This window comes from Lolium rigidum, chromosome 5 (genome assembly GCF_022539505.1).
Source record: "Lolium rigidum isolate FL_2022 chromosome 5, APGP_CSIRO_Lrig_0.1, whole genome shotgun sequence".
Lineage (NCBI taxonomy): Eukaryota > Viridiplantae > Streptophyta > Magnoliopsida > Poales > Poaceae > Lolium > Lolium rigidum.
Genome location: NC_061512.1, coordinates 149,328,309 through 149,400,397, shown reverse-complemented (window position 1 = coordinate 149,400,397; position 72,089 = coordinate 149,328,309). Strand labels below are relative to the sequence as shown.

At 41.5% G+C, this 72,089-nt stretch overlaps 1 protein-coding gene and 1 non-coding gene across 3 annotated transcripts; one reads left to right on the top strand and one right to left on the bottom strand.

Annotated features, from left to right (window-relative positions):
- Nucleotides 1–45,711: 45,711 nt before the first annotated feature.
- LOC124652806 (probable NOT transcription complex subunit VIP2) lies at nucleotides 45,712–53,221 on the bottom strand. Of its 2 annotated transcripts, XM_047191848.1 has the most exons (14): nucleotides 53,147–53,221; nucleotides 52,756–52,860; nucleotides 52,366–52,471; nucleotides 52,103–52,266; nucleotides 51,548–51,935; nucleotides 50,346–50,552; nucleotides 50,166–50,267; nucleotides 47,719–47,804; nucleotides 47,566–47,643; nucleotides 46,972–47,400; nucleotides 46,777–46,829; nucleotides 46,566–46,607; nucleotides 45,882–46,026; nucleotides 45,712–45,794 (listed from the first exon to the last, which is right to left on the bottom strand). In XM_047191848.1, the coding sequence occupies exons 2-14, from the start codon at nucleotides 52,771–52,773 to the stop codon at nucleotides 45,720–45,722; spliced, it is 1,893 nt and encodes a 630-aa protein (XP_047047804.1). In that variant the 5' UTR covers nucleotides 52,774–52,860; nucleotides 53,147–53,221; the 3' UTR covers nucleotides 45,712–45,719. The 2 variants fall into 2 exon arrangements, with proteins under 2 accessions (XP_047047804.1, XP_047047803.1); XM_047191847.1 differs by lacking the exons at nucleotides 52,103–52,266; nucleotides 52,366–52,471; nucleotides 52,756–52,860; nucleotides 53,147–53,221 and having other exon boundaries at nucleotides 47,743–47,804; nucleotides 51,548–51,900.
- LOC124658585 lies at nucleotides 52,366–52,443 on the top strand. Its single transcript, XR_006989300.1, has one exon. It is a non-coding gene; the product is annotated as a small nucleolar RNA snoR35 (small nucleolar RNA).
- Nucleotides 53,222–72,089: the final 18,868 nt, after the last annotated feature.

Sequence of the window (72,089 nt, the reverse complement as noted above, 5' to 3'; positions counted from 1 at the left end):
AGAGTCCTACCTTTCAGGGTGAAAATCCAAGGTCTGACCTTAACTGGCTATGCCTGACAATGATCTTGTTGGAGGCATTGTTTTCAGAGCGGGGACTATCTTCAGGGTGAAAACCTAAGATTTTTAATCAGGCGACGACGGTGTTAGAGCACTGTTCCCTTCTTGGAGGCGTCGTTTTTTGAGAGTCTGTAATTCAGGTGTTGTCTTGGCGGTGGATGTATTGCTGTTGTTAGGCCCGAGATACTGTAGCGGGACTTTTGTTTCTTAGTTTTCTTTTCTTTTTTTTGGCTGGGTGCATCCGTAGTGCCATTAGAGTGGTGCGTTGTTGCAGAGACTGGATGCAATTGGTATCTTTTAATATTAATATATTCCCTTAATCGAAAAAATGTAAGCGTCCTATAATACCCCGCGTTGGTGTTGCCTTGTTGGTCCACAAGTTCTTCGTCGGCAGGCCTCCAATTCCAATCTCATCCCGTCTCGATCGACCTCAAGTGCCAAGGCGCATCTTGTATCTCCCAATCTGTCCCAGTCACCGTTGTGGTTAGCTCGCATGCGCGGCATCGTGCTTACTACTCATTTTCTTGGCCTAAAGTTGTGCTGGATCCGAACGATGATCACTACATATTTCACTAGACCTTGTTTTTCCTGATCCGATTGAAAGATGATGAGTAGCTGCTCCAGATCTTGATTTTTTCTTCTGCCATATTATAATCTTGCTTGTGTTCTCTGTTCTTAAAATTACAATAGGTAAGTGACTCACATAAATTTCATGCTTCAGATGTTTGATCTGAATCAGACTCGAAATCTGTTCCATATTCATTTTGTTTGCTTGTTCTTGAGCTACGAATTGAAGTACGGAGGTTCCATGTGATTTTTCACGGACAATAAAATTGTTCGAGGATCCATTTTCATGGACATTCGTATTTTTCAATGATAGCCATTTCTACTTCATGGACCTTTGCAGCCTGGTCATGCTGAGGTGCTTTTGGAGATGGACCAGAGTACCAGGCTCAGGTGTTTCTAAGAGCATCTGCACTTGCGTCCCTAAAATATTCCCAAAGGTATTTGAAACGTATTGGACATTTTTTCGTTTCCAACCGCGCGCCCCAAAGGCTCTTTCTGTTCCGCGGCGCCCAATGGGTGCCCGACGCCCCAAGCCCATTCTCGGTCCACAGAAAACGTTCCGGGCACGCTAGACAGAACGAAAAGCGAGGCGAGAAGTGGCGGGCTTGACGCGTCAGCGACACACGAACGAAGCGTCGTAGCTTTGCCTTAATGGCGACGGAGGGGCAGGCGCCATCTCGTCGGCGCTGCGCAACCTTCACGCGTCATTCGCACGCCGCCACGCGCTCCCGCTCTTTCTTCCCGCCGCTTCTAGCCTCTTCCCGCGCTTTCTTCCCGCCTCTTCTCGCGATGCAGACGTCTATAAAAGGCATGCCCCGCTCAATGGTAGCCACCACAGCCACCGGCACCCTTTTCTCTACCGCAAGCACATCCCTCGTTGCATACACACCACCTACGCAATGATGAACCGCGCCGGTCAGTTCCCTCCACCACCGTCTTCATGATATGGATATCCAGGCCTAGTACACTAGGACAGCCATTGATACGAGGATTAAGTCTAAGGTTGTACCATTATTGTATCGTAGTATTATTATTAGGGAATAATGTAGCCAGGTCATGTGGTGGGCCATCTAGGGTTTTTAAGTTGTGTCTGTTTGACTTGGGCCTGTCCAAGTCAAACTAGGTTAGGCCCAATAGGGGCCGGCCGGCCACCTCTCTCTCATATAAGGAGATGGCACGGCTAGGGTTTAGGGTAGTCTAGTTTTGATTCAGATCATGTAGAACCTCGAGTTCAAGATATCTCCGACCCTATGGGATCGGCGTGCGTGACGGCGTCTCGGACGTTCGTCCAGTTATCCAATAAAGATGTGAGAGTTCTTGAGTCTGTCAAGAGTAATCATATGTGCTTGAGTATCCTTGAATCTGTCAAGGGTGTTCAAGATCTATCGGTCCTATGGATCATCAAGGTGCATCGTGAAAGATCGGGGAAACCAGTCCTCATCATGTGGTATCAGATTGCTAGGTTGATCATGGTGCAGATTGGTTTGTTGCTCAGTTGGTTCTGCTCGATTGCTGTGGCTACCATTGGGTACGTTGCCGCCATGCTGTTGGTGAAGATCAAGAAGGAGGAAGTGGTCGGCAGAGTCAAGTTCAAGAGGCCTTCGTTCATGCGGAGGTGGTGGCGGCAAGAGAGAGGAAGGAATAGTGCTGCTGAAGCTCTGCCACGACAGGTTTTTGTCGGAATTCTGTGTCGCGGCAGGAAAAATCGCGAGGAACAGGTTGTTTCCGTCCGGCGGCCGGCACCAGAACCGGTTGACCGGCTCTACAGCCGAACCGGTCCGGCCACACGGCCGGCAGACCGGCCCCTAGACCGGCGGTTCCGGCGCTCTGTCCGGTTGGACCGGCTACCAGGCCGGGCTGGCGGGCACAAACCGGGTCCAACACCGGTGCCCATCGGGGCAGGTCCAGGGAGCAGCGGAGGCTCACCCGGCCAACATGCCGGTAGACCGGGTCCCCGACCGATTGGACCGGCACCCAGGCCGGTCAGACCAGGCACCAGGCCGGTTGGACCGAGCCCCATGCCGACCGTTCCAGGCATGTAGTCCGACAGTATCGGCGTCCAGACCTGCAGCGCCACTTGTGCTACTGCTGTTTGTTCATCGTGTAGTGGAAGAAATTTTTCTCTTCAAGGAGGTAGACATTGGTTTGTCGAAAGGATGCATACTAAGGTGTTGTCAACTTATTTGGATCCAAGGCGGACAGGAATTTGTTCTGTTTTGTTTTGGGTGGTATGTATGGTGCACTTCAGTTGCATTTGGAAGGATACTTGTGTTCTCAATTAGGTTGATGGCGTCGAAGACCAAATGGCGCCAAGGACAAGTCATGCTAGTCGAAAGGGAGGATGTGATGTGGAAGACTGGCGAGGCTTGAGGATGAAGATCGGTGATGTTCTTATCTGACGCCACCCTTTTCTAGAAGACCCAACGCATTGGGAACAACGCTTCTTGAAGAAGGGGAGGATGATATGGATATCCAGGCCTGGTACACTAGGACAACCATTGATACGAGGATTAAGTCTAAGGTTGTACCATTATTGTATCGTAGTATTATTATTAGGGAATAATATAGCTAGGTCATGTGGTGGGCCATCTAGGGTTTTTAAGTTGTGTCTATTTGACTTGGGCCTGTCCAAGTCAAACTAGTTTAGGCCCAATAGGGGGCCGGCCGGCCACCTCTCCCTCATATAAGGAGATGGCACGGCTAAGGTTTAGGGTAGTCTAGTTTTGATTTAGATCATGTAGAATCTCGAGTTCAAGATATCTCCGACCCTATGGGATCGGCGTGCGTGACGGCGTCTCGGACGTTCGTCCGGTTATCCAATAAAGGTGTGAGAGTTCTTGAGTCTGTCAAGAGTAATCATATGTGCTTGAGTATCCTTAAATCTGTCAAGGGTGTTCAAGATCTATCCGTCATATGGATCATCAAGGTGCATCGTGAAAGATCGGGGAAACCGGTCCTCATCACTTCACCACCACCTCTACTACCGCAGGAGTTCGACGTCGACCCAGAAGCTGCAGAGAATGGAGCGTGGGAGGAGGCGGCGCTGGCGGACACCATAGCGGTGTTTGACGCCGCCACGGCGGAAGAAGCGCGGCGGCACCGGGCGGAGGAGATGGGCGAGCGGTGGCATGCAGAGCGGGAGCGCCTGCGCATGGAGCGGGGGCTCTATCACCGTGAGCAGCGGGAGGCAATGAAGCAGCTGCGGCGGGAGGCGCTGGAGCAGCTGCTGCGGGAGGAGGCGGCGGCAGCGGAGGCGGATGCGTGGCGGCGGCTGTGGCGGCCCAAATGGAGGAGGAGGAAGAGGAGGAGGATGAGGCGGAGGAGGAGGAGGAGGTGGAGGAGGAGGACGAAGACGACTTCGACAGGTCCAACGACGATGGCCGGACCCGGAGGAGGCGGCAGCGCAGCAACGAGCGCTCGTCGAGTCGTTCGAGTCGCAGAAGAAGCTGCAGGATGACGCCCGTGCCCGTGAAGACGAGCAGATTCATCGCGCCGTCGAACTCTCCCTCCAGGCGGCGCATGAGGAGAGGGTAGGCGACGACGCGCTGATCGAGCACCGGCGTCTTCTCGTCACACTCCGTAGGGAGAGGCGGCGCGCGATGCAGGAGCTACGGCGGAGGGGAGGCGACGATGGGGCGGGGCCGTCGAACGCATCGTCGGGCGGCCAGCCAGTAGGCTAGGGTTAGATAATCTAGCCGTTTTCATTCAAACTTGTAAAATATAATCAAATTTAAATGAAAACCTTTATTTTTGTGCACTTTTATCTATTTGGAGGGGGCGTTTGGGGGACACAGCTGGAGAGCGACGTCCCCAATCGCGACACGAAGAAAACGTATCCCTCAAATGCTCGATCCGGCGGTCGTTTGGGGGTCACTTTGGAAGACGCGACTGGAGATAATCGAAGGTTTTTTGGCTACCCGGCTAATCCCTTTTACCGCGAGTCCTGTATTCTGGGTAACTGGCGTTAAGGAAGAAAATTTTATTCAAATGCCAGATGAGGGAAAGTAGATGATATGGTTTTGACTCGGCATTCAGCCAGACCAAGTTCAAAAAAGTGTGTCGGTAAAACTGATTACCGGGCGGTAACCGTGGTAACCGGGCCGCTAACCAAAACCTTGGGTGCTCCACCTACTAAAGTCGCCAGACGCTCAGAAGGCCAAGGTCACTGAAGCGATGTAGGTTCTCCGCAGCGCTCAACGTAACACCAACCAGTCCCATGAGCAGCAGCTGGCTTCTTTCTCGCTGAATGATGGCCTCACCTCCTTTTTTGTGGGAAAAGGACGATGATATTAAAACCCCGTTCTTACAAGAAGGTCCAGATGAAAAACACCTTCTCCTTAGCTGGGTGGCGATTTTGTTTTTGCACCATGTTTATGTTTATCAAGACTTAAAAACGACTTTGTTTATCTGAGTCAGTAGTTGAACTAGTTGTTTTAGGCTTTTCATAGATTGTCTATCTTATTTGCAAGGATTTAAGTTGTTTTGGCTAAGTTGTCAGCAGTCTGTTGCTGAAGCTATCTACTTTTCGTATTCTCAATGATGATGTATGGTTTGTTCTTTGTTGACCATCGCAAGATGTAGGAGTCATTGTAGCAAAATCTGATGTGCCTGCAGGATGAAACATTATAGGCCCTGCGTAAGGATGAAACACCATGGGTCGTGCGTAATCACGGTCTTTCATATGCCATTTCTTTCCATCTTGCATCTAGGTGCAGAATGCAGGAAATCTCGACATTGGATTCAACGAGATAGCGACTATGCAGATCATACTCGTGATTTATGAGCTATGAGCCTGTGACTGCTTGTTCTGTTTTCAGTTCAATGCCATTGCCTGGATGGAGTGTGAAAGGGTTGGCAGCACAACTGCATCCTACGTGATCGGTTGATTGCAGGAGTTATCGTGCCTCACCAACTCATTTTTTTGTGTTCACTTCGACGGGTGCAACCGTCGAAGTGTGCAACAGCCTCCTCGCCATTCTGATATCTTGGGTTGCATTAACTGTAGTGTAGGTTTTTATATATGACGCCCTAGCTAGTGATTGACCCATAGGCCAAGAGGAGGTCAATGTAGAACTGTGTTGAGCCGGGCTAAGTTCTTGACAGTAAGTAAGAGCAGTGCAAAGTACTGCATATATAGAGAGAGATGGGCTTGGGAGGTGCCGGTAAAATGTTGGCCACAATGGATACTGGATGGCCCTCACCTGGCAGCGAAGCTGATGCAAGCTGAACTGAATGGAACATCTTGCACGATGTAGCGGATCCATCCCCGACGTGCGCAAAACGCTTCTTTGGTTATGTTCGCGCGGCATCCTTCGGGACCTTAATTGGGGACTGATCCCCCAAATGTTAAAGATCGGTGGATGACCGTCGTGAACCAGAATAGTGCTCATCGCCGTGGCCTAAGCTCTCAAATTATGTTTAACCTCTTGAGAGTTTGGAACGGAGTAAAACAGGAGCATTTTCTACCAAACCAAAACACTACCCATATTAATATTGACATGATCAAAAAGGAAGCGAGAAATTGGAGGCTTGTGGGAAGAGCAGACTTTTTTTTGTTTACTATTTTGGTTTATTCGGCCGGGTTCTGTGCAACAGGCGTCGCTGTATAAAAGACCTTTGGCCGCATTTCGAAAAAATTGAGACCACTTGCAATAGTTTTTTGGAGTCTACATAGACTAATTTAGACTAGCTAATCCAACATGAAAACTAGGACATTTCCCTACATCCAGCTAGACGTGATTGAAAAAAAAAGATAACTAGACGTGGTGATTCAGTTGGGAAGATGTGATAGTACAATATAAAATATAAACTAATTGTTTAGGGATAGGTGTTAAGCTTCATGCACTAGCCACTTGAACCAAAAGTCCGAACTGATGGAAAGGAGTAGGCAATCTACTTATACACGTCAACACCCCCTCTCACGTGTGACGGGAAGACGAGAAGACAAGTCAATACGTGTAGAGAGGCAAAGAGGCAGCGGAAGGCCGGATACACACGGCAGGAAAGAGGCAGCGGGAGGCCGGATACACACGGCAGAAGGCTGCGGGGATTTTTTAGAATAAATTGTGAAAGCCAGGATTTGAACTCGAGACCTGGGGCTCTGATACCATGTTAAGCTTCATGCACTAGCCACTTGAACCAAAAGTCCGAACTGATGAAAAGGGGTAGGCAATCTACTTATTCACGTCAACAATAGGGTTTAAAGAGAGATTGGAGAGTCCAAGAGATATACTTTAACTCTATTTAACGGAAGAGTCCGTACCAAATTAATTAACTAAAATTGTATGTAATCTTTCTCCTCAAATTTATATACAATATAACATTGGAATCATGTTTAATGGAGTGTGGGATCATGAAATTTGTGATGAACACGACTATAAAAGCAACTCATGTACTTGATCGATAGAGTATTTAGTTGATTTTTTTCCCTACTGGTGTCTCAAGACGTATATATGGCATTGGCTAACTACCCACATTACTAACTAGGACATGGATAGAAAAAATATGCCAAGCTATATGCTGCTCCATATGCATATGTACATGACCAAGTATACAAGATAATGAAAAGACAACAGATATGCAAATTCGTACAAAAAATAACAAGCTGTGAAGTAAAATAAATTATAAACTTACAATGATTAAATATCTAGACAAACCTATGCTACTACATGACCGTCATCTAAGTGCACATGTATTTTTTCATGAAAAAATATAAGCTTTGTGATATGTATAAAATATAAATCCCATGCTCCAATACTGTTCATCTCAGGCGGTCAGGAGCATAGGCTCCGATGCCAAAGCCCCCCCCCCCCCCAACGTAAACAATATTGCCAACAAACATAAAACTAGATGCACCTGCATTGGAATAAATTAAATAGTAAAACATTTCACGCCTAAATCTTAAGAGAGAAAATGCTTTCAATTTCAACATAAATGTGTAAGAGAAGTAAATCAATACCGATTTGGTGTTTATCAAAGGAAAGTATTCAAGGTTGTCTGTTAACTTACTTCTCTTGGATTAATCATTGAAAGGACACCGGGTAATCAAATCATCTCCCAAAAGTATAATTTTGGAGTGAAAAAATTATGTTAGAAGTGTCCAAAAATCAAAGAAAGTGATGCGTGTATATGTCATTGTCCTTAGTTTATGTAAATTTTCATGCAAACACATAACCTGTGTGGTATGTGCAAAAAGCGAACTTGATCCTCCAAAAAAGTGTTTTTTCAATGAAAGACAAGCATATGTATGCTGTGAAGAAAATAGTGGTTTTTAGATTTTACCGCGAAATAAATTTTTTAGTAAAACATTTTTTCAAGTTTGAATGTATTAGTTATTACAGAGAAAAGGTTTGAAGTTTCCACACAAATGTGTGCGTTAAGTAATTCAAGAAAAAATGTGTGTTGACCAAAGAAACATATTAATGTTTGTGTGTTTGCACATTTATATTGGATTAATTACTTGTCTATATGTTCATGTACTTAAAGATTTTTTACAAAGAATAGCTAAAATTTGCAATCATGGAGTTCTTAACCGGTTTTTTTTATACTAGATATTAAATGCACAATGCGGCCAAAATAATTTGATGGCCCATGCTTTTATTAAATACCGTGACCAATAAGTCATGTAGGTATTACACATCCAATAGTGTAAAATAATATCATCACATTTGTGTTCAATTATATTTGGTGTCTTATTTTCTTATGAAGCATGGTGATGTTTTTATAAAGGTCAAAGTTGCATCGTAAAGACCATGTCCATGTATAATACGTTACATAGTTAGAACTGGAGCGAGGACATGAGAGAAAGAAGGGTCTAGAGTCTAGAGATAGTTATTCAAATGAAATTATCGCAGTCTATCTAACAGTTGACAAGTAAAACAATTCATTTCACTTAATAAGCTAATATATTTTGACAGTCTCTTTAAAACATGACCTAAATGTGATCCCATCATTGCTATCTGGACACCCATCATTATTTGCATATACTATACGGAATAACGAGATAAATGTACACCTAAAAGCGACAAACAAAAAAACTCACGTGTTCACATAATATAAAATAGGTAGTGTGTGCTAGTTCACAATATGACATAAATATAACATGTATTATCATTAATGTAACATTTAGGAAAATTCACAATAACAATTCAATCATAAATTTAGCATGATAAATATGTTGCCACAAATGTGATATTTTATATGACATGTTTCATATAAAATCAAAAGTTCGTAATGTGAAAATGTATGAAGTAGTTAATTTGTTAGACAAAGGATGAAGGACCAAAGGTGATGCCCTCGCATTTGCGAGGGCCACTCTGGTAGTTTAAAGGAAGATGCAAAGCCGGTTTCTCGTCATCAATGTTGTGCTAATTCTAAAATGGAAGAAATGACATAAAAAAGAGGTAGTAAATGTTGGAGATATGCCCAAGAAGCAATAATAAAGTGGTTATTAATATATCTTTGTGTTTATGATAAATGTTTGCATCCCATGCTATAATTGTATTAACCGGAAACATTAATACTTGTGTGTTATGTAAACATATAAGAGTCCCTAGTAAGCCTCTTGTTAAGCTAGTTTGTTGATTAATAGATGATCATGGTTTCCTGATCATGAACATTGGATGTTGTTAATAACAAGGTTATGGTATTGGGAGAATGATATAATGGACACACACACATAGTAAGCGTAGCATAAGATCAAGTCATTAAGTTCGTCTTGCTATAAGCTTTCGATACATAGTAACCTGATCCTTCGACCATGAGATCACGTAAATCACTTACACCGGATGAGTACTTTGATTACATCAAATGCCACTTCGTAAATGGGTGGTTATAAAGATGAGATTAAGTATTCGGAAAGTATGAGTTGAAGCACATGGATCAAGAGTGGGATTTGTCCATCCTGATCGACGGATAGATATGCTCTGGGCCCTCACGGTGGAATGTCATCTAATTAGCTTGCAAGCATGTGACTAGCTCACAAGGGATGACATACCACGGTACGAGTAAAGAGTACTTATCAGTAACGAGGTTGAACTAGGTATAGAGATACCGATGATCGAACCTCGAATAAGTAAAGTATCGCGCGACAAAGGGAATCGGTATCGTATGTTAATGGTTCATTCAATCATGAAGTCATCGTTGAATATGTGGGAGCCATTATGGATCTCCAGGTCCCGCTATTGGTTATTGATCGGAGAGGGGTCTCGATCATGTATGCATAGTTCACGAACCGTAGGGTGACACACTTAAGGTTCGATGTTGTTTAGTAGATAAGGAATATGAGATGGAGACCGAATATTGTTCGGAGTCTCTCGGATGGGATCCAGGACATCACGAGGAGGTTCGGAATGGTCCGGAGGCAAGTTATGTTTCGGAATTGTTCTGGAAGAATTATGTTATTTTCTATTTCAGAAAAGTTGTTTTGGAAATATTCTCGGAATTGGACAAAACAAAAACATAAATTCTTATTTTTCTGTCACGCAGACGGAGTCAAAAGGGGAGACGGAGAAAGGCGGGGAGTGGGCTAGACCACCCCTAGGTGCGGACCCACCCCAGGCCACGCCTAGGCATGGTCTGGGCCCACCAGGCGCCGGCCCTAGATGGGTTTTTGGAAACCCTAACCCTAAACCCCGACTATATAAAGAGGGGTGAGTTGGCCGGCCATAGCTGCTCTGCACGCAACCCTAATCTGCCACCTCTCCTCCCTCCCAGTTTCTCCTGCTCCGGCTTAGGCGAAGCCCTGCAGGAATTCTCCTCCACCACCATCACCACGCCGTCGTGTTGTTGGGATTCCGAGGGGATCTACTCCTCCGCTGCCCGCTAGAACGGGGAGAGGAAGGATATCATCGACACTATGTGTGACCGAGTACGGAAGTGCTGTCGGATTGCAGCACCGAACGATCATCGTCTACATCAACCACGAGATCTGATCTCGTTAAGGCTTTGGATCTTCGAGGGTTAGTCTCTCTTCTATCTCGTTGCTCCGATCTCATAGATTAGATCTTGGCTTTTCCATAGATTGGATCTTGGATTTATTCATCTTTTCGGTAGAATTTTTTTGTTTTCCATGCAACGAACCCTACAGTGGTATCAGAGCCGTTTCTATGCATAGATCTATTGCACGAGTAGAACACAATGGTTTTGTGGGTGTTGATGCTCTTGTTGTCGCTTGCTTTTCGTATACTTTGCATCTTGCGGGATGGTGGGATGAAGCGGCCCGGGATAACCTTACATGACCGCATTCATGATACTTGCTCCACGCTTGATATGCAACTTGTATTGCATAAGTGGCTTTGCGGGTGTCTGTTTCTCTCACCATAGTTAAGATCCAATTTACAATCTGCATTTGACAACACTTGTATCAGCGTTGTGGTTCTCGTTCGTAGGTAGATCGGATCTTACTCGAAAGCCCCAGACCACGTAAAACATGCAAACACTTTTTAGAGGCGTCTAACTTGTTTTTGCAGGGGCATGTGATGTGATATGGCTATGTGATTATGATTATATTTGATGTATGAGATGATCATTATTGTATTATGGCAACCGGCAGGAGCCTAATGGTTGTCTTTAAATTTGTTAAGACCGGCGTGTCTATTCATCATGTAAATAGCTTTATTTCAAGTAGTTTTTATAGTTTCTATTAGTGATGGCCAACCATGAAGCGGCACCACTGACCTTGACGCCATGCTGGTGATGATGGAGATCGTGTCCATGCTTTGGAGATGGAGATCAAAAGCACAAGAAGAAAAACCATATCATATCACATATTATAAATTGCTTGTGATGTTAATCCTTTATGCATCTTATTTTGTTTAGATTGCGACGGTAGCATTATAAGATGATCCCTCTCACTAAATATCAAGATAATAAAGTGTTCGTCCTTAGTATGCACCGTTGCTAAGACTTGTCATTTCAAAGCATCACGTGATGATCAGGTGTTATAGATTCTACGTGTGCATACAATGGGTGCAAGCCAGATTTGCACATGCAAATACAAATGTTAAACTTGACGAGCCTAGCATGTACAGACATGGTCTCGAAACACGGGATACCGAAAGGTAGAGCATGAGTCATATGAATGATATGATGAACATGTTGAATGTTCGCCTTTGAAACTACATCTTCTCTCATGAAGATCGGACTTGGCGTAGTGGATTTGGTTCGTCTAATCACTAATACAATGTGAGGGACGTTGTTTTAAGTGGGAGTTCACCTAGTTAATTTAAAAATTAAAATTGAACTCTATTTATCATAAACTTAGTCTAAACTCTTTGTAAATATGTTGTAGATCATGGCGGCCCCCACCATCAATTCTAATCAGTTCCTAGAGAAAGAAAATCTTAAGAACAATGGAAGCAACTTTACAGACTGGTTCCATAATTTGAGGATTGTTCTCACTGCTGGACAACTGCAATATGTGGTCGATGCACCGCTAGGTGCCCCACCTGCAGAAACTGCTCCCGATGAGGTCAAAAATGTTTACCTCACTCAGAAAAATCACTACTCCACAGTTCAGTGCGCCATCTTGTACGGCCTAGAGGCAGAGCTTCAGAAGCGTTTTGAAAACCACGACCCTTGTGAGATAGTCCGTGAGCTCAAATCAATATTTGAAACTCATGCGGTCGTGGAAAGCTATGAAGGCTCAGAACAGTTCTTTGGCTGTAAGATGGAAGAGGGTAGCTCCGTTAGCGAGCACGTGCTCAAGATGTCTGGGCAGACGAAGAAACTCAGTGATCTAGGAATAGTGATTTCTAACCACTTGGGTATCCATCGTGTCCTCCAATCACTACCACCTAGTTATAAGAACTTCGTGATGAACTACAACATGCAGTGCATGAACAAGGAGTTGCCTGAACACTTCTCCATGCTAAAAACTGCTGAAGGGGAGATAAAGAAAGAGCATCAAGTGTTGATGGTCAACAAGACCACCAGTTTCAAGAAGCAGGGCAAGCCTAAGAAAAAGGGCAACTTCAAGAAGGGCGGCAAGAAAGCTGTTGCGCCTCCTAAGAAACCTAAGGCTGGCCCTAAGCCTAATACTGTGTGCTATTACTGCAGGGGTGATGGGCACTAGAAGCGCAATTGCCCCAAGTACCTGGCTGATCTGAAGAGCGTCCAAGTCAAGAAGAAAGGTATATTTGATATACATGTTATTGATGTCTATCTTTCTAGTAATCGTAGTAGTGCATGGGTATTTGATACTGGTTCGGTTGCTCATATTTGTAACTCGAAACAGGAGCTGTGGAATAAACAGAGACTAGCTAGGGACGAGGTGACGATACGCGTTGGAAATGGATCCAAGGTCGATGTGATCGTCGTCTGCTCGCTATCTCTACATCTACCTTCGGGATTAGTTTTAAATCAGAATAATTATTATTTGGTGCCTACGTTAAGCATGAACATTATAGCTGGATCTTGTTTATTGAGAATAATGATTGTTCTATTTATATGAATAATATATTTTATGGTCATGCACCTGAGATTAATGGTTTATTCTTATTAAATCTCGATAGTAGTGATACACCTGTTCATAACATTGATGCTAAACAAATTAAATTAAATGATAATTCTACATATATGTGGCACTGTCATCTTGGTCACATTGGAGTGAAGCGCATGAAGAAACTCCATTCCGATGGACTTCTTGAATCACTTGATAGATGCAAAGCATGTCTGATGGAAAAAATGACTAAAACTTCATTCTCTCGTATAATGGAGCGAGCTACAGACTTATTGGAAATAATACATACAAATGTGTGCGGTCCAATGAGTGTAGCATCGCATGGTGGTTATCATTATGTTCTAACCTTCACGGATGATCTGAGTAGATATGGGTATATTTAGTTTATGAAACATAAGTCCGAAACTTTCGAGAAGTTTAAGGAATTCCAAAGTGAAGTAGAAAATCAGCGTAACAAGAAGATTAAGTTTCTGCGTTCTGATCGTGGAGGTGAATATCTGAGTTACGAGTTTGGCATGCATTTAAAAAAATGCGGAATACTTTCGCAGTTGACACCGCCGGGAACACCAGATCGCAATGGTGTGTCTGAACGTCGTAATCGAACTCTCTTAGATATGGTTCGGTCTATGATGTCTCTTACAGATTTGTCGTTATCGTTTTGGGGTTATGCATTAGAGACAGCTGCATTCACTTTAAATAGGGAACCATCTAAATCCGTTGAAACGACATCGTATAAATTGTGGTTTGGTAAGAAACCTAAGTTGTCGTTCTTTAAAGTTTGGAACTGCGAAGCTTATGTAAAGAAGTTACAACCTGACAAGCTTGAACCAAAAGCGGAGAAATGCGTCATCATATGATACCCTAAAGAAACAATTGGGTAAACCTTCTATTACAGATCTGAAGGCAAAGTTTTTGTTGCTAAGAACGGATCCTTTCTTGAGAAGGAGTTTCTCTCGAAAGAAGTGAATGGAAGGAAAGTAGAACTCGATGAGGTTATTGAACCTTCTCTCGGACTTGAGAGTAGCGCAGCACCGGAAGATGTTTGTGTTGCCTGCATCGATAAGAGAGGAAGCCAATGATAATGATCATGAAACTTCGAATGAAGTTACTACTGAACCCCGCAGGTCGATGATGGTTCGTACCACTCCTGATTGGTATGACCCCGCCCTAAATGTCATGATTGTGGACAACAATGATGATGACCCTGCGACGTATGAGGAATAAATGATGAGCCCAGATTCCAACAAATGGCAAGAGGCCATGAAATCCGAAATGGGATCCATGTATGATAACCAAGTATGGACTTTGGTAGACTTACCTGATAGCCGCAAGGCTGTCGAGAATAAATGGATCTACAAAAGAAAAATAAATGTTGATGGTAATAATACTGTCTATAAAGCTCGACTTGTCGCTAAAGGGTTCCGAAAAATTCAAGGAGTTGACTACGATGAGACTTTCTCACCTGTAGCGAAGCTAAAGTCTGTGAGGATATTGTTAACAATCGCTGCATTTTTCGATTATGAAATTTGGCGGATGGATGTCAAAACGGCGTTCCTTAATGGTGACATTGAGGAAGAGTTGTATATGGTCAGCCCAAGGGTTTTGTCGATCCTAAAAATGCTGACAAGGTATGCAAACTCAGCGTTCCATTTATGGACTGAAGCAAGCATCCCGGAGTTGGAACCGACGCTTTGATAATGTGATCAAAGACTTTGGATTTATACAAACTTTTGGAGAAGCTTGTATTTACAAGAAAGTGAGTGGGAGCTCTGTAGCATTTCTGATATTATATGTAGATGACATATTGTTGATTGGAAATGATATAGAACTTATAAGTAGTGTCAAAGGCTATTTGAATAAGTGTTTTTCAATGAAGGATCTTGGGGAAGCAGCATACATTTTAGGCATTAATATTTATAGAGATGAATCAAGACGCCTAATAGGACTTTCACAGAGTAATACCTGGATAAGATTCTAAAGAAGTTTAGAATGGATGAAAGCAAGAAATGGTTCTTGCCCATGTTGCCAGGTAAGATTTTGAGTAAAACTCAAAGTCCGGCTACGGCAAAATAAAGAGAAATGATGAACAGGATCCCCTATGCCTCGGCAGTAGGCTCTATCATGTATGCCATGTTGTGTACGAGACCGGATATCGCAAATGATGTTAGTTTGACCAGCAGATATCAAAGTGATCCTGGAATGGAACACTGGACAACGGTCAAGAATATCCTGAGGTACTTGAAAAGGACTAAGGATTTTCTTTGTTATGGAGCTGACCAAGAGCTCGCTGTAACCAGTTACACTAATGCTAGTTGGAACACTGATCCAGATGACTCTAAGTCTCAATCTGGGTACGTGTTTATTTTGAATGGTGCATCAGTGAGCTGGATGAGTGCCAAGCAAAGCATGGTGGCGAAATCTTCAACTGCATCTGAATACATAGCTGCTTCGAAGGCTTCATCAGAAGCGATATGGATGAAGAGGTTCATTACTGAGCTTGGTGTGGCTCCTAGTGCGTTGGACCCGATGACCATCCATTGTGACAACATGGGTGCCATAACCAATGCACATGAGCCAAGGTCACACAAGAAGCTGAAGCATATCAAGCTGCGTTTTCATGTGATTCAAAAGTATGTCGAAGATGGTGAAATAAAGATTTGCAAAGTACACACAGATCTGAATGTGGCAGATCCGTTAACTAAATCTCTCCCTAGAGCAAAACATGACCTACACCAGAACACCATGGGTGTTAGGTACATTACCATGTAATCCAGATTATTGACTCTAGTGCAAGTGGGAGACTGTTGGAGATATGCCCAAGAGGCAATAATAAAGTGGTTATTAATATATCTTTGTGCTTATGATAAATGTTTGCATCCCATGATATAATTGTATTAACCGGAAGCATTAATACTTGTGTGTTATGTAAACATATAAGAGTCCCTAGTAAGCCTCTTGTTAAGCTAGCTTGTTGGTTAATAGATGATCATGGTTTCCTGATCATGAACATTGGATGTTGTTAATAACAAGGTTATATCATTGGGAGAATGATATAATGGACATACACCCATAATAAGCGTAGCATAAGATCAAGTCATTAAGTTCGTCTTGCTATAAGATTTTGATACATAGTAACCTAATCTTTCGACCATGAGATCATGTAAATCACTTACACCGGATGAGTACTTTGATTACATCAAAAGCCACATCGTAAATGGGTGGTTCTAAAGATGGAATTAAGTATTCGAAAAGTATGAGTTGAAGCGCATGGATGAAGAGTGAGATTTGTCCATCCTGATGACGAATAGATATGCTCTGGGCCCTCTCGGTGGAATGTCATCTAATTAGCTTGCAAGCATGTGACTAGGTCACAAGGGATGGCATACCACGGTACGAGCAAAGAGTACTTATCGGTAATGAGGTTCAACTAGGTATAGAGATACCGATGATCTAACCTCGGATAAGTAAAGTATAGCGCGACAAAGGGAATCGGTATTGTATGTTAATGGTTCATTCGATCACGAAGTCATCGTTAAATATGTGGGAGCCATTATGGATCTCCAGGTCCCGCTATTGGTTATTGATCGGAGAGGGGTCTCCATCATGTTTTCATAGTTCACGAACCGTAGGGTGACACGCTTAAGGTTCGATGTTGTTTAGTAGATAAGAAATATGAGATGGAGACCGAATATTGTTCGGACTCTCAGATGGGTTCCAGGACATCACGAGGAGGTCCAGAATGGTCCGGAGGCAAGTTATGTTTCGGATGAAGTCCTTCCTCTCCCCGTTCTAGCGGCCAGCGGAGGAGTAGATCCCCTCGGAATCCCAGGAGCACGACGACGTGGTGATGGTGGTGGAGGAGAATTCCTGCAGGGCTTCGCCTAAGCCGGAGCAGGAGAAATTGGGAGGGAGGAGAGGTGGCAAATTAGGGTTGCGTGCGGAGCAGCTATGGCCGGCCAACCCACCCCTCTTTATATAGTCGGGGTTTAGGGTTAGGGTTTCCAAAAACCCATCTAGGGCCGGCGACTGGTGGGCCAAGACCATGCCTAGGCGTGGCTTGGGGTGGGCCCGCGCCTAGGGGTGGTCTGGCCCACTCCTGGCCTTTCTCCGTCTCCCCTTTTGACTCCGTCTGCGTGACAGAAAACTAAGAACTTCTGTTTTTATTTTGTCCAATTCTGAGAATATTTTCAGAAAAACTTCTCTGAAATACAAAACAACAGAATTCTTCCAGGGTTAGTTTCTCTTCTATCTCGTTGCTCCGATCTCATAGATTAGATTTTTGCTTTTCCATAGATTGTATCTTGGATTTGTTCATCTTTGCGGTAGAATTTTTTTTGTTTTCCATGCAATGTACCCTACAGTAAATTACTTAAAACCTCTATTATTTATTCCGATGAGGACATCACTACTCAAGTAGCGGAAATATAAGGACCCTTAACTAGAGCTCGCACTTGGCAACTCAACTACTAAGTACGTTTATCTCTACGAACTGTTCCTAATATAAATGTGAATATGATGTTGTTAAATCAGATATCATGTAGATGGCAACAAGCATGCGAGGGTTGAAGATGGTGCATCACAACTTCGAAGCCACCATGATGAGGCATGAACACATTCAAATCATTCATTATTACAATTCATATTTTGGTCCTTGATCATTAGGTGTTGTGCAACCTCTATCTTTGGGTCAGTCCCACACAATATTGGACCACAACAATTGGTTTGGGGAGGATCCATTGTAGTTTCGATTCATCCACCCCCACCAAATTAAGTTTGTCGAAACCCCATCAACACCTCATTAAATACACACCTAGGGGATCATTTAGACTTGAGTCTTATATATTTAGTAAAAAATAGTCATGAGAGAAACTTTGTGTTCTTCCGGTTGTTTCCAATGGCCAGGCAAAGACAGCTACCAGAACCCCAAAATTTCAATCAATACTTCATACTTTATTGCAGTATTCAGATTTAAATGTTAGTTCTTGCTTGCTCTCAATTTGAAGGGATTACAACTTCGTGGTCAGGCTGTTCGCATACCGTGTGTTGTTTAGTGTAGTCGGGTCTACAAGGTTATTTCTACCCAAATCGACGGTGTTTATCATAAAAAGATCGGGACACCAAAGGTGTTATCATATTCTATCTTTGAGAGTAAGTGGACTAGTCTTTCCTAGCGTGTTCCTAAGAAAGGGTGAATTATTGTGTCTCCTAACAGCGACAATGAATTAATTTGCCGAGAAACTATTATACACTAAAAATGTGCTTTTTTGTAGGAAGTAAACAAAGCTACTAAGAAGTACCACTACCATTTATTAGTTATTGATCGAATGTTAAAAATTATTACGTAAGAATGTATTTGGGTTATATTATGGTTACTATGTATATTTTAAAATACATGTTCATAAGATGATTAGGAGAAGATTACCTTTTACTTGTCCCTTTAGCACTTTTTCTTATAGAAGAATATCTTTTGGGTTATCTAATGAACCTTCTACTTTAAAAAATCGATGACTGCTATATTCTCAAATTCTTGTGAAAATACTATATTTGAATTTATGGATGGTTTTTTTATATTTACGGAATTACATTTGACAATTGTTTGTACAATCTTAAGAAAGTGTTGCAGATATGTGAATGCCATTACCTTGTATTCAATTGGGAGCAATACTAGTATGGTGTAATGAATTAAAGAGATAATACTAGAGTGACATATTTTTTCTCATATCTTCGATTTATGGCTTAAAGGATAAATGTTGACGTGGACGCTAGAGCATCAATTTTTTACTTAGGATTTGTCTTAATTATTTCCAAAAGAGAGTTTGTTGGGCTCTTAGGAATTTAATTGTGTGCACTATAATTGTCATGGATATTGCGGTTAGCTTCACCCACATAAGAAAAAACAAGCTACTTATTCGAAATCATCTAGTATGAAATTTATGAACTAAGAACTATCATGTCGTCCTCAAGAACCCCCTAGCTTTATAGATTGTGATTAACAACTTAACCTTGATCTAATCTTGTGGACTTCCCATCTCTGAGCATTATTTAATTTGTTGCTATTTAGTTTCTACACAATGTTGCACCAAATATGACTCAATAATATTTTGTAGTAGTGTATCCATACTATTTTCATACACCAGTACATTTTTTTTGTTCCTCATTGGGTTTGACATTCTTACTTATTGAAAATTACTATAATAAATACCTATACTTGTGCATGTCACTAATATTGTCGGTTATCATTGGAATTGACACAATCACGAGTGTTTTCTGAACCTTTTGGGTTTGTCCTCTTATAGGATAAACAATGGAAACAGCCCCAGGACCATATATGAACAAAATAGATCACAACAAGGGAAGCCAACATCTACTCGACCCTAGCATCTTTCCACCATGAGTAAATAGCCAATTAGCAGCTAGCTGCATTACTTGGACAATCTCAACATTAGATTTAACACAGTATGCGTTGTGTGACTATCCGGGTCACACTGAATCAGATGTGTTTGCTACCAGTGACTTACAAGTTATGACTCCTAGTTCTATTACTTCAATTCAAATGAAACTTCCTTATGTGAAAGAGTTGTCATCACAAATGCACCCTAGTTGACTAGTAGAGTGTAGGGCATCAACATGGTCCATCAACTCATTTGAACAGGTGCAACAACCTCATTGCCATTTTATGTTGGATTGCATTAATGATGGATTGCATTAACGGTGGTGCAATGCATGTGACTATATATAACACTCGTAGCTATTGATTGATCTATAGTCCAAGAGAATATCTAGGCAGTAAGATAGGTAGTGTTGAGATAAGATGACCTAAGTTAATGAGGGTAATAGCAAATGCAAAATGCATACATGGGCGTCGGAGGTACCGGTGAAGTGTTGGATACGTGAGCCAATCATCCCATCTAACAAGAAAGTGAACATGGGCTGAACCGAAAAAATGCTCTCTCGCAATGAACTGGGTCCTCGACATGGACTGGCCAGCTTTGTGCCTTTTGCGATATGTTCTCTTCGCCTTCAGAAATTGAGGCATTTCGAGCCATGAGACCATGAGAGAAGGAGCGGAGATGGATCATATGACAATGACCAATCCCAATATTAGCATGTGGAAAATATTTGATGGCACAGGGGCCCCATTATACATTAATCAGTAGTATTAATCAACAAAAATAATTATACAGTAAATTTAATTTCCCTACGCTGATGCACTGCAAATGGTTACATATAATGCGCCTAACTAGCGATTGATCCATAATCCAAGAAATCAAGGCACAAAAATAAGTCGTGCCCACTTGAGCTGAGTTAATGACGGTAAAATCAGTCCAAAATGTAGAGATACCAGTGAAGTGTTGCATGTACAAGCCAATCATTGTGACCATGCATACCACTGCGTTGTGAAGTACAACAAATATATTGCAGGTCCAAAGTTACTCCTTTTCATTCAGGGGTTGACGCAGAAAAAATATTTTGAAGGGGAGGGGTCAAAAAAATCACTCTTCCAAATGGTTAGGGGCGGTTGATATACTAAAGGGATTTCTATTTACGTTCCCTCGGGTTCTTAGTTGTACTCAGTTTTCCCTAACTCCTTAGCTTTTCCTCAGTTTTCCCCAAGCCCTTTTCTGAAACCCTCAGAAGGAGCTCGGGAAGGAGGATTCCCGTTTAGTTGACCGTTCCGTGCTGACGTGTGAGGCCGCGTCGTGTGGGGTCTGATGTCTACGGGAGCTTCTATTCTTGTAGACAGTGTTGGGCCTCCAAGAGCAGAGGTTTGTAGAACAGCAGCAAGTTTCCCTTAAGTGGATCACCCAAGGTTTATCGATCTCAGGGAGGAAGAGGTCAAAGATATCCCTCTCAAGCAACCCTGCAACCACAAAGCAAGAAGTCTCTTGTGTCCCCAACACACCTAATACACTTGTCAGATGTAAAGGTGCACTAGTTCGGAGAAGAGATAGTGAGATGCAAGTAATATGGATGAGTATGAGTGGTAATAGCAATCTGAATAAAATATGGCAGCGAGTAAACATGCAACAAAACATTAAACAAATGGAGATTCGATGCTTGGAAGCAAGGCCTAGGGATCCCGCTTTCACTAGTGGACACTCTCAACAATGATCACATAATAGGACTACTCTACACCCTCTTGTTGGATGACGAACACCACTAACTGTGTAGGATTACACGAACCCTCAATGTCGGAGTTAACAAGCTCCACAATATTCAATGTTCATATTTAAATAACCTTAGAGTGTAAGATAGATCAACACAATCACACCAAGAACTAACATAGCATGCACACTATCACCATCACACTATGAAGGAGGCATAGATCACATCAATTCTTATCATAGCAATAGTTAACTTCATAATCTACAAGAGATTACAATCATAACCCACGCCAAGTACTACACGATGCACACACTATCACCATTACACCGTGTAGGAGGAATAGACTACTTTAATAACATCACTAGAGTAGCACATAGATGATATTCAACTAGATCACATAAAGAGAGAGATGAACCACATAGCTACAGCGGAGCCCTCAGCCCCGGGGGTGAATTACTCCCTCCTCATCATGGAGGCAGCGATGGCGGTGAAGATGGCAGTGGAGACGGCGGTGGAGATGACTCCGGGGGCAATTCCCCGTCCCGACAGGGTGCCGGAACAGAGACTTCTGTCCCCTGAATTGGAGTTTCGCGATGTGGCGGCGCCCCTGGAGTCTTTCTGGAGTTTCGTCAAGAGGTACTGCGTTTTTAGGTCGAAAGGGCTTAAATAGGCGAAGAGGCGGCGCAGGAGGGGCGACAGGGTGGCCCCACAACAGGCCGGCACGGCCAGGGTGTAGGCCGCGCGGCCCACATGTGTGGTGGCCCCCTGGCTCTCCTCCGACTCCCCTTCGGTGTTCTGGAGCCTCCCGGGAAAAATAGGATGTTTGGTCTTCGTTTCGTCGAATTCCGAGAATATTGCCCGAACAGCCTTTCTGGAACCAAAAACAGCAGAAAACAGGAACTGGCACTGTGGCATCTTGTTAATAGGTTAGTTCCGGAAAACGCATAAAACCATTATAAAGTGCGAGCAAAACATGTAGGTATTGTCATAAAACAAGCACGGAACATCAGAAATTATAGATACGTTGGAGACGTATCAGCATCCCCAAGCTTAGTTCCTACTCGTCCTCGAGTAGGTAAACGATAAAAAGATAATTTCTGAAGTGACATGCTACCAACATAATCTTAATCATACTATTGTAAAACATATGAGATGAATGCAGCGATTCGAAACAATGTTAATGCAATGAGTAAACAATTGAATCATAAAGCAAAGACTTTTCATGAATAGTACTTAAAGACAAGCATCAATAAGTCTCGCATAAGAGTTAACTCATAAACCAATAAATCAAAGTAAAGGTATTGAAGCAACACAAAGGAAGATTAAGTTTCAGCGGTTGCTTTCAACTTGTAACATGTATATCTCATGGATAATTGTCAACATAGAGTAATATAACAAATGCAATATGCAAGTATGTAAGAATCAATGCACAGCTTCACACAAGTATTTGCTTCTTGAGATGGAGAGAAATAGGTGAACCGACTCAACATAAAAGTAGAAGAATGGCCCTTCGACGAGGGAAGCATCGATTGCTATATTTGTGCTAGAGCTTTGGTTTTGAAAACATGAAACAATTTTGTCAACGGTAGTAATAAAGCATATGTATCATGTAAATTATATCTGACAAGTTGCAAGCCTCATGCATAGTATACTAATAGTGCCCGCACCTTGTCCTAATTAGCTTGGACTACCGGGATCATCGCAAGACACATGTTTTAACCAAGTGTCACAAAGGGGTACCTCTATGCCGCCTGTACAAAGGTCTAAGGAGAAAGCTCGCATTTTGGATTTCCCGCTTTTGATTATTCTCAACTTAGACATCCATATCGGGACAACATAGACAACAGATAATGTACTCCTCTTTAATGCATAAGCATGTAGCAACAATTAGTGTTCTCATATGAGATTGAGGATATATGTACAAAACTGAAACTTCCACCATGATTCATGGCTTTAGTTAGCGGCCCAATGTTCTTCTCTAACAATATGCATGCTCTAACCATTAAAGTAGTAGATCTCCCTTACTTCAGACAAGATGGACATGCATAGCAACTCACATGATATTCAACAAAGAGTAGTTGATGGCGTCCCTGAAGCATGGTTATCGCACAACAAGCAACTTAATAAGAGATAAAGTGCATAAGTACATATTCAATACCACAATAGTTTTTAAGCTATTTGTCCCATGAGCTATATATTGCAAAGGTAAAGAATGGAAATTTTAAAGGTAGCACTCAAGCAACTTACTTTGGAATGGCGGAGAAATACCATGTAGTAGGTAGGTATGGTGGACACAAATGGCATAGTAGTTGGCTCAAGGATTTTGGATGCATGAGAAGTATTCCCTCTCGATACAAGGTTTAGGCTAGCAAGGTTGTTTGAAACAAACACAAGGATGAACCGGTGCAGCAAAACTCACATAAAAGACATATTGTAAACATTATAAGACTCTACACCGTCTTCCTTGTTGTTCAAACTCTTTACTAGAAATTATCTAGACCTTAGAGAGACCAATTATGCAAACCAAATTTTAGCAAGCTCTATGTATTTCTTTATTAATGGGTGCAAAGTATATGATGCAAGAGCTTAAACATGAGCACAACAATTGCCAAGTATCACATTATTCAAGACATTAAAACATTTACTACATGTAGCATTTTCCGTTTCCAACCATATAACAACTAACGAAGCAGTTTCAACCTTCGCCATGAACATTAAAAGCTAAGAACACATGTGTTCATATCAACCAGCGGAGCGTGTCTCTCTCCCACACAAGCATTTATTCAAACAAAAACAAAAGCAAAAGCACACAGACGCTCCAAGTAAAGTACATAAGATGTGGCCGAATAAAAATATAGTTTCAAGAGAGGAACCTGATAATGTTGTCGATGAAGAAGGGGATGCCTTGGGCATCCCCAAGCTTAGACGCTTGAGTCTTCTTAAAATATGCAGGGGTGAACCACCGGGGCATCCCCAAGCTTAGAGCTTTCACTCTTCTTAAAATATGCAGGGGTGAACCACCGGGGCATCCCCAAGCTTAGAGCTTTCACTCTTCTTGATCATATTGTATCATCCTCCTCTCTTGACCCTTGAAAACTTCCTCCACACCAAACTCGAAACAAACTCATTAGAGGGTTAGTGCATAATTAAAAACTCACATGTTCAGAGGTGACACAATCTTTCTTAACACTTCTGGACATTGCTCAAAGTTACTGGAAGGTAATGGAACAAAGAAATCCACCCAACACAGCGAAAGAAGCAATGCGAAATAAAAGGCAGAATCTGTCAAAACAGAACAGTCCGTAAAGACGAATTTTATTGAGGCACCAGACTTGCTCAGATGAAAATGCCCAAATTGAATGAAAGTTGCGTAAATATCTGAGGATCACTCACGTAAATTGGCATAATTTTCTGAGGTACCTACAGAGAATTAGGCCCAGATTCGTGACAGCAAGAAATCTGTTTCTGCGCATTAATCCAAATCTAGTATGAACCTTACTATCAAAGACTTTACTTGGCACAAAAATGCAACAAAATTAAGATAAGGAGAGGTTGCTACAGTAGTAACAACTTCCAAGACACAAATACAAAATAAAAGTACTGTAACAAAATAAACACATGGGTTATCTCCCAAGAAGTTCTTTCTTTATAGCCATTAAGATGGGCTCAGCAGTTTTTATGATGTACTCGCAAGAAATAGTATTTGAAGCAAAAAGAGAGCATCAAGAAGCAAATTCAAAACACATTTAAGTCTACCCCACTTCCTATGCAAAGGAATCTTGTACACAAATGAATTCATGAAGAACAAAGTGACAAGCATAAGAGGATAAAACACGAGTAACTTCAAGATTCTCAACATAAAGAGGGGAAACTTAATATTATTAAGATGCATATAACCATGTTTCCCTCTCTCATAATAACTTTCAGTAGCATCATTAATGAAATCCACAATATACCCATCACTTAAAACATTCTTATCATGGCTCATATGTATAGAAGTATCATTATTTTGGCATAAGAAGAGTTCTTCTCATTAATAGTAATTGGAGCAAGATTATTATCAAGAATTTGAACATGGTAAACAAGTTGCATATTAAGGGAATTGTTTTTGGCAATCCAATCATAACTATGACAAGTTTCATAAGGATAGTTATAACCTATATCATAGCATTCTTTATAATAATCATTAAAGGTCGGAGGCACAGTTGTCATCATAAGAAATAGAATAGTTATCTTTCACAGCTTGGTTTATCTGTAACCATACCATCATTGTTATTAGAAGGAGATGTATCAAACACATAATGATCAGTAGCAAAAGGATTTTCAAACACCTCTTCCCCAAGCTTAGAGCTTTCTATATCATTATGGGAGGAAGCATAGATAACACTGACACTATGGCAATTATTATCATCATCATTTTCAGAATTAGTTTCCCAGAGATTTGCAATATCAAAAGTAGTGTGCTCATTCAAATCATGATCACTAATGTATGTAAAGGGCATAGGAAGATCATTGTATTCAGATTCATTATCATAATAATCATTAGGAGCAACATACTTACGGTTACCTAGCGTTATCTCATTCACGCGGGGATATGCCGTTACCTCTTTCTCTTTATTCTCCTTCTTCTTCTTCTCCTCCTTCTCCCCGTTCCCTTCTTTAGGAGGAAGAGGCTTGAAGGGTGGCTTGTCCGCATAACCTGATTTACTTTCAGAAACAATAGAAGAAACTTGGGAGGATTCCTCCTTTTCATTAATTAGTTCAAAACACACAGATGGTCCTATCATATTTTGGCAAGGTGTCATCTTCTAAAATATTTTGTATGTAAGTATTTGTATGGCTATTATCAATGCAATAAGAAAAACACCCATGCAGGACATCATCAATATCAAGATCATTAATATCTAACAAAGAAATTTTCCTTGATAACTCTTCACACCACAAAAATAAAGTGAGTTCATCATGCTGATTAGGAGTAATTTCATCATCACAATACAAATTTGCAGCACTCATTGGGTTCAAATTATCATTGGTGGAGCATTGAAAATTAAAATGACCCACTTCATGGCAAACTTCACAAATAAAAGGATAGAGGGCACAAACTTTTTTACCAAGATCATCTAGAGCCCTAACCCACTTTCTAGTTTTTTCATTAATATGATGGATACAATATTCATCTTTGATTTGATTAATTCCACAAGGTCTATGCATTCCACAAAAATTAACATGCTTATAGGAAACAACATTCTTAGGAGTTTGAGCATGCTTATTGCAATCATTAACAACAATTTCATCCTTCATGCAAGCCTCTTTAAAAGGTTCATGATACTTATCAAAATTCTTTTTAGGCAATTCAAAATGAGAAGCAAAGGCTTTATAAAGATTTGCAGCAACTTGAGAGTCAAGACCATAAGTAGCACTCATATCTCGAAATTTATCGCATCCATAAAAGCTTCAATGCATTCATAATCATAATTTATACCCGACTCTTCACCTTTGTTGTTCTCCCATCCTTCAAAGATTCTCCTCAATCCGATCAAGAAGATCCCACCTAGCTTCAACCTCCTTGCTTGTGAAAGATCCCTCTCGAACGTGCATCCGGATAGTCCTTGTGTTGTCCCGAAAGCCTCGCATAAAAATTGTTAACAATAACATTACGGGGAGCTCATGAATGGGACATTTGAGCATTAGTGACTTCAATCTCCCCACGCTTGAGAAATACTCTCTCCATCACGAGGATAAAAGTTATAAATGTAATTCCTATCAATATGCACTTCATGAGGAGGATAAAATTTAGAATAAAAGAGAGGTACAATTTCCTCCCAACCAAGAGAATGACTATTCTTCAACAATTTATACCAATGCGCCGCTTACTGCACAGCGAAAAAGAGAATAGCTTCTTCCTCACTTCATCCATAGAGATACCTGCACACTTGAATAACCTGCATAATTCATGCAAAAACAAGAATGATCTCCAGGATGGACAGTTCCATCCCCTTCATAGCGTTATCAATAACACGTTCAATAATTTTCATGGGTATCTTGAAAGCAGTACTTGTAGTAGGTGGATTCAAAATATCACAAGCATCATTAGAGTTATCGCATATGGGAGATAAAGCATTATCAGAACAAATTTTCTCCCTAAGGATGGGAAGCTAAAAAGATCACGTAAACTAGCTTCCCCAAGCTTAGCCTTATCCATAGCATTAGCAAGTGATTGCGTTCATACTAATAACATTGCTACTAGCATGCAATTGAGGCTCCATAGGTTCTTTAATTTTCGCATCACACAATTCATGTCTTAACTTAGGAAATAAATTAAAAAGCTCATAGTTGTATTCCATTATGCCTTACTAGTGTAAAACAAGAAACAAAAAGATGCAATTGCAGGATCTAAAGGAAATAGCTTCGAGTACTTACAACGGCGAAAATAGCTTAGTAGCCGAGATCCGGAGTGTGAGTACCTTTTACCTTTCCTCCCGGCAACGGCGCCGTAAAATAGCTTGATGTCTACGGGAGCTTCTATTCTTGTAGACAGGTGTTGGGCCTCCAAGAGCGAGAGGTTTGTAGAACAGCTAGCAAGTTTCCCTTAAGTGGATCACCCAAGGTTTATCGATCTCGGGGAGGAAGAGGTCAAAGATATCCCTCTCAAGCAACCCCGCAACCACAAAGCAAGAAGTCTCTTGTGTCCCCAACACACCTAATACACTTGTCGGATGTAAAGGTGCACTAGTTCGGCGAAGAGATAGTGAGATGCAAGTAATATGGATGAGTATGAGTGGTAATAGCAATCTGAATAAAATATGGCAGCGAGTAAACATGCAACAAAACAGTAAACAAATGGAGATTCGATGCTTGGAAGCAAGGCCTAGGGATCCCTGATGCGTGTAATTGACACGTCCGTTGGGAACCCCAAGAGGAAGGTGTGATGCGCACAGCGGCAAGTTTCCCTCAGCAAGAAACCAAGGTTTAATCGAACCAGTAGGAGTCAAGAAGCACGTTGAAGGTTGATGGCGGCGGGATGTAGTGCGGCGCAACACCGGAGATTCCGGCGCCAACGTGGAACCCGCACAACACAACCAAAGTACTTTGCCCCAACGAAACGAGTGAGGTTGTCAATCTCACCGGCTTGCTGTAACAAAGGATTAACCGTATTGTGTGGAAGATGATTGTTTGCAAGAAAACAAGAAAACAAGTATTGCAAGCAGATTTGTATTTCAAGTATAAAAGAATGGACCGGGGTCCACAGCTCACTAGAGGTGTCTCTCCCATAAGATAAAAGCATGTTGGGTGAACAAATTACAGTCGGGCAATTGACAAATAGAGAGGGCATAACAATGCACATACATGTCATGATAAATATAGTGAGATTTAATTGGGCATTACGACAAAGTACATAGACCGCCATCCAAACTCGCATCTATGCCTAAAAAGTCCACCTTCAGGTTATCATCCGAACCCCCTCCAGTATTAAGTTGCTAACAACATACAATTGCATTAAGTATTGCGCGTAATGTAATTAATAACTACATCCTCGGACATAGCATCAATGTTTTATCCCTAGTGGCAACAGCACATCCATAACCTTAGGGGTTTCTGTCACTCCCCCAAATTCACGGAGACATGAACCCACTATCGAGCATAAATACTCCCTCTTGGAGTTACTAGCATCAACTTGTCCAAAGCCTCTACTAATAACGGAGAGCATGCAAGATCATAAACAACACATAGGTAATAACTTGATAATTAACATAACATAGTATTCTCTATCCATCGGATCCCGACAAACACAACATATAGCATTACGTATAGATGATCTTGATCATGTTAGGCAGCTCACAAGATCCAACAATGAAGCACAATGAGGAGAAGACAACCATCTAGCTACTGCTATGGACCCATAGTCCTGGGGTGAACTACTCACTCATCACTCCGGAGGCGACCATGGCGGTGAAGAGTCCTCCGGGAGATGAATCCCCTCTCCGGCAGGGTGCCGGAGGAGATCTCCAGAATCCCCCGAGATGGGATTGGCGGCGACGGCGTCTCTAGAAGGTTTTCCGTATCGTGGCTCCCGGTACTGGGGGTTTCGCGACGGAGGCTTTAATTAGGCGGAAGGGCAACGTGGGGGGCCACACGAGGGCCCCACGCCATAGGTCGGCGCGGCCAGGGCCTGGGCCGCGCCGCCCTATGGTGGCGGCGCCTCGTGGCCCCACTTCGACTCCTCTTCGGTCTTCCGGAAGCTTCGTGGCAAAATAGGACCCCGGGCGTTGATTTCGTCCAATTCCGAGAATATTTCGTTACTAGGATTTCTGAAACCAAAAACAGCAGAAAACAAGCAACTCGGCACTTCGGCATCTTGTTAATAGGTTAGTTCCAGAAAATGCACGAATATGACATAAAGTGTGCATAAAACATGTAGGTATCATCAATAATATGACATGGAACATAAGAAATTATCGATACGTCGGAGACGTATCAGCATCCCCAAGCTTAGTTCTGCTCGTCCCGAGCAGGTAAAACGATAACAAAGATAATTTCTGAAGTGACATGCCATCATAACCTTGATCATACTATTTGTAAACATATGTAATGAATGCAGCGATCAAAACAATGGTAATGACATGAGTAAACAAGTGAATCATAAAGCAAAGACTTTTCATGAATAGTACTTCAAGACAAGCATCAATAAGTCTTGCATAAGAGTTAACTCATAAAGCAATAAATCAAAGTAAAGGTATTGAAGCAACACAAAGGAAGATTAAGTTTCAGCGGTTGCTTTCAACTTGTAACATATATATCTCATGGATAATTGTCAACATAGAGTAATATAACAAGTGCAATATGCAAGTATGTAGGAATCAATGCACAGTTCACAAGTGTTTGCTTCTTGAGGTGGACAGAGATAGGTGAACTAACTCAACATAAAAGTAAAAGGAATGGTCCTTCAAAGAGGAAAGCATCGATTGCTATATTTGTGCTAGAGCTTTTATTTTGAAAACATGAAACAATTTTGTCAACGGTAGTAATAAAGCATATGAGTTATGTAAATTATATCTTACAAGTTGCAAGCCTCATGCATAGTATACTAATAGTGCCCGCACCTTGTCCTAATTAGCTTGGACTACCGGATCATCGCAATACACATGTTTTAACCAAGTGTCACAATGGGGTACCTCCATGCCGCTCGTACAAAGGTCTAAGGAGAAAGCTCGCATTTTGGATTTCTCGCTTTTGATTATTCTCAACTTAGACATCCATACCGGGACAACATGGACAACGGATAATGGACTCCTCTTTAATGCATAAGCATGTGGCAACAATTATTATTCTCATATGAGATTGAGGATATATGTCCAAAATCGAAACTTCCACCATGAATCATGGCTTTAGTTAGTGGCCCAATGTTCTTCTCTAACAATATGCATGCTCCAACCATTAAGGTGGTAGATATCTCTTACTTCAGACAAGACGGACATGCATAGCAACTCACATGATATTCAACAAAGAATAGTTGATGGCATCCCCAGAAGCATGGTTATCGCACAACAAGCAACTTAATAAGAGATAAAGTGCATAAGTACATATTCAATACCACAATAGTTTTTAAGCTATTTGTCCCATGAGCTATATATTGTAAAGGTGAATGATGGAATTTTAAAGGTAGCACTCAAGCAATTTACTTTGGAATGGCGGATAAATACCATGTAGTAGGTAGGTATGGTGGACACAAATGGCATAGTGGTTGGCTCAAGGATTTTGGATGCATGAGAAGTATTCCCTCTCGATACACGGTTTAGGCTAGCAAGGTTATTTGAAACAAACACAAGGATGAACGGTGCAGCAAAACTCACATAAAAGACATATTGTAAACATTATAAGACTCTACACCGTCTTCCTTGTTGTTCAAAACTCAATACTAGATATTATCTAGACTCTAGAGAAACCAAATATGCAAACCAAATTAGCAAGCTCTAAGTGTTTCTTCATTAATGGGTGCAAAGTATATGATGCAAGAGCTTAAACATGAGCACAACAATTGCCAAGTATCAAATTATCCAAGACATTTTAGAATTACTACATGTAGCATTTTCCAATTCCAACCATATAACAATTTAACGAAGAAGAAACTTCGCCATGAATATTATGAGTAAAGCCTAAGGACATACTTGTCCATATGCTACAGCGGAGCGTGTCTCTCTCCCACAAAGTGAATGCTAGGATCCATTTTATTCAAACAAAACAAAAACAAAAACAAACCGACGCTCCAAGCAAAGTGCATAAGATGTGACGGAATAAAAATATAGTTTCAGGGGAGGAACCCGATAATGTTGTCGATGAAGAAGGGGATGCCTTGGGCATCCCCAAGCTTAGACGCTTGAGTCTTCTTAAAATATGCAGGGTGAACCACCGGGGCATCCCCAAGCTTAGAGCTTTCACTCTCCTTGATCATATTGCATCATACTCCTCTCTTGATCCTTGAAAACTTCCTCCACACCAAACTCGAAACAACTCATTAGAGGGTTAGTGCACAATAAAAATTAACATGTTCAGAGGTGACACAATCATTCTTAACACTTCTGGACATTGCATAAAGCTACTGGACATTAATGGATCAAATAAATTCATCCAACATAGCAAAAGAGGCAATGCGAAATAAAAGGCAGAATCTGTCAAAACAGAACAGTCCGTAAAGATGGATTTTATTAGGGCACCAGACTTGCTCAAATGAAAATGCCCAAATTGAATGAAAGTTGCGTATATATCTGAGGATCACTCACGTAAATTGGCTTAATTTTCTGAGTTACCTACAGAGAATTAGACCCAGATTCGTGACAGCAAAGAAATCTGTTTCTGCGCAGTAATCCAAATCTAGTATTTACTTTACTATCAAAGACTTTACTTGGCACAACAAAACTCAAAACTAAGATAAGGAGAGGTTGCTACAGTAGTAAACAACTTCCAAGACTCAAATATAAAACAAAAATACTGTAGTAAAAACATGGGTTGTCTCCCATAAGCGCTTTTCTTTAACGCATTTCAGCTAGGCGCAGGAAAGTGTATATCAAGTAACATCAAGAGATGAAGCATCAACATCATAATTTGTTCTAATAGTAGAATCATAAGGTAACTTCATTCTCTTTCTAGGGAAGTGTTCCATACCTTTCTTGAGAGGAAATTGATATTTAATATTACCTTCCTTCATATCAATAGTAGCACCAACGGTTCGAAGAAAAGGTCTTCCCAATATAATGGGGCAAGATTCATTGCATTCAATATCCAAGACAACAAAATCAACGGGGACAAGGTTATTGTTAACCATAATATGAACATTATCAACTCTCCCCAAAGGTTTCTTTTTAGCATTATCAGCGAGATTAACATCCAGATAACAGTTTTTCAATGGTGGCAAGTCAAGCATATCATAGACTTTCTTAGGCATAACGAAATACTTGCACCAAGATCACATAAAGCATTACAATCAAAATCTTTAACCCTCATTTTAATGATGGGCTCCCAACCATCCTCTAGCTTTCTAGGAATAGAAGTTTCAAGTTTTAGTTTCTCTTCTCTAGCTTTTATGAGAGCATTTGTAATATGTTTTGTGAAAGCCAAGTTTACAGCGCTAGCATTGGGACTCTTAGCAAGTTTTTGTAAGAACTTTATAACTTCAGAGATGTGGCAATCATCAAAATCTAAATCATTACAATCTAAAGCAATGGGATTATCATCCCCAAGGTTGGAAAAAATTTCAGCAGTTTTATCACAGGCAGTTTCAGCAGTTTTAGCAGTTTCAGGTAATTGTGCACGCTTTACACTAGGAGTAGTAACATTGCCAACATCAATTATTTTACCATTGATAGTAGGAGATGCAGCAACATGTGAATTATTAACATTACTAGTGGTGGTAATAGTCCAAACTTTAGCTACATTATTCTCTTTAGCTAGTTTTTCATTTTCTTCTCTTTCCCACCTAGCATGCAATTCGGCCATTAACCTTATATTCTCATTAATTCTAACTTGGATGGCATTTGCTGTAGTAACAATTTTATTTTCAATATCCCTATTAGGCATAACTTTCGATTTCAAAAGATCAACATCAGAGGCAAGACTATCAACCTTAGAAGCAAGAATATCAATTTTATTGAGCTTTTCCTCAACAGATTTGTTAAAGGCAGTTTGTGTACTAATAAATTCTTTAAGCATAGCTTCAAGTCCAGGGGTGTATTCCTATTATTGTTGTAAGAATTCCCATAAGAATTAGCATAACCGTTACCATTATTATAAGGATATGGCCTATAGTTATTACTAGAATTGTTCCGATAAGCATTGTTGTTGAAATTATTATTTTTAATGAAGTTTACATCAACATGTTCTTCTTGGGCAACCAATGAAGCTAACGGAACATTATTAGGATCAACATTAGTCCTATCATTCACAAGCATAGACATAATAGCATCAACCTTATCATTCAAGGAAGAGGATTCTTCAACAGAATTTACCTTCTTACCTTGTGGAGCTCTTTCCGTGTGCCATTCAGAGTAATTAATCATCATATTATCAAGGAGCTTTGTTGCTTCACCGAGAGTGATGGACATAAAGGTACCTCCAGCAGCTGAATCCAATAAATTCCGCGAAGAAAAATTTAGTCCTGCATAGAAGGTTTGGATGATCATCCAAGTAGTCAGTCCATGGGTTGGGCAATTTTTAACCAAAGATTTCATTCTTTCCCAAGCTTGAGCAACATGTTCATTATCCAATTGTTTAAAATTCATTATGCTACTCCTCAAAGATATAATTTTAGCAGTGGATAGTATCTACCAATAAAAGCATTCTTGCATTTAGTCCATGAATCAATACTATTCTTAGGCAGAGATATCAACCAATCTTTAGCTCTTCCTCTTAATGAGAAAGGAAACAATTTTAATTTTATAATGTCACCATCTACATCTTTATACTTTTGCATTTCACACAATTCAACAAAGTTATTAAGATGGGCAGCATCATCATCAGAACTAACACCAGAAAATTGCTCTCGCATAACAAGATTCAGTAAAGCAGGTTTAATTTCAAAGAATTCTGCTGTAGTAGCAGGTGTAGCAATAGGTGTGCATAGGAAATCATTATTATTTGTGGTTGTGAAGTCACACAACTTAGTATTTTCAGGGGTGGCCATTTTAGCAGTAGTAAATAAAGCAAACTAGATAAAGTAAATGCAAGTGACTAATTTTTTTGTGTTTTTGATATAGCAAACAAGATAGTAAATAAAGTAAAGCTAGCAACTAATTTTTTTGTGTTTTGATATAATGCAGCAAACAAAGTAGTAAATAAAATAAAGCAAGACAAAAACAAAGTAAAGAGATTGGGAAGTGGAGACTCCCCTTGCAGCGTGTCTTGATCTCCCGGCAACGGCGCCGAAATTTGCTTGATGCGTGTAATTGACACGTCCGTTGGGAACCCCAAGAGGAAGGTGTGATGCGCACAGCGGCAAGTTTCCCTCGGTAAGAAACCAAGGTTTAATCGAACTAGTAGGAGTCAAGAAGCACGTTGAAGGTTGATGGCGGCGGGATGTAGTGCGGCGCAACACCGGAGATTCCGGCGCCAACGTGGAACCCGCACAACACAACCAAAGTACTTTGCCCCAACGAAACAAGTGAGGTTGTCAATCTCACCGGCTTGCTGTAACAAAGGATTAACCGTATTGTGTGGAAGATGATTGTTTGCAAGAAAAAAGTAAAACAAGTATTGCAGCAGATTTGTATTTCAGTATAAAAGAATGGACCGGGGTCCACAGTTCACTAGAGGTGTCTCTCCCATAAGATAAAAGCATGTTGGGTGAACAAATTACAGTCGGGCAATTGACAAATAGAGAGGGCATAACAATGCACATACATGTCATGATAAATATAGTGAGATTTAATTGGGCATTACGACAAAGTACATAGACCGCCATCCAGAATGCATCTATGCCTAAAAAGTCCACCTTCAGAGTTATCATCCGAACCCCCTCCAAGTATTAAGTTGCTAACAACGGACAATTGCATTAAGTATTGCGCGTAATGTAATCAATAACTACATCCTCGGACATAGCATCAATGTTTTATCCCTAGTGGCAACAAGCACATCCATAACCTTAGAACTTTCCGTCACCGTCCCGGATATCAATGGAGGCATGAACCCACTATCGAGCATAAATACTCCCTCTTGGAGTTAAGAGCAAAAACTTGGCCGCAGCCTCTACTAATAACGGAGAGCATGCAAGATCATAAACAACACATAGGTAATAACTTGATAATTAACATAACATGGTATTCTCTATCCATCGGATCCCGACAAACACAACATATAGAATTACGGATAGATGATCTTGATCATGTTAGGCAGCTCACAAGATCCAACAATGAAGCACAATGAGGAGAAGACAACCATCTAGCTACTGCTATGGACCCATAGTCCAGGGGTGAACTACTCACTCATCACTTCGGAGGCGACCATGGCGGTGAAGAGTCCTCCGGGAGATGAATCCCCTCTCCCGGCAGGGTGCCGGAGGAGATCTCCGTGAATCCCCCGAGATGGGATTGGCGGCGGCGGCGTCTCCGGGAAGGTTTTCTGTATCGTGGCTCTCGGTACTGGGGGTTTCGCGACGGAGGCTTTAAGTAGGCGGAAGGGCAACGCGGGGGGCCACACGAGGGCCCCACGCCATAGGTCGGCGCGGCCAGGGCTTGGGCCGCGCCGCCCTATGGTGGCGGCACCTCGTGGCCCCACTTCGACTCCTCTTCGGTCTTCTGGAAGCTTCGTGGCAAAATAGGACCCTGGGCGTTGATTTCGTCCAATTCCGAGAATATTTCGTTACTAGGATTTCGAAACCAAAAACAGCAGAAAACAAAGAATCGGCTCTTCGGCATCTTGTTAATAGGTTAGTTCCGTAAAATGCACGAATATGACATAAAGTGTGCATAAAACATGTAGATATCATCAATAATGTGGCATGGAACATAAGAAATTATCGATACGTCGGAGACGTATCAGCATCCCCAAGCTTAGTTCTCGCTCGTCCCGAGCAGGTAAAACGATAACAAAGATAATTTCTGAAGTGACATGCCATCATAACCTTGATCATACTATTTGTAAACATATGTAATGAATGCAGCGATCAAAACAATGGTAATGACATGAGTAAACAAGTGAATCATAAAGCAAAGACTTTTCATGAATAGTACTTCAAGACAAGCATCAATAAGTCTTGCATAAGAGTTAACTCATAAAGCAATAAATCAAAGTAAAGGTATTGAAGCAACACAAAGTAAGATTAAGTTTCAGCGGTTGCTTTCAACTTGTAACATGTATATCTCATGGATAATTGTCAACATAGAGTAATATAACAAGTGCAATATGCAAGTATGTAGGAATCAATGCATAGTTCACACAAGTGTTTGCTTCTTGAGGTGGAGAGAGATAGGTGAACCGACTCAACATAAAAGTAAAAAGAATGGTCCTTCAAAGAGGAAAGCATCGATTGCTATATTTGTGCTAGAGCTTTTATTTTGAAAACATGAAACAATTTTGTCAACGGTAGTAATAAAGCATATGAGTTATGAAAATTATATCTTACAAGTTGCAAGCCTCATGCATAGTATACTAATAGTGCCCGCACCTTGTCCTAATTAGCTTGGACTACCGGATCATCGCAATACACATGTTTTAACCAAGTGTCACAATGGGGTACCTCCATGCCGCCTCGTACAAAGGTCTAAGGAGAAAGCTCGCATTTTGGATTTCTCGCTTTTGATTATTCTCAACTTAGACATCCATACCGGGACAACATGGACAACAGATAATGGACTCCTCTTTAATGCATAAGCATGTGGCAACAATTATTATTCTCATATGAGATTGAGGATATATGTCCAAAACTGAAACTTCCACCATGAATCATGGCTTTAGTTAGCGGCCCAATGTTCTTCTCTAACAATATGCATGCTCCAACCATTAAGGTGGTAGATCTCTCTTACTTCAGATAAGACGGACATGCATAGCAACTCACATGATATTCAACAAATAATAGTTGATGGCGTCCCCAGAAACATGGTTATCGCACAACAAGCAACTTAATAAGAGATAAAGTGCATAAGTACATATTCAATACCACAATAGTTTTTAAGCTATTTGTCCCATGAGCTATATATTGTAAAGGTGAATGATGGAATTTTAAAGGTAGCACTCAAGCAATTTACTTTGGAATGGCGGATAAATACCATGTAGTAGGTAGGTATAGTGGACACAAATGGCATAGTGGTTGGCTCAAGGATTTTGGATGCATGAGAAGTATTCCCTCTCGATACAAGGTTTAGGCTAGCAAGGTTATTTGAAACAAACACAAGGATGAACGGTGCAGCAAAACTCACATAAAAGACATATTGTAAACATTATAAGACTCTACACCGTCTTCCTTATTGTTCAAAACTCAATACTAGATATTATCTAGACTCTAGAGAAACCAAATATGCAAACCAAATTAGCAAGCTCTAAGTGTTTCTTCATTAATGGGTACAAAGTATATGATGCAAGAGCTTAAACATGAGCACAACAATTGCCAAGTATCAAATTATCCAAGACATTTTAGAATTACTACATGTAGCATTTTCCAATTCCAACCATATAACAATTTTAACGAAGAAGAAACTTCGCCATGAATACTATGAGTAAAGCCTAAGGACATACTTGTCCATATGCTACAGCGGAGCGTGTCTCTCTCCCATACGAGTGAATGCTAGGATCCATTTTATTCAAACAAAACAAAAACAAAAACAAACCGACGCTCCAAGCAAAGTGCATAAGATGTGACGGAATAAAAATATAGTTTCGGGGAGGAACCTCGATAATGTTGTCGATGAAGAAGGGGATGCCTTGGGCATCCCCAAGCTTAGACGCTTGAGTCTTCGGAGAATATGCAGGGGTGAACCACCGGGGCATCCCCAAGCTTAGAGCTTTCACTCTCCTTGATCATATTGCATCATACTCCTCTCTTGATCCTTGAAAACTTCCTCCACACCAAACTCGAAACAACTCATTAGAGGGTTAGTGCACAATAAAAATTAACATGTTCAGTGGTGACACAATCATTCTTAACACTTCTGGACATTGCATAAAGCTACTGGACATTAATGGATCAAAGAAATTCATCCAACATAGCAAAAGAGGCAATGCGAAATAAAAGGCAGAATCTGTCAAAACAGAACAGTCCGTAAAGATGGATTTTATTAGGGCAGCAGACTTGCTCAAATGAAAATGCCCAAATTGAATGAAAGTTGCGTACATATCTGAGGATCACTCACGTAAATTGGCTTAATTTTCTGAGTTACCTACAGAGAATTAGACCCAGATTCGTGACAGCAAAGAAATCTGTTTCTGCGCAGTAATCCAAATCTAGTATTTACTTTACTATCAAAGACTTCACTTGGCACAACAAAACTCAAAACTAAGATAAGGAGAGGTTGCTACAGTAGTAAACAACTTCCAAGACTCAAATATAAAATAAAAATACTGTAGTAAAAACATGGGTTGTCTCCCATAAGCACTTTTTTAACGCCTTTCAGCCTAGGCGCGTAAAGTGTATATCAAGTGTTATCAAAGGGTGGTGCATCTACAGCGGGGTTTGGAGTTTTCTCAACCATGCATAGTATATTGGATACATAAGTTTCAGCGTCTCCCTTTTCATTAGTCTTGGGCTTGCTACTCTCATCGAACAAATTTTCAGGAACAAGCCAAGCATAGTTATTTTCTAGTGCATCATTCATAGCTAGGAGTTTACATGGTATTGGTGCTTTGATCTCCCCACCATCATTAATATTATTAGTGTACCTTATTCTATCCATGTCCATTTTTTCAAGGAGACCAACAAAATTAGTATGAGAACCAAGCATATTAAATTTAGCAAAGACCTTTCTAGCCTCTCTTGCTAGACCACCAAATTCTCTAAGAAGGGTTTCTAAAACAAAATCTTTCTTTTCCCCCTCTTCCATATCACCGAGTGTAAGAAACATATGTTGGATTATAGGATTGAGATTAACAAATTTAGTTTCCAACATGCGAACTAAAGCAGCAGCAGCAATTTCATAAGTAGGAGCAAGTTCTACCAAGTGTATATCTTCAAAATCTTCAACGGTACTAACATGACTGAAAAATTCTTCTATATTGTTTCTCCCAATTATAGACCCGCGTCCTACCGGCATGTTTTTAACGATAAAATTAAGAGGAAACATAATGCAATAAGTAAAGTAAATACAAGTAACTAATTTTTTTGTGTTTTTGATATAGCAAACAAGATAGTAAATAAATTAAAGCTAGCAACTAGTTTTTTTGTGTTTTGATATAATGCAGCAAACAAAGTAGTAAATAAAATAAAGCAAGACAAAAACAAAGTAAAGAGGTTGGGAAGTGGAGACTCCCCTTGCAGTGTGTCTTGATCTCCCCGGCAACGGCGCCAGAAATTTGCTTGATGCGTGTAATTGACACGTCCGTTGGGAACCCCAAGAGGAAGGTGTGATGCGCACAGCGGCAAGTTTCCCTCGGTTAGAAACCAAGGTTTAATCGAACCAGTGAGGAGTCAAGAAGCACGTTGAAGGTTGATGGCGGCGGGATGTAGTGCGGCGCAACACCGGAGATTCCGGCGCCAACGTGGAACCCGCACAACACAACCAAAGTACTTTGCCCCAACGAAACAGATGAGGTTGTCAATCTCACCGGCTTGCTGTAACAAAGGATTAACCGTATTGTGTGGAAGATGATTGTTTGCAAGAAAATAGTAAAACAAGTATTGCAGCAAATTTGTATTTCAAGTATAAAAGAATGGACCGGGGTCCACAGTTCACTAGAGGTGTCTCTCCCATAAGATAAAAGCATGTTGGGTGAACAAATTACAGTCGGGCAATTGACAAATAGAGAGGGCATAACAATGCACATACATGTCATGATAAATATAGTGAGATTTAATTGGGCATTACGACAAAGTACATAGACCGCCATCCAGCTCGCATCTATGCCTAAAAAGTCCACCTTCAGGTTATCATCCGAACCCCTTCCAGTATTAAGTTGCTAAACAACAGACAATTGCATTAAGTATGGTGCGTAATGTAATCAACAACTACATCCTTAGACATAGCATCAATGTTTTATCCCTAGTGGCAACAGCAATCCACAACCTTAGAACTTTCTGTCACTGTCCCAGATATCAATGGAGGCATGAACCCACTATCGAGCATAAATACTCCCTCTTGGAGTTAAGAGCAAAAACTTGGCCAGAGCCTCTACTAATAACGGAGAGCATGCAAGATCATAAACAACACATAGGTAATAACTTGATAATTAACATAACATGGTATTCTCTATCCATCGGATCCCGACAAACACAACATATAGAATTACGGATAGATGATCTTGATCATGTTAGGCAGCTCACAAGATCCAACAATGAAGCACAATGAGGAGAAGACAACCATCTAGCTACTGCTATGGACCCATAGTCCATGGGTGAACTACTCACTCATCACTCCGGAGGCGACCATGGCGGTGAAGAGTCCTCCGGGAGATGAATCCCCTCTCCGGCAGGGTGCCGGAGGAGATCTCCAGAATCCCCCGAGATGGGATTGGCGGCGGCGGCGTCTCGGGAAGGTTTTCCGTATCGTGGCTCTCGGCATCGGGGGTTTCGCGACGGAGGCTTTAAGTAGGCGGAAGGGCAACGCGGGGGGCCACACGAGGGCCCCACGCCATAGGTCGGCGCGGCCAGGGCCTGGGCCGCGCCGCCCTATGGTGGCGGCACCTCGTGGCCCCACTTCGACTCCTCTTCGGTCTTCTGGAAGCTTCGTGGCAAAATAGGACCCTGGGCGTTGATTTCGTCCAATTCCGTGAATATTTCGTTACTAGGATTTCGAAACCAAAAACAGCAGAAAACAAAGAATCGGCTCTTCGGCATCTTGTTAATAGGTTAGTTCCAGAAAATGCACGAATATGACATAAAGTGTGCATAAAACATGTAGATATCATCAATAATGTGGCATGGAACATAAGAAATTATCGATACGTCGGAGACGTATCACTCATATATGTGGAAAACATCGTGTTTTGAAAGAAACATCATTGTCTGGTAAGGAAAAATGTCTAAGAGTTGGATATATGCTTGTATGACATGTTTAGTTCCCAACAATTCCCAAATATTGATTAGAGAATTGGATTAGTTTCCTTTAGGATTAGTTTTCTTTGGATTTTATTGAATTTATTTTCATTTATTAACTTTGGTTGATCTATATAATCATTAAAAAATCTTATATAGTTATTTTGAAATACTCTCGTACTTTTCTAGATTTTCTATAACTTTCTATAAAATCTTCTTGTAATTATTGAAATTAAACTTTAATTTTCCCTATTATGGAGTAGTAAATTCTATATTCCTAGTTAAGTCTTTTAATACTTAATTAGGACTTAAGTATCATTTGTAATATTTTTAAGTATTAATAAGTATTTTAAAGGATTTTTAGGTATTCAATTATATTTCTTGAAAATTGTTAAAACTAAATTTTAGTTTATCTGATTATAAGATGCGTAAGTTGCTAAATCAATCTTTCAAGTAGCTGGCACTTAATTAAAACTTGAATAATATTTCTAGTATTAAATAATAAAATTAAATTTATATATTATTAGGATTATTGCATTACTTTATGGAAAACTCCGATTGCCAACTGGTTGTAGCTACATACGGATCGGAAAAGAGTGTATACGTGTCTTTCTTTACTGCATGACACCACCACCTGCTCCTCTTTGCCAGCACCGTTGCTCGTTTTGCACAGGCGCTGCTGCTCCTCTGGGCCTGCTCCTCTCCGCCAGCGCCGTTGGCCCACTACTGCTCCTCTCACGAGGGTGTCGTTGCCCCTCTAGGTCAGGTGCTCTGCTCCACGGTCGTTGGTCGTTCGCACTGGACGTTGTTGTTGCACCTCCATATGTGCCGGCGGCCTCCCATACTTCTCTCCCCGCTGTCTTCACTTCCAATTGCCGCCGCCAATGACAAGCACGACACGGCTGAGCTCACCAAGGAGGCCATGGATGGTGAGGTGCCCAATCTTCTATGTACTTGGAGAAGACAATGCCCCACGACTGCATTGGGCAGGGGTTCACCCGATCTAGCTCTGACCGAGCTCAAATGGCAGTGCCTCCATTGGCGATGCCAGAGAAGGTCAACATCTTGGGAATTTTTTAATGTTACATACCACGTTGCGATTTGGTACATTTGTGCATAGGTTTTGTTGTGAAGTATTGTCAAAGTGCTACAATAATTTTTCAATGTATGCTACAAGAAGACTGCACCAATGTTACATACCTATTTCTGCAATGTTGGATAAGTTAAGAAAAAATTTAGATGTATTACAGAGAAATACTACATGTAAGTGTTGCATTCGGGATTTTATACAGCATAACCGGCGGTGGGTAAGTACATGATGGCCAGTGTTTTCCTTATTTTGTACCATATATTTGAAAATATGATCAACTATTGGGTCATAAATTTTGTTAGGGCTAAATATGTGGTCTATTGGTTTGGGCCGAAGCCCGTTAAGCTCTTATGAGAAGCTTGTCTAAGCATGTAAGTGTGAGCCATGTGGCGTCCATTCTTGCTCTAGCTGAACAACACTAGTGTCACGGGATATGAGCATATAACTACCACCTATCCCTCTTTCTTGAACGAGCCTAATGCTAAGCTTGCATCTAATCAGAAGGACAAGAAGACACAAAACGAGAGAAGGTAATGCAAGACCTAAAGTAGCATTATTATGCATATATTAGATGGGGTCCTCAGTCTCTATGTCTTGGCTTTTGTTTCACCATATCATTTGCCTATATGCTGAACCTAAATAATCCAACACTGAAAAAATATGGAGGCCTATAATTTTAGGTGTGTGCGGTGACATTGATTGTGCAATTCAACAACTTGACTGAGGCTACTATTTTTTTTTAAAAAAAAGGGGGGCAAAAGCTTTGCCCCATTCGTTGAATAAGAAAGAGTTATGGTTTGTTACAGGCAGAGTGAAAACTCGGTATACAAATCATCACTCTCGTGGCATAATAGAACCCAAATGCCTAGCACCCACCGCGCTCCGAAGAGCCATCTCTCCCTTAATTTTAGCTACCACAACCATCGGCATGGTGGATACCTTACGGAATACTCTCGCATTACGCTCGTTCCAAATCTCCCAAGAGGTAAGCATGATGAGTAACGCGAAGGACTTCCGTCTGTTGCCATTGACAAAGATGAATCAAAGCCACCAATCTTCGACCGTCTCGAAGTTAGACCAAGTGGAGGCCACTATGAATGTATCTCATGTTTTCTTTTCTCCCATCACGGAACCTCTATAAAGCTAACTCCTGTTTTTGTTGCTAGTTCCTGCCACAAGACTGGGTACGTGAGTTTGCAAAGTTGACTCTCATCCAGCTGCTAGTAGAGACTAGAGACCGAGAAGGCCAGCGGTGATCCTAAGTTACCAGTTCAGCACCGTCAGCTCATAGAATGGAGTAATGACCTCATGGTTCTCCAAGTGGTAAACATCAACCTTCCATATTTCTATTTTACGTTTGCTTCGATTTTCTTGCTTTGATAAGCATGATCGATCTCATACAGACTGTAAAGCAAAAGGAGCAGACCCTCAACAATCAAAAGACCCTCAACGCTGAATAAGAAAAAGATGTCCAACGTGTACCGCAAAGAGATACGTTCATGAAAAAGGTATGTTCTGTTGTTCGGCTATGGACAGTGACCTCACGATATTATTGCAATATACTGTGTTCGTTGATTGTGCCCTAGGCTGATCTAATACCTAATGGAGAAGAAGCTGCCATGACTCAAACACGACATGAAACAGCAGAAACATTCAGAAGAACGGATCACAGTGAAGGCAGGAGGTAGCACCGACCGTCTACTCCACCGTTGCTGCTTCCATTCCGGCTCGAATTTAGGATGTTTAGAGTGTGTGGATACTTGTAGAGAATGAATGGATGCGTCTGAAGAAGATTTACACACTTCTCTGTCAACTAAACTAGCATTCCAAATGTTGCGAACATCTCTATATGCAAGCTCCCACGAATTTTCAGCAGCAAAAGAATCTGACACAATCAAAACATCCTTAGCTCGTATATAATTTTTCTAAATGGTTGTTGAAAACCCATCATATTTTCTGTTAAAAATGGTGGAAGCTCCTGTAAAAAAAATCCAAAAGTTCCATCAGATTATTGCTCAACAGCTGAACAACCTGGCAGTGCCAATAAGAGAGCACACAGACTTTTAATTTTGCACCGACAAAGTTATGAGTTTTGTTGGTTCAAGGATACATCCAGGTACAAAAGTAATATGCAGACAGCTGCTCCTAAGATCAAAGTTTGTAAAGGACGAATGTTACAGGGTGTACAACAGGCTCCCATCATCCAGGTAAGGTAATAAAAATGCAATGCTATCTCTCTTTGTTTTGTTTTGCTTTGCTATAATTACAACAACTTCTCTTCTGCATCCTCCTATCCTCTCTCTCTCTCTGCGCATATTGACATGATTTGCCCTCACCTGTGCAAGCAAAACGTAGGCAGCGGATGTTAATGTCCAATCCAATTAAAATACTCCACTTTTGTCTCAAACCAGGTCAACACAATCAAACATGATTACAAGTGATAAATTAATTCTCTCGAAAAAAGGGAAAATATTTGGATTTGCCAAATGAACATGACATCTTTAACATACAGACTGAACGAGATGAGCTACAATTATCAACGACTAGCAATAATAAATTTCTCCTCTCAGCATATGGGGGAAAAAAATTGGATTTACCAAACTAACATGTACTCCCTCCGTTCCAAAAATAAGTGTCGCAGTTTTTTCTAAAATAATTTTGGAACTGAGCCAGTATCTTCTAAGAGACAGTCAGATTACTTGAAGCACAAGTATCAAGGATTGCCAACCCTCGAGGTTTTCATTTTTCAATAACATGTCGGCTGGAAAATTGGTAACAAGATTAAGATAGTTTCTTTCCTAGCGAGAACCGAGCACTGCTCGGTTGGATAGCACCGTGCATCGCGTGCTCGCCCAACCGCGTTCGAGGCCCCGCCTCTGCATTAAAACAGGCCCTGGATACAGGGTGCTAGTACCCATGGGTCAAGTTTTTGTGTTCGAGAAAAATAATAATTACATTCCTAAACTGGTCGCACGCAACATTCCTTCGTAACTAGTAGGTTCCCTTTTTGTTTTAACTTATGACAAAATATGTGTTGTTCAGCCAGCAATTAGCATATGTTCATGTCCAAACAAAATTAGTACCTTACAAATTGGGCGATGACACTTGCTATGTTTAAAATGAAGGCTTTTGTTCATGTCCAACAAAGCTAGAGTCAGGAGGTACCTACAAAAAAAAATACATTGCATACAACAATGAGATGATTGCCCGATACACAGGGAACAAAATGAGGTATGTTTGTTGCCACGAAGTGCTTACCCAGATTATTTCTTTCACCTAACGATTTGGTATGCAGAAGGGGGACTTGGCTTTTTCTCTACTAGCTCATAATGGAGAACAAAGTTATCCTGCAGCAAGACATGTGCTCAACTATCATTTTGCAGCAGTGCATAAGAGAGGATACACATCCACACTACAAATTTACATGCCCAAACCTTACGGACTGTCTCCCAATTGTGTGGATCAAAGCAACCGTAAGAACCCCGTTCATGATCAGGAGCCTTGACAAGAGGCTCCATGTTAGGAATTCTTGTGAACCACAGCCGCAGTTCTCTATGGTAAAACCATCCACGGTTATATCTGAGGAAAATGGTATGCATGCATTAATGTCTAAGAATAAGTATATGCCAGAAAACAAACTTGTTGAAGCACCATTCAGTTGTGCTACATCGCGTAGTTGTGAGCTAGGGTTAAGATATTATTGGTTTACTTTTAAGGAAAGACACACAGTAAAGATCAAAAGCTTGGAAGGAATTTTGCACGACGCAATGCTAAACAGGAACTTTCAGAGTTAGCAAAAATGACAGGTGAAACTCATGTACATAGTCGGACTATGAATATACAATCAAATGTTGCCGAGTTAAAGTATTCATCCAGGAAGACAAATAAATCCAAAATGTTCTTATTTTTTTGGTAGATCCGTGACAGTTAATGTGTCTGGTCTGGCATCTGATAGATTACGGGTTAATATGTGTTAGCATACAACTTTGATCATAACATTAAAACTTTGATAACAACATAGCAGTGTGGTTCCCTTATCAAATGTTACTGCAATAAGACCACATTTCTTGATTAAAGACTCAGATCCTGAACAAGGAACGGTAGAACCATGTACTCACAGTTCGATGGCAGCACATATCTGAGCTTCGTCCTTTGGCATGCTGAAAACCAAAAACATCAAAATAATCACCTTAAAATATTGCTGGAACTAATGGGCAATACTTCCTCCGTCCATAAAAGGATGTCTCAACTTTATACATGCATATTTTGACAAAGTTGGGACATCCTTTTATGGATGGATGGAGTACGATTTTCAAGTAACAGAAGTACGTATAGAATATGTAGAACAGTATGAGTGTCTGAAACTTCTGAAAATGCAAAGGCTGCACCAAGACAGAACTTGTTACAATAATTTTATAGTAAAAGGAACCGGGTGCACCGACGAAAGAATTTGAGCTTCTTTCTTAAGAAGATTGGTCTAATATCAAATTAGGCAGAAATAGCCTATGGTTTTTGGCAACTTACAGTGAGTGGTGGGGGTTGCTCAGCCAAGTAACAAGCTGGATTCTGAAAATCAGGATCTCCTTTTGCTGGCTCATTTGACCATGGGGAACCAAATGTCTTGTACAGATTGTCTGCTGAGTTCAAATTTAAACCCAATGTTGTTAAATCTATTCCTAAAGCAAGAGATGTCAAGTCAGCATCATGCATCCTTATAACTCCCAACAATCCTAACAAGCCATATGGATCAGGTGGTGTCTGGCCTCCCTGAATGACCTTTAGACTTGGATCCCTGTGTGACTGGGTGCCTGAAGACATCTGCTGCAACCTGAAAGGCCTTTGGGTCTGCGGCTGCTGGTACTGCTGGAGCAGTTGCTCATATGATCCCAAACTAGAAGCTTGATTAGAGTTTAGTGGTCTTAGTCCAATATTTTGGGGTCCAGCACTATGAATCTGACAGAACATAATGAAGATTAGTCTTCCATGTATAAAAGGGTAAATGTTAACAGTAAACCTGAATCATGCATCTTAGCAGTAACATATCAAAGTCGAAAAGAACATAACAATGATAGTTGCGGCAGATGTTACACGTTTGATGGTTGTTTCGAGAGAACTTACTGAATTACCACCCAGCTGATGCTGCTGACGATTTGGTGGGTGGCTACTTCCTAAATTAAAACCAACTGACCTTGCCATCTGTATACGTGTTCAAACATGTCAAAATAAATGCCCATAGAAACAAGGATTCAAAATTCAGAGATGTAAACCCACTGGATATTGTTGTGCTTGCATTACAGGTACATTCTCATGAAGTTGTTCCTTGTGATGTAACTCCATAGCATACTCTGAACTGCTACCTGATAATTAAAAATGTCAATATTATGTATAACTTGGCAAAACGGAGTATAAAGGATAGTACTAAGGTAGTGCAATGATCAGCCAAAAGATGGTACTTTAGGAAAGAATTTTAAAACCTCAAGAAACCACTACACGGTCTTGTTTTATTTCCTGCGTTATGAAGCATTAATGCTTGAGCATGTCCGACGTGGAAAGAATAGGTCAAAAGTTTGAGATATTAAAACCAGCAAAACATGTGGTACCATTAAAGGAGTTTGGCGCTAAAGTTGACCTAACAAATGATAAATCACATTTTATAGCACGATGGTCCGGTCACGCAAATACAACTATTTTAGAAAGAAAAACTAGATACTTACACAGTTGGAGCTGAAAACCTAATTGCAACAATTTGTATTGATCGGTATAGCTATCTAGATGTAACCAAGTGGGGACAAGAAAATAAAGCCTAATACACTGGATGGCCTGAATTACTTGTCGCAATACGTGTGGTATACGTGTGGACAGCCTAATTGGTAGCTGTAGCAACAATCTCTTAATAAATGTTGCACACAATTTTGACATTCTTCTAATCCCTAATGGTCGACACGGTTGGCCATGAGACTAAAAATAATGTTACTCCCTCTGGCCTGAATTACTTGTCGCAGCCTATTACTTGCACTATGGATAACTGATGATGTCTCTGCGTCAACTAACTGGAGCTCGAGGGAGTAATAAATTTACTGCCACGCTAAGCTTAAATGAATTATAGCCATAGTAAGCACGAGAATTAAATTCACTGATCACCTCTCAATGGTTTTGTTGCTATGCCTCATATCATACGTAATTTTTAGCTCATGCTTTATACGAAGAGTAGCAACGATATTTGAAAATATGAATACATTTCCATCTATTAAACATTAGTCATGATATAACAGAAAGGTACCATAAATTCTTTGTATGAGTTGTCACACGAAAGAAAATTTATCATCCTCCCCTAAATGTAAATAACTTAAGTGCTAGGTGATGATGGTAAAACGCTTAATTAACACCTAGTGCCTTTTTAAAGCTTGCTCCGTCCTATCTCATGTACAAAAACTGTCCCACATATGTAAAAAAATTATATGCTTCCATTCCTCGCCGCAAAATACAGGTACAGGTTCATCTGAACGGCATGGGATGTAAGCAAGTTACGCCTGGACCGTAATATCTGAACAATGTTTGGCGCATTTTTCCTAGGGGGCCACCAATGTTCTAAGTAGGATTCATGGTAATTCCAGTTGGAGCATCATATTACAACTGTAGTTATTATTGTTATTATTATTGCAAATGCATCGTGCATATTTGAATCCTTGATTTGGCATCTGTATATCTTATAAAGCCACTACCCACTAAGCATTTACTATAATTTGTTATTATCATTGCAAATGCATCATGCATATTTGAACCCTTGATTTAGCATCTGTATATCTTATAAAGCCACTACCCACATAAGCATTTACTATAATTTTCTCTGGATCCTCGTGAGGCCACGCCAGCTGAATGGTTCTACCCTACTGGGAACTGGCCCTCTCGAGAAAATGCCGCCTTCTCACCTTCTTGCCTCTCTTATGATTGTGTTACAAGAAAATTGTGCTATAAATTCTGCTGCAACGCGGGACATCTCCTAGTTAGGTTAGTGAAAAGTGGCACGGTACTAACCATTAGTTAAACCGAGGAAAAGATCACAGCATTCCATAGTAGACAAGTAAAAAAGCAATGGACTCTACACAAGATAGAGAATTTTATGACAGGGTGGTATTGTTAACCCGAGGAAAAGATCACAGCATTCCATAGTAGACAAGTAAAAAAGCAATGGACTCTACACAAGATAGAGGATTTTATGACAGGGTGGTATTGTTGGGAAGTAAGCTGTTCAAATGCTGGAGTAAATAAGTACAGAGTAGCAGGTCTGTATAGTAAGAGCAAGTACAATAGAGTCTAGTCAGCTAACTATAAGACATTAAATAATATATTTTAGATGAATTGGAGGAGAGAGAAGAGGATAGAGAATGGAGATGGGCTACTATGCAATAGCCAACTCTTGCACGTGCTCCTAGGCACTTTGTGAGAGTGAAAGGTGGGACATATGTTAGTAAAGTGCTTCATTCTTATAGCCAACTATTATACATGTTAGCTATAAGATGACTACAAATGATATGACAACTTGTTATAGCTAACAGTTGGCTATACTATTGGAATTGCTCTAATAGACATGTAAACTGATACGAACTTTAAGGTCACAAAGTAACACAATTAGATAATCATGCACCAATACAACAAAAGTATAATGTGGACAATCTCACTGAGTCGGATAGGTTCTAGAATAATTCAACTGTAACCACCTTTAAATCCTGGCAACGCCGGGAAATCTTCATTTTGAATACTGAATTCCTGGTTTTGTTGAACAATAGTGTTAACACCAACTCCTTGCTTCCGTAGTGATCCTGCAATTTAAAGAGGTTGGCAAAGCATCCTCCAGAATTTGGGGGAAATATTCACGGTTTTCCAGCATTTAGCATTACCATATTGTCCTTGCGGCCCACCAGCAGAACTAGGTCGGCCAGTCAACTGGGGAAAATCATTGATGTCGAATGGAGCGTTGTCACCATGGTCATGTAGCATCCCCATAGAACCTAGAGAATTATTACCACCTTGCATTTGGTTCTGGGATAATGAACCTCCAGACGATGGATATGAACTTCCAATCATACTAATCAGTTGAGATGATCCTGGTTTCAGAGACAAATAGAAACAAAAAAAAAAGCTGAATAAGGAACTTCAGTAGGAGAAAATAATGCACTGTATAGTTCTTGGTCATTCAATCTCACAGAACTATAACGATTGTACAAACTATAAACAAGTTTTTATTTCAACCCAATTGCTTTCATGAATTTTAATTGGAACTATCACAAAACAGAACAATGTTAAGGAAAAGGTGATGTTTCAATTAGTAAGAGAAGTGATTTTGGGTATCCAACATACGGCTGGAAAATGAAGAACATCAATATACCAGAAACTAGGCACTATGATAATAAGTTGGACTTAATATTTAAGGTCAAAACTGTAGTTTCTATAAGCTGGCATATATTGTACCGAGAGCGAAAAAATGCATATTCCTCCAGATAGGTAGTGGTGTTCACCAGGCTTTACTTTCATGGCAGACACGGCAACCAAACTTTAACATACACGCTTCCTGAGTTGTTCCAGAATTAAATGAATAACAAATTCAAACTTGTTTATTGTGGGGAGATTGTTCGGGGGAAGATTGTGATTGTTCAGAAGCTATATTTTCTTTTCTTTTCTTTTCACCGCTTCATTGTTGCACTTGCAGAAACGAATTTTTCAGTATACCCTATAGCACCACATGGTTCAATATTTATTAAGAATACCTACTGTGTTTTATAAATAAAAAATCCAAATATCAATATATCATAAGGGATGTTGAGTGCTTACTTTATGCCCAACTTTTTTTGCCAGGATATGGTAAGTAGAGACGCTGAACAAAGACTTAATATAGCAGTGGTTAAAATTTTAAACAAAGATATTTAGCAAGGGTTAAAACATGTTATGAAGTAGGCAATGCGGTTAGTAGGAGCTGAACAGAGAATCAGTATAACAGTGGTTAAAACATGGTAAAAAGATAATAGTTCAAGCAACAAATTAAGCATGATGACATGGCTATGTGTAACCTTTTTCATGTAGTAGTGAAATAAACTACACCTACCTTGCGGAAGAATGCCATTCATCATCCTGTTGGATCCTTGCACATTTAGACTTCCACTCCCAGTATTGCCACCAAAATTCATGCGTGACGCGATACTCGGCACCGACAAACCACCAGAGCTCATATTTCTTCCAATGTTACTCCCGCCCACAATATTTCCCACAGAACTTGTAATACGTGGACCCAAGTTTCCTAAAGCTGGAGACGCGGACATGCCCTGAACAGAATTCCGATTGACACTGTTGCCCAAGTTTGAGGATAAACCTTGAATGGTACCACCAATATTCATGCCACTACTATATGCTTGACCTCCACCAACATTCATTCCTCTACCACCGACACCTGAATGTGCATGAGGAATGTGCAAAGAAATAGTAACGGTCATCGTCTTCCACGCACAAAACCACGGAAGGAGTATATGTTATAATTTCAACCAACAAAACTATTACTTAGATTGCATAATCCACTAAACTGCAGGTTCATGCTGTTCGCAGTACAAAAAAAATACTACTGCATCCCCAATTCTCCATAGTCCATAAAGGTGGGCATTCGAACCTGAGACATGGCACCTGGAAGGTTGTTGGAAGCAAATCTCCCTGAAATGCTCCCTCCAGTTTGCTGAACCCCAGAGGATGGAAGGCCACTCATTGCAGCATTCCTTTGAGCAAGTGATCCAGGCATATTTGGAAGATTGAAATTTCCATGAATGTTGTGCAGACCTGAAAAGGGAAGAAAATCATAAAAGTAACAGGTTTCGTAAATTGATGTTGCACTATGTCAACGCACTAACCGATCTAGTGTATGTATTTTAAGCTCACCAGAGTGATGGAAACCTTGAACTGATCCAGATTGGCCAGAAAAGGATGTTGTAAATGGCCGTCCTGTTGAGTCTGGAAGATTTGATGCCGAACTGTTAAGATTTGACTGCCAAAGAAAAAAAAAGTTCAAGTTATCCAAACAAAGAATAAGGCAAAGAAAAAGAAGCATAGTGTTATGTTAAGACAATCGATGAATACATGAATCAACAGATTCCTCAAAAGCAGACTTAACTATTCCTGACTACTGAGTAGGAGATATTTATCAAGTGTTGAAAACTGAAGTACCCATCCATTGTCCAACTGCAAACAGTTACCAGGTAGGTACAGATAGAATAAGAAAATGCTGGTGAACGCACGCATAGTAGTCCAGTTACAAGGATAAGCACGTACGTTGAGCAAGCCTGACATTGTGATGACAACAAAATAGCAAGTGAGCAGTATGGAGCGCCTGAAGATTGTCCACAGAAACTGCACGACACAGTGAACCCTGCCAGTCTGAAACGGAAACAGATATATATATATATATATGAGCAGGCCATGACAAGATAAACATGTGCAGATTTCAGCAGTCCACACACACACAAGACACGTGGATCTCCAAAAGCCTGCTGCTAAGGCTTCAACATGCATAATTCCCAACAGATGAGTTGCTGAGCCGTATAAACAATTGAATAGCTGTGGCTGGATGCTGAATTCAGCGGCAGGCAGTAGTTCAATTGTTGAATCCGGGTTGCGGCTCAACAGCCAGTTTGCAGAAAGTAAAACAAGTGGAAGCCTGTACCTGATGGTCGCCCCTCCTCAAATTGCTGCGCGGAGGAGCGGCGGCGACATGGCAGAGGGGGGTGTGCGGGGGTGAGCGGAGAGAGAATTCGGAGGATCGGCGGCCGGCGGAGGAGGAGGACGAGGAGGAGGTCGGAGCCGCGGCGGACGACGTCGGCAGATGACGGCGGCGGAGGGATCTAACCCTAGAGCTCGGGGAGCGTGCGTGCGATGCGGAAGGGAGTGTGTCGGACCGTCTCTTTCTAATTTTTAGGGGCTAGCTGATTTTCCATCAGTTGATGAGATGTAGTATGGCCGTTTGATCGCACAATCTGACGTGAATCACGAGGCGCGCGAGCTTGTTAGTCTCAGAGCGGTCGGGCTTCTTTTTTTTCCTACAACCCGATTTACGATTTTCGTTTTGCGCTAGTTTTCTTTTTTTCCTACACAAGCCGGTGTTGAGTCCAAGTTTTTTCAGGGCCGGTCCTGGGTTTTTTTTGGGGCCTGGGGCAAAACTAGAACCTGGGCCCATCATATATAAACAAAAAAAAACTTCACTTCTTGTCTTTGAATTCTTTGGAAAGTTTACTTTTTATTCCAAAAGGTATTTTTAGTTCAAAATGGACCTTGAATTCTTAAAATAGTCCACTTTTCATCCTTCTTCGGTTGAGTTGAGGAAATCGTTGGCGTGAAAAGAAGAAACAGTCAATCAACCGAGAAGCACAAGCTAGCTGAAATGTGGAACCCAACATCTTAATGCAAAAAAATTGAAACCTGTGTGTCCTAAAACCAGTCTCTCACTCGGTTTTTTCCTCTCCCAATTAATTTAAAGCGTTGTGTCACGAAGAACTGCTTGCTTTGTCTTGGGTGAAGACGAAGACCTACCGGAGGTCTGGACTCGCGATCTGGCCGGTGTGTTGAGTTCCACAAGGCGTCGCCGGCAAGTGTAACAGTGATTTTATTGCCTGGAGTTTGCTGGATCGGTGGTATTCGGTCGTGCGCACCCATGCTTTTATTCTGACCGTTTGGTCTGGAGGGAGCGCCGCGAAGCTCTTTTCTGTGTTGACACCAAGTGACAGTTGATCCATGGTGAAGTCAGAAGAAGAGAATATCATGAAGGCCGAATTGGAGGACTAGCTAATGGAGGTTCAAGTCTTTGCGTTGTTGAGGGGCTTGCTTGGTGTTCCGGACTTCGCAGCAGTGGTATGGAAGTGGGGGCGGCAGCACATGTGAGTTTCGGAGTCTTACCTTTCAGGGTGAAAACCCAAGGTCTGCCTTAACTTGTTGTGCCTAGCAATGTCCTTGTTGAAAGCATTGTTTTGAGAGCAAAGACTATCTTCATGGTGAAAACCTAAGATCTTTGATCAAGCGAAGACGGCGTTGGTGCACTTTTGAAGAGTCTGATTTTCAGGTATTGTCTTGGTGGTGGTTGTATTACTGTTGCTAGGGATGTGATGCTGTAGCGGGACTTTTATTTCTTAGTTTTTTTTTTCTTTTTTTTGCTGTGTGCATCTGTAATGTTTTAGGGCATTGCGTTGTTGCAGAGGCTGGTGTAATTAGTATCCTTCGATATTAATATATTCCTTTGTCGAAAAAAATGCATCTGGAAAAAATGTTCCACCCCAAATATTACAGTCTAACCTCACACGTTACTTTAGAAGATAGGGTAAATGTGCCCGTAATAAGAAAAACGATCGGTTAAATGAAGACTTTCTAATATTCGCAATGGACCAAGCTACTTCAAGGGATGCAGATCAATTAATCTTCCCCTCACTTTGGAAGTGTTTTATGTTGCTGACCCAGGGGTAAACTTGTGTAATTTATGTTCCTTTATTATCTGTAGCCACTGTGACCTTTCTTTCTCTGGTTCTCTCGTGTTCTCCAGTTCGTATAATTTGGACATCCCTGTCAAGATTTATGATTTTACCACCTGCCAACGAAGTGTGGTTCACAACGATCCAGTTCACGCTGCATCATATGCATTTACTGTCGAGTGTACTCGTGAAGAATTATGATTGTTGCTTGCTCCAACTTCAGTTCAGTTGTCACTGCCTGGAAGGAGAAAGAGTTGGCGGCGCAATTGAGTGCACTAGATGACCCGTTGCGCTATCGCGCAAATGGCAGAATGCAGGCAGAATTTAAATTATAAGTTTTAGCTTACATTTTAGTATTAATAATTAGTTTAAAATTTGACTGATTAGTATAATTGTAGACACACGATTCTATCAAGATGTAGCGCAAAGGCAAAAGCGAAACAGTAGCTCATATATTTTTCAATGAAAAACCCGAGACCAGAGTGCTAAAGTTGACCAGTTGGCAACTTATAGGATGGCAATTCAAGGCAGGAACTTATAGGATGGTAATTCAAGCCAGGAACTTATAGGATGGCAATTCAAGGCAGGAACTTATAGGATAGCAATTCTGCCGCTTATTCATTTCATCTCTTTTTGTGTGTGGTCTAATACAATCCCAGGAATGTATATGATGGCAATTGTGCCATTTATAAATGACCCGTTGTGCCCCAGCGCAAAGGCAAAACGGGACATTAATCAAGCCATAAGTTTTACATTAATTGGTTGCTCCATGTTCAGAAGTCAATAATCAGTTACTTTGGCACTTAAATGAGATGATGTTTAGATTCACTACACATGACAGTGCACACAGAGAAACACATAAGCCCAAAGACCTAAATACCAAAGTCTGATTAGGCATGGGAAAACATACCAAATTCACAAAGATTGCCACAAAATAAAGTATTCTAAATTCTCATTACTTCATTTGTTTCCATCCAAACTCAGCAAAGTTTGTCCAGATTATTTTGCAGCGTTGCAGAGAATGGTGTCGTTTCAGGAACCATAGCAGATGCTTGTTGCATCTTAAAACAAAGATGAACTACTAAATCTTCTCGTTGCTTGAGCTCGCTGAACCTTATGGATGATCATTTGTAAACTAGAAAAAACAACAAAACAAGAGAAGACTTTCTGATGCTCGGAGGAAACAATAATATAAGTGCATAATAGAAATACTCAATATATCATAACCATATAAGTATATTTTCAAAGAATCATGCACTAAGAGGCTCATCTCTATGTGCACTGTGTCCGAAGAACAAATATATACCGGAACAAGCATTACACACCAGCATATGCGTGCACCATTCAATGGTCAATGAGAATAAGTCATAAAGTAATACAAGAGAATCTTCTTCCTTCATGCACTGGTGCATGCATATGAATCGCTCCAATAATTAAAGATTTTATAACATAACTGAAGGGTCTCGCTGTTACATAAGAACCACAGTTCAGCGGGCTCCAAGGACACAATTAAAGAGGTTGGAGAAAATGAAAAACATTTGAAGGATAAAAGTTTGAAAGCAAAATCTATAACCTGGAATGGAGACATTATACATTACCAAACATGTTCTAAATATATCTTGGGCATCTACTTTATGCCTAACTAATATAGAGAGCACTTTACATGGCAGGAAAATGAAAACGTTGAAAAAAAGATTGGTACCAGTTGTAGATACAACTATCAAAAGGGTCAAAAAAAAAATTTGCACGAGGACAGGGCCTAGAAGGCCCCAGATATCCATTCAATCCACCATTCGCCGGCGTCCTTAAGCGTCGCCGCCGAGGATCCAGCTCCATTCCTGAGGAAGAGTCGAAGCCGCCGGTCACCTTCAGTTCACCGGGGACACACCACTTGATGAAGAGGAGGCGCCAAGCTCCAACAGCAGAATCGAAGAAGGCCTCCGCCGTGGAGGATGTAGTTTCGCCGCCCTGCCGGCAGAAAATCGCAGAAGGCCAGATGGCTCTTGCGTGTTTGAGCTCGAAGAAGTAGCACCACTCAGGCAACAGCCTGCTCCAGATGGTATTGTGGCAGTAAAGAACAAACAGTTTTATGTTAGATTTTTAGCAAGTGACGGGAACAGATGAGCTTCTTCTCGCTCGGAAGTGTTGGGTCTCAGGAGCGGAGACAACCCACCAATTCTTCCCAGAATGGCGAGTTACACCTGCCAGTACATCTGCAGAAGGCAAACAAATGAGAAGAAACAAAGAAGCAGGCAATCAAAACCTAGAAATAAAGTACATGACAAGTGAACAAATTTGTAGAGCTGCTCCGCAATGATATTTGAAAAAACATGCCCTTCTTACCTTGTATACATTGGAAAAAGGCACAAAAGCAATAGGAAAGGGATCTTCTATGTTCATGCTAAAAGGAAATGAATACATATAGCTATTTGGCAACCAACAGAAACTAAAAAAACAGATGTTATTTCTATTTTGCAGAACTATTTTGACGGATGCATAACACGCAGGTGTGCACTAATTTTTGAAATAACCATTCCCCTAAAGTTGAAATAGCCGTTGTTGTTCAATCCAGATAGTCAGTAATCGATGAAAAATGCAACGAACAGATCCGACAATCTCTTATATAACTCATCAAAACAGGCGACTATATTCCAAATAAATAGAAAAGATTTCTAAAAATTTAGGGTAAGTTAACAACAGTGTTAAGTAGTAAATGGATCAAGGCTGGCACGTGAATATATGTTACTTGCAAGGAAAAGGAACACACTGTAATAATGCCGTAATGCCCCATATGAATGATTAGCTATGCTTTCCTTTTCTCGGGGAACAAAAGGCCACACGATAAATAATGATGGAGCTTTCTATTCAGCCTCCTTTGACTAAATAAAGAGAGAAGATTTTGACTACTCAATGGATATCAAATAGTTTTGAAGAATAATTACCTGCAACCCTCCCTGGAAATAATATGATGTTGACACAGTTTCCGTACATAGCATGGGTCCGATGCTAATGATTACAAGCAGAGATACACTTGAAGTATAGCTCAGTTCTCGCACCGAAATAACTTCAGCCAACAGTCACCAGCGTAGAAGAAGTTATCAAAAAACATGCTTGCTTCCAACATAAACCACTGATAAGGTCACACAGCAACCATCATTATGAGAGGAAGTTTTCAGCGTAAGCCACGGATACATTGCCAAACAATGACCTAGACCTTCTGATCTCACCCATGCGAGATGTATCCTATAAACAAAATAACATTAAGCATTATTAATTACCTGGCTACACAACATAGATATATCACAATCATTGGCATGGCACTAAACATCTAAGATACTTTATATAGCTGAGATAAAAAAAACCTAAATGTTAAATTCAGAGAAATACAATCAGCAGCTCCCAAAAATTAACAACATGAGCCTAAGCAAAATTAAACTCTAATAAAATCGAAAACCAAGAGCTCACTTTGGCACAGCAGGGTCCAAAATACAGTAACTAATTTGCACTGAACATCCAAGATATATATAGCTGAGATAAAAAAAAACTAAATATTAAATTCACAGAAATTCAATCAGCAGCACCCATAAATTAACAACATGAGGCTAACCAAAGCACAGCTGAATGTAAAAAAAATTCAATCTAAAATATTGAAATAATTCGTAGTGTGTCTTCTTTCGACACATGTGGAACTGACCTGTACAATTGACTGGTACACACATAGCCTTTCTTCAGAAGTTCTTTGAACTGACTCCGTACGATTGGCTGGCACACATACCTCCATTGTGTTTCCCTGGAACCAAAAATGAAACTTTAATATTTCTTTGCACAGAAAATAAGTAAGTTTGTCAGCTGCTAATTACGCAGTAAGAAGAGAATTCTGTAAGTATAAATAGTGAGAAGCATATCCGTAATTAGTTACTGTATTTTTGGCTCATGTAAATACTTGGAAACGCAACCGCCTTTGCTCTCCAAAAGTGCCTCATTTATGTTTGTTGGTGTGAGATCGGAATGGCGTGCAGTGAAGGTATTGAAGATTTGAATAGGTATATATTTTGTGTTATCTTATTTCGGCAAAATGATTAATGCCTAGTTTACTGATCAATTTGTCGTGGTTGGACGGTAACGGAATCAAGCATTTGTAAAACAACGGTGTCATTAGTGCCCTAAAATGAAGGATAATAATATATTTACCAGGAGAAAAAGAGTCACATATTGTCTCTGGTAATGCAAGTAGTTTATATAGAGGAAAAGGGTACAAAGTTGAGACAACTCAACATTTTTACTATAGGCAGGAGTAAGTAAGTCAAGCGACTGAATTATGAGATGTACCTCATGGCAACAACATTGAAATCCAGCTCATATGAGATGTACCTCATGGCAACAACATTGAAATCCAGCTCATATGAGATGTACCTCATGGCAACAACATTGAAATCCAACACATATAAGTTTTGCCGCATATTTCCCAAAACATGTATTCCGAGAGACAACAACGCATCACCAAAAAGCCTTAAAAAACACGAACGGTAAGAACTAAAGCATAAACCAGACAAACCATTAGAATCAGCAGGAGTATTCAGCGCACCACCTGGCGAAATTGAATCGAGACCCTCCGAGGGTGGAACTTGAAGGTAAAATAACATTCAAGCGATAGGACTACTCATTAGGAAATTATATATCACAAAGAATATGATGTACATTTAAGACTAAAAAGAATATGCTTAAGGAAAAGCATATATCTCCCAAGTTAAGCATAGCTATCAATGAAACCAGGGGTATTGTAAAAAGGAATGTCCATTCCTAATTAGGAGCTCTTTCCCAAGCAGAAAAAGAGTCCATGCAACACAATCGTGAGTAGATGGTGACAATGATCACCTGTGACGCAAGCTTGTTTGGATTTAGCAAATTCTTATCTTCCTAGACCTTTTTGCTGTTAAACCCCATCCAGGGCAGCCAAAGGACAGCACAGTACAATCAGAGAATAAGCCTAAACTGATTCGTTCCAGGGAAGTACAGCCAGCACAGTACAACCACCAAATAAGCCTCTTTCCAGGGAATACGTCTCAATTCCCCAATCCAACGATTGGAAAAATCATTTACTTCATAAGCCTAAACATCCAGAGATAAGTAAAACTGAAATCACTCTCCTTTGTTGCCGCCGAACGAAACACTTGAGAATCATGGACTCGTCGGCAAGGCACATATGGCGTCAAGGCATGAGCCTGCAAACCGTCGAGTGCTGCTAGCTTTTTCTTTAGAACACTGCTATTTTCAGAATGCTATTTCTCTCACATGAAAAACAGCTAAATATTAAGAATTTAGTTCTAATAGTCTCACTAATTCTTCTAGCACTAAGAATTACAGACGTTGTAATAAAGTAGAAAACTAAAACAATTGGCAAACTAAAACCATGTCCATATATATTTTATTAACGAGCATCCAAGGTATGGACTAAGAATTCGCCTGCATATACACCTGTGTATATTACCATGAGACATGCCAAAAGAAATTCGAGCTCCAAACTATAACTCTTAGATCGGAGATAGCTCCAACCATGGATTTGGAGATGTGTAGCCAGGCTAACAGATGCAGCCACTGCCACTCGCCATGGAGCCGGAAAAATCACTTCTTGTAGGTGGACAGATGCAGTCAGAAGCAATGTTTTGGTTTTTCAGAAACTTTCTCCATCGGGTCAGACATAACATTTCTACACAAACGCTCTTTTTTTCATTGATAAATGGAAAAAAACAGTTGCAAGCCACATGTGACATTCATTTTCACACAACATGATGACTTTCTCCATCGGGTGAGGGTTAATTTTTCAACACTACATGTGCTCTGCAAGTGTTATAATGGAAATCGAGAAAGAGAGAGAGGGGCAGAAATTACTGCAATACCAGCGGCAATATCTGGTTGCTTTTCTCCTTCTTGTGTTTCCCTAACCAGATCTGCTGCTACCTGCTACCTGTAAGGAGACGGCACAATAGCTTACCTCAAACAAAAAAAGAATCATAGATTCATCATGCTAAGAAAGAAAGAATGGTCCAGTACAAGGTCATGTCATTGTGTAGCAATTTTTTTATATTTCTAATCCAAGCACCCCATTTGCTCTTAGATAAAGTGTTACTCTTGCAAATCCAGTAATTCAATTGCTTGATTTTTACCATAAAAACATAGGAAGTGGCATGCCTGGCTGGCATGTCTAAATCAGAGGATCCGTTTTTGGCCACAATGACAAGATTGTCTCAACTACAAAAAGGCCAATACCTTGATCCGAACGGCCGAAAAGGTAGCGAGCATGCTCCTAGCAAAGCAGCAACGCACGGAAACACCAACCAGCTTGTGCAAAGCGACAGAACGGATGGAACAACCTGCAAGAAAACAGACAAAAGCACACGAGACACCATGCCATTTCTCAAGTGTGCCCCGATCCTGTTGGAGATATGCCCAAGAGGCAATAATAAAAGTGGTTATTATATATATCTTTATGTTTATGATAAATGTTTATATACCATGCTATAATTGTATTAACTGAAACATTGATACATGTGTGATATGTAAACAACAAAGAGTCCCTAGTATGCCTCTTAACTAGCTTGTTGATTAATGGATGATTAGTTTCATACTCATGAACATTGGATGTTATTAATAACAATGTTATATCATTGTATGAATGATGTAATGGATACACCCAAATTAAGCGTAGCATAAGATCTCGTCATTAAGTTATTTGCTATAAGCTTTCGATACATAGTTACCTAGTCCTTATGACCATGAGATCATATAAATCACTTATACCGGAAAGGTACTTTGATTACATCAAACACCACTGCGTAAATGGGTGGCTATAAAGGTGGGATTAAGTATCCGTAAAGTATGAGTTGAGGCATATGGATCAACAAGTGGGATTTGTCCATCCCGATGACGGATAGATATACTCTGGGCCCTCTCGGTGGAATGTCGTCTAATGTCTTGCAAGCATATGAATAAGTTCATAAGAGACCACATACCACGGTACGAGTAAAGAGTACTTGTCGGAGACGAGGTTGAACAAGGTATAGAGTGATACCGAAGATCAAACCTCGGACAAGTAAAATATCGCGTGACAAAGGGAATTGGTATTGTATGTGAATGGTTCATTCGATCACTAAAGTCATCGTTGAATATGTGGGAGTCATTATGGATCTCCAGATCCCGCTATTGGTTATTGGTCGGAGTGAGTACTCAACCATGTCCGCATAGTTCACGAACCGTAGGGTGACACACTTAAAGTTGGATGTTGAAATGGTAGTACTTGAATATGGAATGGAGTTCAAATATTTGTTCGGAGTCCCGGATGAGATCCCGGACATCACGAGGAGTTCCGGAATGGTCCGGAGAATAAGATTCATATATAGGATGTCATTTTATGTGAATTAAAATGTCGCGGAAGGTTCTATGGAAGGTTCTAGAAGGTTCTAGAAAAGTCCGGAAGAAACCACCAAGGAAGGTGGAGTCCACATGGGACTCCACCTCCATGGCCGGCCAACCCTAGTGGGGGAGGAGTCCCAAGTGGACTCCCCCTTAGGCCCCGTTCGTTTAATCTCGTACAGGGAGGGATTAGTCTGGATTGCATCCAATCCGGGGTTTCTAGCCCCGCGAGGTAATTATTCCAGCGTAGCAAAATTTTGCTCTTCGTTTAGCCCCTGGCGGGAATATGAACCAACTCACCCCAACAATTTTCTTCAGACTCGGTCTGGAAAAATAATCTCTCCATCTGATCTATGGAAATAATTCCCTGAGAGAACGAGAGAATGGTCGACAGGCCAGCAACGGGCCTAAACGAACATGTTCCTTAAAAGATGGATTATAAGGGGATTAGGAGAGCGGGTTACAATGGATTGGGTGTGCGCTCTGGATCAACCAGATCCCTGTCTGGATCAGATCCATGCTTGGATTCAATCCATCCTAACCGAACGAGGCCTTAGGGGGCCGGCCACCCCCCCATATGGGAGGTGGAACTCCCACCTTTGGTGGGAGTCCTAGCTTGGCTAGGTTTCCCCTCCTTATGGAAGGTTTTTGGTTCGGGTCTTATTCGAAGACTTGGAGACCAACTCTTGGGGATCCACCTATATAATGAGGGGCCAAGGGAGGGGGCCGGCCAACCCCAAGACCACAAGCTGGCCGCCCCCCTTGAAGTGGCCGGCCACCCCCTCCCAAACCCTAGCCGCCCCCTCTTCTCCATATCTTTCGCGTAGCTTTAGCGAAGCTCCGCCGGAGTTCTCCACCGCCACCGACACCACGCCGTCGTGCTGTCGGATTCAAGAGGAGCTACTACTTCCGCTGCCCGCTGGAACGGGAGGTGGACGTCGTCTTCATCAACAACCGAACGTGTGACCGAGTACGGAGGTGCTGCCCGTTCGTGGCGCCGGAACCGATCGTGATCAAGATCTTCTACGCGCTTTTGCAAGCGGCAAGTGAACGTCTACCGCAGCAACAAGAGCCTCATCTTGTAGGATTTGGAATCTCTTCAAGGGTGAGACTCGATACCCCCTCGTTGCTACCGTCTTCTAGATTGCATCTTGGCTTGGATTGCGTGTTCGCGGTAGGAAAATTTTTGTTTTCTATGCAACGTTATCCTACAGATCCGTGGAGGACAGAAAGAAGGAAGAGGAGGACCTTACTCGTAGAGGACTCTGCTGGCGCCGAATCCGTGCAAGCCACAAATGAAGAGAAGCCGAAATGAAGAACCATCTCTGAACCATACAGCTAGCTCAAAGCAACATCAAGAATTGCTTGGCTAGATGCACAAATCTGGATGGACAGAATACTCTGTATTTGGAAATGATGCCTTGACCTGTAAAGAAAAGAAGATATCATGTTATGGTGGAGAGATTTAACAAATTAAAAGACCACATCTACTCGACATATTATAGCATATAAAGAGGCTAGCAATGCATCCTCTTTAAATCTTCTTTGTAAGGCTAGATATAATCACTTATTAAGGTTAAGAAAAGCTTCAACAGCACGGCGTGCTGTTAAATGCAGTGAATAGTCACCATTAGTGCAATGGATAAGAACTCATGGTGAAGCAGGCGATTGGCTAGCTAAAAGAATTATAGAAAAAATGATCAATCACTAACCTAGCAAGCATATATCCAAGCAAAGAAGGAAAGGAACCTGATGGTATTGGCATCTTGCCTCTGAGGCCAGTGTGCACAAGTTGGCACAATCAATACAATGCATAAACTCTTGTTTATGCTACTGAATGCAATATATCATGGTAGCTATATAATTTTCCTAACTTCAGTCAGAAAAACAAGTTAAACGAAGGCAAAAAGTAGCAGCAACTATTCACCAACGAAAATGGGCGTAAAGGCCTCAAATCAGAGAAAAATTGAGGAACTGGGAGCACACAATGCAACCAAAAATATACTGAAAGGAAAGAAAGCTTTTTAAAAAATAGGGTTGCTCTTTTACATGCTCACAGAAACTGAATGGCATGATCGCTAGACAGGCCAGATTCTGAAATCCAAAATCTACAGTGCTTTATAAACCCTTAAGACAATACTCGTATATACGAAAAAGTGACTTCCGAACTGACTTAGAGTAAATTGTTACATTTCTCCAAGCAATTTACAAGAATGTATTTATTTTGAATTTTACATCAGACGAGCTTCATTTTAATTCTTCGACCAGGTTGAACACTACGGAGATGTAAATCATACTCCTATATAGATCAAATAAGCCAATTCTCATATTCAGAAAATTAGTTATTCCATGCTGCAAAAATGAGTGAAGACATGGATTCCAGATGAAAATATTCCACATATATATTCTAGTTTAATATTAACATACCATCATATATTTGATCCCGCGAAGATGTATCCTGATGCTAAAATCAACTATTGATGATCAGGTAACTAATATCAGATCTGAAGTTTCGTGAAACGACGAATCCTGATACCCAAACAAAGCATGATGGACAAACACCATCAGGTAACTAATATCAAATCTAAAGTATCATTAAAATGAATCATTGCTTGTTATCTGCAAAATAAAATAACATAGGGGAAAAAGTTGGTAGTTGCCTTCCCCACCCTATTTTTCAGGCCAAATGCATATAAATATGAAATGTCTGGATAGACATATAATTACTGGACTATGCTGTCTTCAACAAAGCATGGCATCTACTTTTCAGTATAATAATTGTGCCTATTACTCAGAAATTCCATCATACAATTTATACCTAAGTAACATGACGTAGGTGATGGTGAGCCTCCTCACTGGAACATGAACTTTTCATGCTGGCAGAGATCCTCTGAGAGATCTGTCGTACCTGAGGGGCTCATCCATGTCCGAGAAGAAATTGAGCAGCTTGGATTTCATCACCAATTTGGACAAATCTTCTCAAATTCCTACAGAAGGAATAGTTAGGACATAGGAATTGAGATATATTATCAAGATAATTGACTGCAATTTCCGTGGAGTAAAGTCCAAAAACAGGTTGCACTTAATTCTCTATGAAACAAAAAATCTAAAGGTAACCAGACAATAACTACTTTGTCCAAGGTGGTAAGGCGTGCAAAATGTTGGCATGAACACAAAAAGCACGGAACCAACCTTTATACAAGGTATGAACAAAGGGTGGGCTAATGCTATGCAACGAATAGTTTAATACAATATTATTTTAATTTAGAGCTCAATAAAACAAATGACAATGCAATCAAAAGCATTCTCGGTAGTAAGAAATCTGGAGAGAGAGAAACCATACTATTCATATGTCCTTGAAGTATTAAAATCATGCGATGATTATGAAAAGAAAATTCTAGAATCTTAGTCCTGACCTAGGACTAAAAAAACCTCATTCGTTGCTCAACCCTTCCACACCACTATGAAACATACACTCTCTGCAGCAAAAACAAAAGGGAACCAACCAAAATGAGTACAGCCAATAAGCCCAAATGAACACCCGATGACTGAGATATTCAAATCCATAGGAAAACCTCAAAGGCTACAAGCTGCCAAGAAACATAAGAAGAAACCTCGGCGACGTAGCAGGTTGCGGGCATTGTGTTTGACGAGGATGACGCCACGCACAAAGTCGACGGGCCTGCAGTCCTTCTGGTGGGCGATGTGCGCCGCCACGAGTGCGCAGATGGTGACGAGGGATATGAGGAGGCCGGACCTCTGGGCCGCCTCATCTCCTAGTGCTGGAGGTGGCATAGCGGGCTTCGCAGGACATCTACCAGACGGCGTCCTCCATGAGATGGTTGAAGCTCCAGATCAGCGAGCGAGGGCATGTCATCACCTGGTCCATTGAGTGAACAAACAAATCATACGCCTTTTTTCACCAAGTTGATTCTCACAAAAAGATCCCAATGCAACTGGATCTCTTCTATCTGAATCCAAGTGCAACAAACGACCAAATGCAGCACAAGAATAATCGCTGGTGTGAACCGAATTAGCATCACCTCCAACAATAAAAAAGCCAATAAACGGAAGAGATGGCTATAATTTTCTCTGTACCCATGCGTGGCTAAGCAGATCCACCATCATGGCCATGCGAAAAATGAATTAAAGTAGGAGGAAGAACAAGAATAAAGAGCTTACATGGATAAGTAATATTGACGGAGATGCTGATGTGCTCCAGCGAGCGGCGCCATGGCCATTTGGCTCGTCACTGCTCCTCCATCACCGTCCCAGCCATGCCCCCTATAACTATATAACAAATTGCAGTAAGTAAAAGTCACGATAAGAACTAATAATAACCACAAAAGAAAAACCATACAAGATATATAGATCTTGAACGATTTTATTCAATGAAAAAAATATCTAAATGCTGCAAAATATATCAAAGTAGCATCTTCTAGGAATGCAGCGTAGCCCAAAAGTCTTGTATTGTATTACAACAAACCTCGTGGAAATATATGCACTTTGATTTGGGCAAAGGTAATATAGGGGGCATGACATGGCACCATTGATTCAGCAATCGAGTCCACCATCCCCAACGGCCCAAACGATTGGAGTAGCTGAGTATGCAATACTCTTCTACAAAAAAGTAGAAGAACTTAAAACATGCCCGCTTTTAAATAATACATCAAATGTAGGAACCAAGCAAACAAATTAATTAGCCAAAATTTCAGTCTATGAAGCCATAGCTTGAGAAGAAGAGCTGTAACAGTGGCTCAAACACAAAACATATTGTCCAGGACAGAAAAACAATTGACCACTATGAAACTATTACGTAACTAAATGTACTGATACGACCTTGTCATGTATTAAGATATTTTGGGTGCTTGCTAGAAGATGTGATTGAGGGCAGAGAGAACACAAAATGAGAGAGAAGGGCTGGGAGGAGCTCACCTGGTGTCTAGCTTGGCCATGCTCGTCGTTGCCGAAGCCTGAAATGATAAGGAGAAATGATAAGCATACCACCACTGAAATCGAAGAAATCAAGTATATAAGTAGCATTCTTCATAGTACACAAGAGACATCCTGCTCGTTATGACATCAATGCTATAATCACATGGTAGAAAATTGCTCGTTGTATTATCTTTTTCAGCTAACTCGAAGCCTAAAATGATACTGATAAAACAAACAAAAAATAGCTATAGCTATATTTTCCATCGGACATATGACTTATCTCCACATTATTGTTTTAGCACATCAAATCCTTTACTCGGAATAGCGGCTGCAAAGAGGGAAAAACAATTGTTAGAGTTTTATCTTAAAAACATATATGCAAAATATCTAAGCATAACACAAACTGTATTAGAATGACAATAACCCAATCTCATACATGCTACCTATACTATCAACCTTGCTCAAGCATTTAGATAACCAGTAAATCTAAGAAAGAGAGATGATAATCAACAATACGGAATTGAGAGGTACATGTGTCCGGTAGATGCAGGCGTCGGATTCGAGGGCCATGGCCGGCGTGGCCAACAGCAGAGAGGAAGAGAAGGAAACATGGGTGTGCTGGGCTAGCAGGTGAAGAAGTGACTTGCGGATGGGCAAGCTGGAAACCAGAGCTCGATCAGGAAAACGTCACGGAGCTCTGCAGGTTGGAGTGACGACCAAGATCGATCCCGCCGCCGCTGCAGCCCTCCATCCGCCAGATCTCGAGCACCGGCGGGTGTGGACGCCCTTCTCGACCTCGAGGCGCCGATCCGCCAGATCTCGAGCACCGTACCGGCGGCTGTGGACGACCTTCTCGACCTCGAGGCACCGTTCTGCCGCCACTCTCCGAGTCGACGCCGCCCATGTGCGCTCCTGCAGCGCCTAGCCCGGGCCACCATCGTGCCACCGCTGCTGCCGTCTCCATCCGTTCCCATCGATCTCCTGTCCTAGAGGTCCACGAGCGTGAAGCTCATGTGTGGCCGGCGGCGGGGGTCGCTTGGGCGGGCGTCCTGGCCGCCGCAATCCCGGCTCCTCGAAGCTGCTGCCGCACCGCCGCCGGCCGTGTCGTACCCGGCACTGGAGCACCCTGTCGCCGCGAGCAAGCACGCACGGGAGCAGAGAGGAGAGGAGGCAGCGCAGCCACACTGAGTGAGAGGGTAGGCCGAGCCGCCGCTGTCTCTAGAGGAGGAGGAGGAGGAGGAGGAGGAGGTGAGAGGAGGCGGGGATTGGGGGAGGACGGGACGCACGGAATTGGTTAGGGTTTTCACCTCTGTTTTTCTGAGCCACGCGAGTACGGATGCTTGCTGTTTCAAACAAACGGCCCCACTCATGCACGGGCCCAGCCGTCATGCACCCAGAACAAGCAGCGGCCGGTACAGAAAAACTTACTACATCCAACGGCTGAGGTGAAAAGCGGGTTTCAGAACTTTACTGTGCTGTGAAACGGACGAACGAGATCGTTTTGCCCCTTTCAGACCCCTGGTTGAGAGGGTAGTCTTTGAACATTTATAGGAGAAATTAACGTGACTCACCATCTCATTTTCTAATGTTCAGTTCGACAGGTGCAACAATCTACACCATATTATGTTGGACCTCATAACCAGTGCAGGTGGGTATATATTACACTCCTAGCTAGCGACTGATACAAAGGCCAAGCGATCGAAGACCAACGCTGCCATAAGATGAGTGTTGAGATGAGTTTTTGAGAGTAATTAAGAGCGATGCAAAGTGTAGATATGCAATGGGCGTGGGAGGTGTCGGTAAAATATTGGCCACGCAGACCATTTGTTGCATCACAACGTGGACGATACTCTCTGAACAGAACAAGCCTCTCAGACGAAGAAATGGATACGTGTCATGCACAACGATGGGCCGCGCGTCATGACTAAGGCCTGGCGTGACTTCCACTCCATCCTCTCTGGCTTCTCAGCCATGGGTGCTATATCGACGAGCTTCAACAAGTAGCTGGCAACCTTGCCGCTGTTATCCATGGCCGCAAGGGCAGCGCCTCATCAACCTCCGATGTGGAGACCCTGAATCAGCTTGCGAAGTGATGCGTTTCCCGCATGTAGGTAATGGATCGCGGCAGCAAGCTCTCGCCGAAAAAGGACTCCGGAGCAGCTGGCTCTGGTTTCTCGGCGCGACGCCTGGAGGATGTGTGGCAGAGATACCGATGGACTTGATTGCTTCGATCTAGTTTTTTGTAGGGTGTTTTCTGTAAAGTGTAGGCCCCTTTTTTCAAATATTAGGTTCTTTGAGCGAGTATTTGCAAGGGGCTTACTGCAATTTGTAATCCTGCCACTTTAATGGATTTCTCTCGGGTCTTCCGGACCCCTCTCTGTGTGCCAAAAAAAAAAGATTGAGCCGAGGCTGAGAACGTGGTGAACTGATGATCAACACTTACGCTTTTCTGCCCGAAACTTTTGTTGAGAAACTATGGGTTTTGGTGCGCCCTACCGGCTACCGCCCTCTTTCTATTCCAGCGAGAAGAGAGAAAATGAACGGCGACACGCGGCGGACCGGCCTTACAGGAACACGTGGCTCACTTAGAGAACAAACGGCGGATTAAAGTAGATGAGAAAAACTTTAGTCCTCTAAACGGTGGCCGGCAGAACCGATCCTAAAAACTAGCACATGATTTGGACAAATTTCATAAGATTTCATACAATTTTCGACATAGTCCATAAGATTTAACTAAAACATAAACAAAATTTAACCTAAGCATACTTCAAACTAAAACTAAAGCTTAAATTAAGCTAAACTAGTATCTAAATGCCTAGCGTTGTCGCCATTTCTGTCGAGGTCGCCGCCGTCGTTGTGCATCCTCCGCAGCGCCTCTTGTACGCAGCCGTTTCCTCCGCCACGCGTTCGGGGTTGAGCTGTCGGAGATTGGCCATGTACTCCTTGCCGGCGCGCTTGGCCTACAGGCGTTCCCATGCCTCCCTGTCCTTCCTCGCGAGCTCGGCCGCGCGTCCACAGCTTGGCGGCGCGAAGAGCTCCGGCACGGGCTCCTCGCAGCCGAGCGGGAAGTTGAGCTCCCCACAGTTGTTGTCATGGTGGCGGATGTTCTTGACGTCGTGCCCCCACGCCGCCTGCGCCGCCGACTGGAAGGTGCCGAGCCTGATACGTCGGCCGGTGTTCCGGTCAGTGATCTGGACTCCCAAGTTCCCCAGCCGTGCTGCCGTACGCCGTGGTAACGGGTATGCGGTGGCGGCATGAGGTCTGCGGGGGCGTTAGATCGGCGACATGTGCCACCCCGGCTGCAGCTGGCGCTGCGAATGGGTGGTAGGGAGAGGCGACAGGAAGATCCGGCCATCTCCGGCGCGGATGCGGTGGCTGTGGGGGATTTGGCGGCGGGTGGAGCTGATGCGGTGGGCGGCGGGAAAATGGGGAAAGTTTTTGTCACCAAATATAGGAGATGTGGAAAAAGTTTTTGTCACCGGTCTCTTATATAAAGTCCTCTAAGCCATTTCAGGGTTTCGGCTCGAGGCTGTTTTAGCCATTAGAGGAGAAAAAATAACTTCTCTATGTCTTTTTAGGGGTTTGGTTAGAGATCTCCAGAGAAATAGGCCATTGCCAATTGATAGGGTTGCAAGGGGACGTCCTGATAAGCCCGCGATAGTATTAGCTAGTTCAAACTAAGCTAATTTGCTAAAAATATATAATTAATTTAACCGATGTTAACTATGAAGCGACGCAGTTTGGGTGCCGCTTTGCATCTCAAATTGATAGCATGAGACACTGTAACATATCACTGCATAATTTCCATAAGGACCGGACCACAAGAGAATCTAACAATAGAAAACTAGGCCTGTCTAGTAACAACACATTCAAAAAATAGGCGATCGATTGATTCGGATTTGGAGCAAATGATACATGTGCCATTATCCACCATCGTACAATGTTTAGCTAGATTATCTCTGGTGAGTAATTTGTTATGGGCCAACAATCGCGAAAGAAACACTAATGGGCAATTAATCTTCCAAAGAGAAGCGGAATGTGGGTGGTGGATGCTTCCCATGTTAACCCTTCTTTCCTTCGAAATATGGATATATTGGCCTCTGCATCAATTGATGTCCGCAACCAATTATTACAAAATTTGCACATCAAGTCATTGCATCTCAAAGATCACGTAAGTTGATACAAAAATCGACAGTCTGGAGATAAATTGCATATAGCAACTACACATCTCAGTTTACTAGTATTTTGAACGGCTATGAGCAGATGGTTGCATCCAGTAACCCTAAGTTCCCACAGATCCATCGGGAGCAAGAAAGATAATAGGTGAATCCAGTGCATAGCCATATGAACAGCGTGCAAAAAAAATTGAAACTCCACCCTTGTTAAAAATAATGATGTTCCTACAGTTTCATATGGACCAACATAAAGCAAAAATTCCAGTGCGTATTTTAGCTTAAGTTTTTTTTATCAATTCCAAACCAATTTACAAACATATTTTTAATATTAGTAGGTGGTGGAATATTATAGGTAAAAAATACAATGCACCAAAGAATGTTTGCGAATGAACATGAGATAAACAGATACTCAATTGACACCTCCAAGTCACAAAAGCAACGGCTTTTATGCTCATTCTATTTTAACTTTGCCAAGTTATCCTTTTGTGAGCAACTGTTGAGAAACCACATGAATACTTTTATCTTTAGCGAGATCGAGATCCCATAAGTATTTTGTAAGAAACCTTGGCGACTCCCACCCTCTCACCTTTTAGTTTTGATGGCGTCTCCCACCCCCACCCCCACCTTGGCG

Coding starts and splice junctions, on each gene's coding strand:
- LOC124652806 (XM_047191848.1), bottom strand. Junction 50,553..51,547: donor GAATGGCATTCTTCCGCAAG/GTAGGTGTAGTT, acceptor CTCTGAAACCAG/GATCATCTCAACTGATTAGT. Junction 47,805..50,165: donor GGCGTTGCCAGGATTTAAAG/GTGGTTACAGTT, acceptor TTTAATTATCAG/GTAGCAGTTCAGAGTATGCT.